The sequence below is a fragment of the Lytechinus variegatus genome, chromosome 4, assembly GCF_018143015.1.
Source record: "Lytechinus variegatus isolate NC3 chromosome 4, Lvar_3.0, whole genome shotgun sequence".
Lineage (NCBI taxonomy): Eukaryota > Metazoa > Echinodermata > Echinoidea > Temnopleuroida > Toxopneustidae > Lytechinus > Lytechinus variegatus.
In genome coordinates this window covers 51,799,376-51,871,464 of record NC_054743.1, presented here as the reverse complement: position 1 = coordinate 51,871,464, position 72,089 = coordinate 51,799,376, and the positions used below count along the sequence as shown (strand labels likewise).

The window sequence follows — 72,089 nt, the reverse complement described above, 5'->3', positions numbered from 1 at the left end:
GCACTCCCTCACACACTCACAGTAAATGCACCACACTCCCTCACACACACTCACAGTACGTGCGGCCACGGTTCCTCACACACAATCACAGTAAGTGCGCCTACACGCCCTCACAAACACTCACAGTACTTGCGCCCGCACTCCCTCACACACTCACAGTAAATGCACCACACTCCCTCACACACACTCACAGTACGTGCGGCCACGGTTCCTCACACACAATCACAGTAAGTGCGCCTACACGCCCTCACAAACACTCACAGTACTTGCGCCCGCACTCCCTCACACACACTCACAGTTAGTGCGCCGCACACACACTAAATTTTCGTCGACCGAATCATCCCTCAATGCCTTCCTCTTCCTTCCCTTTCATTCTGTTCATGGACCCTAGACGCTAGAAAAAAACCGTAAAAAAACCTTTAGTCGCACCCACAGCCCGATACTTTTCCATATGTTTTTATTGATTTCATCAACATAAAAATAACCAAAATATTTACAAACATGATGGTTGTCGCTGTGAGCATACAAAATACAGAAAAAATGAGCAAGTGTTAACCCACACATAGGTCGCCCCTCTAATATTCTTTGTGCTCAGAAAATATGCACATCTATATACTTGATGAAGAAGTAGCACCACACTCCCAATTATCATGATTATCATCTGTGATCTTTAGGGGAAAAATGCATTCAGTATAGTAAACTAAGTGTCAAAAGACTAAGTATCAAGGGGAATTCCTTTAATGGGAATAATTAGAGTTAATTCTCATTTCGAATCTCGATATATATTCGCTGTTAAGAAATGTTACCATGGAAGCTACAATTGAGTCATAGTGCCGTGCAACCAACCCCTGCTCGAGGGTAATCCTGAAATGGAAGGAGCGTCAGGTTCAGGTTCTTTGATGTCCGCTGTCCATCGTACTCTTCTTCTCCTTTCACCCGGTAAGTGCGCCTACACGCCCTCACAAACACTCACAGTACTTGCGCCCGCACTCCCTCACACACAGTAAGTGCACCTACACGCCCTCACAAACACTCACAGTACTTGCGCCCGCACTCCCTCACACACACTCACAGTTAGTGCGCCGCACACACACTAAATTTTCGTCGACCGAATCATCCCTCAATGCCTTCCTCTTCCTTCCCTTTCATTCTGTTCATGGACCCTAGACGCTAGAAAAAAACCGTAAAAAAACCTTTAGTCGCACCCACAGCCCGATACTTTTCCATATGTTTTTATTGATTTCATCAACATAAAAATAACCAAAATATTTACAAACATGATGGTTGTCGCTGTGAGCATACAAAATACAGAAAAAATGAGCAAGTGTTAACCCACACATAGGTCGCCCCTCTAATATTCTTTGTGCTCAGAAAATATGCACATCTATATACTTGATGAAGGAGTAGCACCACACTCCCAATTATCATGATTATCATCTGTGATCTTTAGGGGAAAAAATGCATTCAGTATAGTAAACCAAGTGTCATAAGACTAAGCATCAAGGGGGAATTCCTTTAATGGGAATAATTAGAGGTAATTCTCATTTCGAATCTCGATATATATTCGCTGTTAAGAAATGTTACCATGGAAGCTACAATTGAGTCATAGTGCCGTGCAACCGACCCCTGCTCGAGGGTAATCCTGAAATGGAAGGAGCGTCAGGTTCAGGTTCTTCGATGTCCGCTGTCCATCGCACTCTTTTCTTCTCCTTTCACCCGGTATCTGAGGAGTAAACGTCAAATCGAATATAAATCATACTGTTGCTTTCTATACGTCGTAAAAATCAGGTGTTACATTGAACCACAACTAGGGGGTAAACCTTCGACAGATTGACGGCTCCCTAGTTCAAAGTTCAACAACGGAACTGAAATATTTTAGGTAGTTCTCACAATTATAGTCAACATGAAACTCATTAGGTTGGACGTCGATATCTCCAAGATTAGATTTATGCCGACCTCTGAATCGCTTTATCTCCAGAGGATATTTTCAGAAACTAATTTTTTCCTTTAAGATTTCAAGTAAAAGTGAATGTTGGTTATATTCCAGGGGCAGTTGACCTTCCAAAAAAAGCTTCATTCTTCTCCAATTTGTTTCTCGACTGAAGTGAATTATTGTGATCGAATGGTCGGTTTAAGTATAAAACATTGACAACAATTTCACCTCACTTTTCTGAAGTTCCATCGAGACTCCAATCTTCTTCCCTGGTCAGTTTTTGTTTAGCCGTTTAGGGGCAACGTTTCGACCGCTTTTATCCCATCGGTATGTTTACGTTACACCAGGGCCCCGTCTTACAAAGAGTTACAATTAGTTGAACCAATCGTAACTCTATGGAAATCCATCAGAGCCTTTTTTCTACATGAAATTTGCAAATTGTCCTTTTTTAAACAAAGGCGAAAGCACAACTTGTCTAGAAAATAATGATTGTATATAATATACATTTTATCTAGAAAATATTTTGAACAAACATGCATTTCAGATGTGGGTGTTGTTGGCTTTCCATAGTTCATTAGTAAGACAGGACTAGCACCAGGATGACTTGACAGGGAGCAAGACGACCTAAATTTGACGTCATGATTTTCATATTTTGAATAACATTGACAATGCACCTTTACATGACTTAGACCTCACATTTTATACTCTTCTTGACCGTTCTTCCCTTTTATCCCTTTCTTCTCCTTTTCTCTTTATTATTTGTTCCACTAATTGGAAAATAGTAGTGGCGCCAGCCCTGTGATAATACTGGTAAATGCGACGAGGGTCCTACACGCTTTGAAAAGTTTATGTGTGTAGCTTCCTCCACATTTGCATATCATTACTAATCTCTTTCGGCGAATGACGTTATGAATATTTAGTTCCTATATAATCCAATATATTTATATTATGCCTTTCATGTGGCCGTGAACCCGTGATGGAGGCTTGATTTTTCTTTTGTTATTCCTTAAATGCTTTGGAGAGAAAGATTATGAGTAAGATTCATTCCTAAAGTGTCTGGAAAGTAAGAGCCGGGAATTATTCGATGAGGTTATACTTCTATATAAACATGAACCCCGAAAAATAAAGAGAATATCCTGTCTGCTTAGTTGGTAATGAATAAACAATGATTGATAAATGGGCTTATGGAGCTATAAATAAATAATCCTCATGAAGGCACCCATACGAGTTAATTGCTTATATTGAAATGATGCAATTGTGTCTTAATGCAGCCTCTTTCTTCACGATAAGGTCAGGATGGCCGTTATCAAGCATTAGCAATAGGAAAGGAATCAACAGTACTCCTTTAATTGGGTAGTAAAGGCATAATAATAATAATATTGATAATGCTGTTTGAAGTGTGAATAAATGTAGTGATTTGGGGTTGCATTTAAACGCAGTTCTTTTTTAAGCATGTTTAGCAACGGGTCCAACCAGCGTTAAACCTACTGTCACTATGTATTGAAAGCCGTTGTGACATTCAATCTTAATTCATCATATAAAAAATTCAATTCTTGATCTTAAGTAATCAAACCCTGGATATCGAGAACTTTCCGTTGTCATGACATAATTCCACGTGGTCAGCAAGTGCCAATACTTAGTATCAATAAATGTTATTTTTAAATTAGTTATATAAAATGAAATGGAATGATACAGTATAGTAAAATTGCTTGCCATGGTAAACGATGGCTGAAAGGTTCTGATGGGACAGCCATTTAAATCCTCGAATGCAAACCTATAACGTGATACAGCAGTTTTGCAAGATTTATATTGAATAGGGATGATAATGGTAGATCCAATCCAGGAAGCTTCAGAGGTAACAAGAACCTTCTTCATCTCAATATAGGTCACTGTTAGGTGTCAGGCAGAGTTCACGAATCAACTACACGAAAGTAGCTGTGCAACACTCGGCCTTTCCTGAAATAAACTGTTAGGAGATTGACACGATTAAACGTAACGTATCTACTAGTGTATCATCACTTCACGCCAATCCCTTTTTGTTGTGACTTCTGTATTTCTTCTCTGTTTTTAATTGATTGATTCTGTCTTGCTGTTTTGTTACTCTTTTGCGGACTTGAACACTGTCGTGTGTAGCAACATTGGTCATGAGGCAATCAAATTCGGTTACACTTCGTAATTCCGATACACGTAAATTGCCTATACCTCGATGTTCGTTAATCCAAAAACGTAAAAGGGTTCGTTAATCCGAACATTTGTGGCGTTATTCCGATGGTTCGATAATGCGAAAACGAAATAAGGTTCAGTGTTCCGAAGGTTCTTTAATCATTTCGTTTTCGGACTAACGAACCTTCGGAATTACGAAACTCATTTCGTTTTCGGATTAACGAACCTTCGGAATTACGAACCTCATTTCGTTTTCGGACTAACGAACCTTCGGAATTACGAACCTCATTTCGTTTTCGGACTAACGAACCTTCGGAATTACGAATGTATGCGATCAAATTCAAGGTGTCCATGGTAACTTACCATTAGAGCATATAGTTATCATAATCATTCTACTAGGTCAAACAAAACATCGGGGGAAAGATAGACATAGCGTACAGAAAGGAAGAGAGACAGCTTATTTATTTATATATCTATCTATTTATTTTCATGTTTATTCATTTATTTCACATCTATATACAGGGTAACCAATTCAGGTGTACATGAGAAAACATTAACAAAGATTTGTAAAAAAAATATATTTTGCAAAAGGGCCCTGTTAATTAAGATAATAAAAAACATAATAATGAATATATGCACATATACATGCAAAATAGACAAGAAATAAGACTTAATAAATTCCAACCCTCTGTACCGTCATCACATCTATTAGTAACACACGAAAACACTCACACACTCACACATACACCTTCCCTCTCATTCTACACAGACTATACTTGTAACATGTACTAAGTTAATTTATCATTAGGATTATATTACACATTGGCATGAGCGAAAACTATATATACTACAATATGGTGCAAATATTTATAGATTTCAGGAATTCAAAAGGCGCTTAAATATATATAGGAGAGAGGTGGAGAGAGAGAAAAAACAATAATAAATGGAGAAAAAAACAGACAGACATACAGAATGGGGAGAGGACAAGAAGATATCCAGAGGAAGGAGGAAGATTTCGTTCTATAAGGATTGCTGTGAGGCCAGGTTGAATTATCTAGGTCTGGGTCATATACGGCAATGCTACGAGGAAGTCGTAGAAAGTTCATTGTCATTAACGTTGAATCGTGTGTGTTCGTTCTTATGTAGCGCCAGTCACATCTTGCTGATCAAAATGCTTTACTTTATTCCTATTGACATACAATGGAGCTACTATCTCTTTGATTGTGCCATGGGTCGGTTTGAAGTCGGTTGTGTAGCTGTGACTGCAGCCTAAACAAGATATAAGAATCAGCATTCGGAGCACCACGTAGTATTATTTCTATGGGATTCAAGGTACAGTGTGGGGTTGCTTCAACGTAAAATAGGATCGTGATAGTATGAACACGAAATCATCAATGAAGCCCGTCTACTCCTCGAGAGTTCATTATTTTCATTTTTGTACCACTGATAATTAATGAAATAATACGTTTATAGAATTCGAGAGGAAATGTAATTAATGTATGAAGATTGTGCTATACAAGCATATGGAGAACCCATTAAGATTGACCATGCTAACAACGGATTAAAATTAAAATTTGAATTTTCTTTATCTTCATTTTGAATATATCCCGGTTTTGAATTTTTGAACGATTCCAATTCGTTACAATGAAGCATTTTGCAACATGAACTATATACTCTGAACTTAATTTAAGGACACCAACCCTCCCATCCCCGCCACAAACCTACCATATATGAATCATCTTTTCTGTTCATTTTACTAACTTAATCTTGACCAATCAGATGCCAGGATTTCAGTACCCTGTAACAGGTGTAAGTGAAAAGCACAGATAAATTAATCATTTATCGACTATCGAAAGATTCTAAGAAGCCGTGAATAGTGTATCCCCTATTGTTAGAGGAGAGCGAAACAATGAGTTCATGATGAAGAAAAAAAAGCATTCATCTTTATCTCTTTGCTTATGAAAAAGTGCTGAAACTTAGCAAACAGTCCAATATCGAATAATGGAAAACAGGAAGCGGAAAAGCAAATAATTCCATCCGAACGGGTAACTGAAGTCCGTTTTAAACTGAACTTTCGTAATTGCCCAACCACCTCTGAGAGAAGACACCATTCGTTTACACGATTTAAGGCGATGCTTCCGTAAAGGTTACTTCATAATTTGATATTGACGGAGCCCCTGGGTGACTATCCGACCTTCTGGTGAACCGCTGACCGATAACTGATCCCGAATCGCCCATCTACCGGCTTCAGTTTCGCATCAATTAAATTACCCTTTAATTAACCTTACCGGATGTCAGTTCGGATATATGTGAACCCGTCTTATGATATCCATACAATACCATGCTAGGTAATGGTTTTAATGGATGAGTTATTCATCTTCAGGGGCGGCTCCTAAAGGGGGAGGGGCGCCCGTAGTGAAAAAAGGTAGAAAATTAGGTAAAGGAGGGAAAGTGGTAAAAAAGGAGTGGTTTTGGTCATGTCGTTATATTGATAAATCTGAAAAAATATATAAATCTAACGTCTCTTCCCTTTTCAAAAATATATAGGCTCCGCCCATATTGCCTCATCTTAGGGTTTTTTGTGGGGTGGATTCTTTTCTGCTGGCAATTTGGTGCTTTGTTGACCCTTTTTTCTGTGTGCGTAAAGGTTGGGGTCTTTTCTGTTTTTTTTTTTTTCTAATCAACCTGCTTTTATGTTGCAAATAAGCCACAAAATCCGAGTAAAGTGTTCACTAAGGCCTGAGAAGTCAACTTTAAAATTTACATTTTATGTCAAACTACCAAGAAAACAGGAGAAAGTTCGTTATTCTTCCAATTACTGCGAGGTATTGGGAATATCAAAACATGCTAACGATAAAAATTTTCATGAGGCGATCCCCCACCAATTATTGCTACGCGATGCACATAGAAAAGGGTTTACAAATGCTTTTTCATGATTTGGATACCGAAAATTATGCCTAAAACATTGAAATGGCGACGATATTAACCTGCTATCATGTGACAATGGTGGACCCGACCTTGAACTTGACTATATCGCTATTACTTACTCTTTCCTTTCCCACTTATTGCACCACAATCTACTCAACTTTGCTTTTATATCGACATAGCAAGGTCATCTTACTCAGATCTACGTAAGTGGCACTTAACCAACGATGATTTGTGAGAAGAAAAAATCCATCATGGAAACAAATTTATGGCGCCACTTTTTCCACGAAGAATAATCTGACGCCATTCCGGGTGCGTTGCGTTGTACAATGTACATGATCTACCGCAAACACTTCGACAGACTATAAATTCGATTCATTGTCAGTTATCACTTCTTGATGTTGTCATAAACTTCGATATTGACTTTTCACTTGGTGAGGTCTCTTGTGAAATATTCTGCGCCTTCTCTTACTTAGAAATACATAATCAATGATAATATCTGGGTTTGTAACGCGCTTTTGCGTGAAGTATTATGCTATAGGGTCGTCCATCTTTCCGTCTACCCTGTCATCTTTATTCACCTTCAAACATTGTCCTTCAAGTACGCATTTAGGAGTGACGATGATATGATTAGTTTGGATGGTCATGGTCAAAGATGTCAGAGGTTATTATAGACATTAAAATATCTCATATTTTAGCTCATGTGTATTATGTTAATGGCGGTGGTTTGAATAGATATGGGGGCACGAGGTCAAGGTTCAAAGGTCGCATAGGTTGTTATATGCATGAAAGTATCTCCTCTTGATAACTGAAGAACCTCGTAAAGGACCTACTTGTAATTTGGCTCATGTGTTTAATTGTTAGGATGAACCGAGTATTTTATCTCTTTTTTTTGGGGGGGTGGGAGGGGTCAACTGAAAACATCTTTTTCTAATATTCGATTGATATAAAGAATACGTTTGTTGCGCACAGTTAACCTCTATATAAACCAGACATTAGCCAAATTCAATTGGAGTTGTTTGATGTTATAACAACAAGTGGAGGAGTGGAATCGGATGTTAAGGTGAGCCCGATCTGAAGCCCTCTGGCATGTATCAGGTTATTAGTGATCGGGTATTCGCGACCATGTCTCGTCAGGTGTACCCCTATCGACCGATATCGACGAGCCTTCCCATCATGCACTCCAGGCATGCCGAGAGAAAGCAGTGGGTGGTTTATTTCGGGGCGTGCGTGAGGGTTAGCTTGCGGGTGTTCGTGTTAGAGTGCTGTGGGATTACGTAGGGGTGTTTTTACCAGTGTGTGCGGGGTTTTGGTGGGTGTTGGTGAGAGTTTGTGCGTGTGGGTTTCTTTGGGTCATGTCTTAGGAAGGTTTATTTCCAATTGGTATAATGCCAATTCGTCCAATTACCAACTCGACTACTATCATTTGGTCTACCGTCAGTTTGCCCACTATCCACATGATTTAATTGCTATTGCGTCCACCCACCATTTCGTCTAATAGCCAATTGCTCCAATATCCATTTAGTCCATATACCAATTGGTCTAATTGGACTAAGTGTTACTGGTAAATGAATGAAAAGAAAATGGGCATTAGACCAACTGGTTATGAGACGAAATGGTCATAGACGAACTGGAGATTAGACGAAGTGGTCATTGGACTAAATGTTATTAGACCAAATGATTGTTAGACGAAATGTTGATGGACGGAATGAAATTAGACTAAATGAAGGTAGTCAATGTGATGAGTGGACGAGTTGGCAATAGACGAATTGGCAATTTACCCCTAGGCATACTGTGAATAACTAAATAGCCTATTCAGGATTTAGACCATCGAATTCCGTTACCAACAGTCAATATTCTAGTGGCGTGGTTAAAATGTAACAGTCACACCAATGAATCCGACTCAAAACCGATCAAAGCCATTACGATATTTAGAATGACATACTTCTTTATCTAACGAAGATATTTTACATTTTCTGCATCTAATCAGCCCGCTAATAATTGGAATTGCATGCAACGCTTCGTAACCAAGGTAGGAAGAACCGCGACATCATTTTCCCCTAATTATTGTTTAAATTAATTTCATAATATTGTCCAATCAGTCTCGTCACTATCTAAAATAAGGACACAGATACATTCAACAAAGTCTTACCGCAAGTAACCTTTCAGTGGTTCGGAGGGCATGGAGGGGAAGGGGTGCATTATATAGGTAGTGCTACGGTTGTTGTTGGTTTGATCCTATTTTAGCTACCATCCTCCGGGGCAAACATACAGGTGCATAATATGTGAAAGGAATAAATTCCACTCCTTTTCTAGGTCACGTGTTCCGGGAAGCTCGTAACCTTTAGACAAGGCCCCGTGACTAAGGTTATTAAGAATGAGAAGAAGAAGAAGATAATAGTAAGAAGAAGATGAAGAATATGTAACATTCATAAAGCGCATGATGAAATGTTTTTAAGCGCTGCATACTATTAGCATGTTTAGCACAGCTATTCTGATCGGGTGCTCGAGCATTTAAGGAGTTTCTTCCTACCGGGTACCCATTTTCTACACCTGTGGCCCGTTGCAAAAAACTTTTTACCTGAGAAAACTCTGCCCTGTGTTAAAGTCAATGGCAGAAATCAGACTAACCTTAGTTTTCAGTTTTTACCAGAGCTTTCTCAGGTAAAAATTTTTATGCAACAGGCCCCTGGAGGGAGAATGGCAAATGGTAGAGATGAGACTAGCGGACAGTACAATCTGACCCATCAATGTTCATCAGCTGGATGGAGCTCGTATCTGCCGCGCGCAAGACCCGAGTTGAGGCAAGCGGAAAGTACTTGAAGTACACAACAATAAACGTGATATATGGGGCTATAGAAACTCGTTAAGTACGCCACGTACATGTACGCACACGCACGCACACACTCAATAGAAATCAGTATGGAACTTTGTGCGCGCCTTACCTTTTTTAGTAACCTTTTTTTGCCTCAAAATAGCGCGTCGTAATTCGGAATGTCGGCCCGACGCTTGACCCAAACCCTTTGCTTATTTGCTAATTTCTCAGCAATTACACAATTTCTTCCAGAATCCTTTGGCACATATTTTTATTTATACAAACAGACACTTTGGTGGTCACTTCATTGGATTCTGTACGAACTCATTTTGATATCGTTACCACAACTTGCATTTACTCTTAAATGGGGGCCCTAAAATTTCGCAGATATTACTTATTTCGATCCATGTGTAAGTTAAGTCTCCGTTTCTCATTCAGGTGTATTACCTACATTATGACTGCCGAACAGCTGATACTTTGCTACGAAGGTTTGATAGAAGTTACACCGAATAATATTCGGATAATTATATCATATTTCACCCTTATTCCTATTTAATCCTCATTCCTTTCCCTTTCTTTCCTATTCTCTTTTTTTTCTTGGCCTTTTGGCATGATCCCCCCAAGCCCCCCCCCCCATCTGTACGCCCACGAAGGTCATAGATATGTCAGTCGAAGGTGAAAGTCACATATGGATTTTTAACAAACTCCGTGGTTTTCCTCTTTCAAAAAAAGATTTAATTCACCGTTTTATTCAATTTACTATGACTATTACTCGATTTATTCTAAAATGAAAATAACAGACTATCTCGATTCATATCTCAACCATTTCTTTCATTTTTGTATTCTGCTGTTATTGCTTTTTTTCAGGCCCCCTTTCATGTTTCCCCTCCCTCTAGTCTAGCTCCATTTTGAATTCCCTTTGCTTGTTATATAGGTTATCTGAGGTCATGGAAGGCCGTATTGACACACTTCTCGCCCGACCAGCCCCCGGGGCCTTCTGACATAATGTTTAAACTCGGCTTTCGTGCGCAGCAACTCTCGGAGAGAAAAATAAGTGTGAGGTTTTTCACCTTTCAAATCGGTCTTTATCTCCAGCTCTCTTATGCGTTTTCCCTTTTTATCTTCCCATTTCCCCCTTTCTATTTTGGCTCGTCTGATATCGGCTTGTTATTCTCCTCCACCAGAATATATCTATAATATTTCTTGACACGTGCGTTTGTCGTCGATTAAATCTTTATCCGAGACTGTCTCTAATTATTTCAATATCCTCGTTTTTCTTAGCTTTTAGCTTTTATTTTGATAGGGATAAACTGATATGAATCTGGTTGGCATTCGGGATGTCAGACGAAGTTTAGAAAGCGGGCGCGAACCAACGGCAAAGTCCGAATGGATACAAATATATTATCTTTTTTTATGTATATATTCGGCCTATATTCTACCTCTCTTAAAATATGAAAGAGGAATGACTGTATCCGGATAGGCACTGTATTTTTTACTCTCAGCATATCAAGCATGTTATACGAGACAAAGTTGCTGAGAATAGCTAGTCTTGTCATACCTGTCAAAGATGACGCCATGTAACATGAACACCGAGTGAAGGCACTATTTTTGTCGTTCAGAATTAAATTATATTTTTTTCAGCCAGTCAGACTGAAGGGTTCAATATTTTCTGATTTTGCAAATATGAGAGTCTAGGCTCAACTAGCTTTTGTGCTATTTATGGTCCCATTTTACTAGCTACTATATGTTCCAATTAATGTATCAATTTATTTTGTATGAATTTCGTTTTCATTCATGTAAATATGCATACATTGTTTTCTGTTGGTGAATATCATTAAATCAGATAAGTATTATGAAACGAACCTCTGGTTGAATTGAATGGGACTGAAATTGCATGTAGGTTCTGCTCCTCTTTACTTAATCATTTTGGTAAGACACAAGGTCATACTCAGGTTGGAATTCACCCAATAGGGGACCAAGCCGCAGACAGGCCATAGGCCAAGAAGTGTGGCTATAGGTTCGTTCCCACTTCCAGCTTTGCATCTTGCACCGCGCGCTTGACCGTTAGAAGGAGACCCAAACATTTAAACTTTTACCAGGGACTTGTTACCTAAGTAAAGGAAGGTGTTTTTTGTCATGCTAATAAACTCCACCTCTACCATGCAGTCTTCGGGAGGGGGATCGGGGGGAGGCAATCCTGATTTAATCGCTTGCAACTTTCATTCTTAAAAAAAATTCGGGTGTTATGTTGTACAACTCATCAAAGCCTTTTAATTAGCTTTTTATATGTTGTGGTTTCTTTTCAAGAGGAGCGACTAAAACTTCCTGGCATTTTTTTTTCATACAGGCTGTATAGTAGCCCATTTCAGCAATCACACACATACGCATGAACCCACCCACCCTCACAGGCACACTCATACACAGGAAGTTAGGGGCCACAGTTTTTTTAGAACTGGGGGCTGAGCACCAAAATTCGGTCAAAATTCTGGCAATGGGACTGGCGCTGTGAACATAGAGAGTCAGATGGGAATAACCCAAAGAAGGGAACTCCTGACAGAACATCAAACTTGACTTACGACGTGACGCTCGAGGTTAAAGACGTAAAGCGAGATTTGAGACCATGTTTTGACATGTTTTATGATCCGAGCTAGCAGAGTTGAGTGGCAAAGAAAAATATGTCCCAGGAACAGGGATAGGTGTAGGGGCCACGATCACGCGGGGAGCAGATGTCATCCTCTTCTATGAAAGTACATGATCGGGACATTGGTGTTAAACTGGTGTATATAATAATGACCACACCAATCATTTTACCCCGGTGTTCGATCTGTGGTGTTATTTTCATACCCATATGTGTTATTACAAGACCTTTGTTTGGTACTGTTCGAGAGTTTGGTGTTATATCAAAATTCTAAGATATGATTTTAACAAGGATGAAGGTCTTCTAGGAACACTATCTGGCGTCAGTTTTAACACATAAGTTTACCATGGTAAATTGCCAATTCGTCCACTGCCAACTCGTCCACTCACCACATGGTCTGCCTTCATTTAGTCTATTGCCATTCCTTCCATCAAAATTTCGTCTAACAACCATTCAGTCCAATCATCACTTCGTCTAATCACCAGTTCGTCTATGACCATTTCGTCTCATAACCAGTTGGTCGAATATTCGTTTTATATCATTCATTTTGCCCAATAACAATCTTATTTGACCAAATGGTATATGGACTGAAAGGGCATTGGACCAACTGGTTATTAGACGAGATGGTGGGCGAAATACATGTAGCAATCACACAAGGAGGATATTGGACGAACTAATCATGCTAATCGTAGATCAAATGATAGTAGACGAGTTGGCAAATGGAGGAATTGACACTGGACGAAATGAAAATAAACCGGGCTAGCATCTATCATCGTGGTATGAGTTTGATGAAGGGTGTTAAACACTCGCTCACTGCACTCCTTCCGAATTTGATCGATAGCATGAAAATGATGATGAATGAGCGACCATGTTCATTATGTTGCCGAGTTACACGACGTGTGCTGGCGTGGTAAATGGTAATGCTTTACAGCATTCATCATTCTGAAGGCGAAAAAAAAATATGTACGTGATTTTTTAGTTTTTTTAACGCCTCCGTCATCTACCTTTAATATAAGTCGCAAAGAACGTGGATATGATTACTTTGGCTTTAGCCCGCAAAGCCGTTTACAGCGCACAGGTATTTCAAGTATCAAATTCATGTGAGGTACCAATTTACCTCACCTGAGTTGGGTGTAGCACATTGCAGCACAATTGCCTCCAGCATTTTCAAGTTGTTGGTCAGCATTTTCTTACATATTGATCTTCACTTTCTTTAGGCATAATTGCACGTAGAGCGTAGATCATTTTACTAATATCACTTATCAAAGCATAAAATCAGCTATAGTTGCAGCCTTGAGGTCTTTGTTCTGCAACTTCATGATGTTCTATAATTATCTCCAGTTCTCATATTATGACAATGACCCCAATCGGGCCCATGCCCAACTTCTTCGCTGTGAGAAACAGTACTAAACGTTAACATGGCTGTGTGTAAAATGCACTTTCGTTTGTAAAATATTTTGCCCCTTGACAAAAACTTAGCCAAAAGGTCTAATGACCAAACACTTTATGAAGTGGAATCAAGAAGTTGATAGATGAGTTTTTCCTGTCTTGCTTTGTCATATTTGAGACAAAATGTATCGGAATAAAATCATACCGCAGAACTGGCGCCATCATTTAAAGCCTGATGGAACTATATTTGATCTGCTGATTTAAATGTAACAGAAACTAAAATGGGAGATGTTGCTGTAAATGCTTTCAACAATAGACAAGACAAAATGGGCGATGCTTAGGCCTAATAAGGAAATATAAGGAGATAGAGCATATTGTTTAGATGATGTATTGCGTGTATATCTTGCCCTATTACAATGCCTCTTATCCTTTAGATCATGACTTGATTTATCCCCTGAGATTTATGAACAGTCGTATTAGATGGGATGAGTCTCTTAAAAATCAGATAATAATTCCGGTAAGACAATGCAGGGAAGATAGCCCGGAGGAGCAATTCATTATACAATCACTGTCATTCGATCCGAGTTCCTATAGAAAGTGAGACGAAACACAGCAGTGAGGCACGTGTCTCCGTGTCCTCAAGTGACCCTGTGACCTTATCGGGTTGTATTGGTCAGTCAACGCGCGACATGATCTTGCACTTCCGGTCATCGGCATCGCCCGAGGAGATTCGGCTGGGACTCCCTGGTGTGTAATGCATGTAGTGGTGAAGGATGAGAGGGGATTGTGACCAAGCATCATGCTGGTGTTTTCCTCGCGTGGAGTGGTCAGAATGATTGTTTTACCCGGAAGAATTCTTGAATCTCCTTGGTTAAAATCTTTTCATCATTGTTGGTGTCATGGAAATTAGTATTCTATTGTGATGATAGCATATTTGCTCTTGGCTATGAATCTTCGTACAATTAAAAAAGCGAATAATTGACAAACTAATTTGGTCAAATGTTTGGTGTAGGTCTATTTGTTCGTTGGGTTCACAAATAATTGGTAAATATTTAGACCTACAATACAGGATACTGGTATATCATTAAATAATATTGTACGTGAAATTCCAGCTTAAAATATTAAATCATGAAAAGCGATTCATCGAAAGGGAGAGAGTAACAGTAAATTACTTGAGAAATGACAATATTTGTGTATTTTACATAGAGCCAGAAATTTCGAGACCATAAGTTTTGGTGAAAACATTTCTTAATGCGATCCTATCTTTAAATCCGGCCTAAAATGGAACGCTTTTCTAGAACACATGCCACTGTCTTTGCAAACATCGTCTATGGTTGCAGGAATTCCTTAGCCAACCATGACAACAGAAGAATCGTGTAATGTAAGGGATGGTAAGGTCCACGAAAGAGAGGTTATTAGCCTACATGTCGCACGCTTTACTAGGACTATGGGGAAAGAGGGGAAAAGCAATGCCTCCAGACACGGAGCACTTCAGCTATTATCCCGTACTCCTTCAAAACAAATATTCCCGCGAAGATTTCCGAGGACCTCCGATCGAATTAACCCAGTTTTAATAGAACCGTTGAGCCTCTCTTCAAAGTTGTGTCATCGTGACAAAATCGAATTTGTGCAGATGGACCGATAATAGCTGTAACTGAAATAACTGTTTTCTTGTGTGATGTATGTAGTCTCGCGTCCAGCCAACTATTCCTGAATGTCATCTTAAGCGGTCAGTGATCCCGCTGTATTTTTTCTGGAGTGAATTGTGTGGATGTTTTAGAGCTTTGCGAAACGATTTCTCGTCTGATTATTTGACATTGTGGGTACAACCTCCAAGTTTTCACAGTCATGATTGTCATATTCAAAAGTTAAAAAGTTAATTTCTTCAAATTCTAATTAGTTGGTAATTTCACTGGCCTAGCCTGCATCATCATGCCAAAATAACAAAATCTAAAAGCGAATATCAAAAAGTGAACTTTGTGTGATTATACCAGACAGTTCACTTTCACATCATGTATAGTACACTGAGCATGCTGAGCGTACAAAATGTAGTGAATTCATTCATGACTCATTAAGTATTTGGCGTTTTAAACCGTACATAATTTTGTCACTTATGAAGTTTACAAACTGAAAGCAAGATGCATAAGTCTCAGGTTAGAAAACAAACTGCTTGAAGCCTTGACCTGAGACAACTTGAGACGATACGTTTGCTCGACATATTAAGCACTGGAGGGACACTGTTTCAAAAACCCTCGTTGTATTTTTAAGCATCCTTTCACTTTCACTTTACACACACTAATACTATTCTCAACCGAACAGCCTGCCTCTTGTATTAATGATTGTAGACATTTAGCATGTTTAGATAGCGTCATAATCATTATCTAGAAATTATCTAATCCGAGGCGCACTATTACTATTACCCCGGTTATAGCTCGAGCTGCCGTTTCCAACATGGTGCATTGAGGAAATAAATCCAGGTACCCATTCGCATCCCCTGGGTAGTGAAACACTGTGGGTACATTTCATGTTGAATGAAACGCGTCATGGCGGGGATTCGAACCCACGACCCTCTGAATAAGACATGAGACATAACAACTAGGCCACACTGCATAATGCTAATGAACTCGACTGGGCACACGAACGTATTGCAATTCGTCTTGAAAAAAATGTAGGCCTACCCTTTTCAATAGGTTTAAATAGAAGGATGCTTTGTGGTCATGCGTCCTTCATCTCTGAAAATGAATCTGACTTCTTTCAATTTTTTGCAGTTCTATATTGCTTCATTTCTGCCCTTTTACACAAATTGTCTTTACTACCAATGTTTGAATCCCCTTTTAAATTTATTTCATACGCCTTGAAAATTCGTGGTGTTTCTTTCATTTCTTTTCCAAACATGTCCAAAGTACAACATCCTCCATTTGATATCATAAGATCTCGTCACATTCAACGACCGTTACCATGGTTACATAGCAGAAACAGTCATGCAACATTTTACAGAATTGACCTCATCGCCAAACGTCAATAGTAATATTCGTCCGTTTACAAATGTTGGTCTCTTTTAATATCCAACTCGAAACCTAACAATTATAAAGTTTGTCAGGTTGTTCATGAACACGAAAACCCAGCAGGAATCCCTTTCTTCCAAATCGCATAATTACATTGTTGAATTATACTTGCACTTTCTAAATGTGATCTGTACAATAAAGGTATGTTAGATGATAGATGACATAAGTTCATTTCAAGCGCACCGGGCATATAAAATTTCATGTCATATCTCAATGGAATAGCATATGTTGTTGGAATAATCAGTGTGTATGTTAACGTTGGAAACTGTGTCTGAAATTTAAGAAAATATCCAGGATTAGTTTCGACATTTCTGGTGTTAACTGGTAATGGCTCTTGGACAGTTTCACAAACATGACAAAGCCACTATAAACATGATAAAATCAACAGTCTGCTGAAGATCAGATTCCTTAGATATTCCATTCAAATCATTGAAGAATTAATATGCGTTTTTAGGTGGTGTTTGGATCGAACGCCCGTGACACTCTGATCAATACTGTCCATGGTCATGACCATTTCGAAGTCATATTTACTAAGAAGGATATTTGAGTATGTCCGCTTCTTTCCTGGTCTCCATTTGCAATTAGTGTAGGATAATAGCATAATTCAATGCCACTCTCCATTCACTTCGACTGAAGAATGATTTAAAGTGTCCGGTTGGCTTTTAAAGGCATGGTCCGGGCTGAAAATACTTATATCTTAATACATATAGAGAAGACTTCACTCAGCAAAATGCTGAAAATTTCATCAAAATCGGATTACAAATGATAAAGTTATTGAGGTTTAAAGTTAAGCAATATTTTGTGAAAACAGTTGTCATGAATATTCATTAGGTGGGCTGGTGATGTCACATCCCCACTTTCCGTTTTCTTATGTTATTACATAAAATCATATTTTCTAATTATTTCATACGTGTGTGAATAATATGTCTACCATATAATGAAATAAGTTGCAGCAATTAATAACTAATGCACATAATCAGTTGTCAATCCAAATTTTTTATAGTTCTATTTGAATAAACCTAATTTCATATAATGAAATACAAAAGAACAAGTGGAGATGTGACATCATCAGCCGATCTAATGAATATTCATGACGACTGTTTTCACAAAATATTGCTAAACTTTAAACTTCAATAACTTTGTTATTTATTATCCGATTTTGATGAAATTTTCAGCATTTTGCTAAGTGAATTCTACTCTATTAAGCTATGAATACTTTCAGCCCGGACCATCCCATTAACGGACTAGATGGTTCCTTTTACCTCCTGTCTCCAATGTTCATTATGTTCTAACAAATCTTGTCAACTTGCTCGCTTCATATATATGTGAAACATCAATTCTGAGGTTTAGACATGGGTTAGACATGGGTGCTTAATTGTTGTGTCCAAGGCTTATATTCCGAACTTTTCGCATTTACTGCGCGGAAACTCTCTACAACGCACCAATTCCTTTGAAAATACAAGTCAAATCACCATGGAGAGCTGAGAGGCTTTTGTCGAAAGTTGGTGGACCGGGACAGCATCGGAATCTCTTGACTCTGGACAACGACCTATTTGCAACTGTTCGCCCGGTGCAATATTCAGGATGATCTGCTGTCCCATTCCACCAGCATTTGACAAAAGACTCTCAGCTCTCCTTTGTGATTTTAATTGCATTTTCAAAGGAATCGATGCGTTGAAGAGAGTGTCTCCGTAGTGAATTCGGAAACTCTCTATCAACTAGACGGTCTACAACCAGTTGGTCTATTTGTCAAATAGTCTAGTGTACACCAAGCTACAAGCATAGACCAAAACGGGATGGTGATTTTACATGGTCCATGATTTAATTATCATTGAGTCTAAAGTCCAGTGAATTTCCACTTTGTATATTTGTATCTATGAGGTCCATACTAATTATGAAAAGAGAAAAAACGAGAAAATAGCCTTATTCTGGCCGAAGAGAGGATTACGTCAAATGATATCTTCAGACCGTTTAACTTTTTCACAGCAGCAAACATTTTGAGATCACCTCAGAGGGTTTGCGCAAACAGGAAAATAGTATGAAGCGAATCGTCATCCGTTTCCATCCCGACATACGAGCACTTGGCAGAGAAAGAAATTACTGGAAAACTTTTCTTGAACTAAATTTAAACTCATGCCATGAGTTATCTCGTGTCAGCTAGATAAACGGTCGGTCCTGCGCCTCGGTCGTGATGTAACAATATTTACCACAATTGAATTCTCGGCTGGAGCATGTACGGAGTTAATGATGAACAAAATGTTCGGTCGAATGCTTTTGCCCCTCCTCACCTTCTCCTCGCTAGTGTTCTTAAAGGTCAAGTCCACCCAGGAAAAATGATTATTTGAATCAATAGTGAAAAACCAAACAAGCAATAAGGCTGAAAATTCCATCGAAATCGGATGTAAAATAAGTTATGGCACTATAAAATTTTGCTTATTTTTCACAAGACAGTTATGCACTATTCAGTGATAACCAATTGAGAGATTCGATGATGTCCCTCACTCAATATTTTTTTTAATTAAAGAATATTTCAGTTTTTTTACAGATTTGACAATCACTAACTACAAAATGTTATAACAGTGGCAATTCCACAAGTTCAGGAAGAATAAAACTTTGTTACACGTAAATGGCAATGAGGAAAACATTCAAATGTAACATATTTCGTATTTCGTATAGTGAGTGGATGGTATCATCAGTCCCCTCATTTGCATACCGACCAGGATGTGAATTGAACTGTTTTGTGAAATTAAGCGAAACTTTAAAAAATATCATAGCTTTCTTATTTTACATCTGATTTTTATGAAGTTTTTTTAGTGTTATGCTTGTTGTATTTTTCCTGTATTTATTCAAATGAACTTTTTGTTGCAGGGTTGAAGTTTTCCTAAATAAATCACATACGAATATTGGTAGATTCACACCATCGTGTTTATGGGGGCTGCATCCCACAACATTAGATGTCGGTAATTACAATATAGGACAAGTACGATGGATCGCGTAGGGTCATGATGCATGCAGTCACACCTACGCAACCAGTTCCAATGCGACATAATTATTATATGTCATTGGAAATAAGGTGGTGACTTGGGCCGATCTAGACTCGAATTTGCTGGTGTGACCGCCACTCCTTCACCTTCCTTTGCATGTCACATCTGTATCATCCCACCTCTAGATCCATACATTATACACCTCACATTCCATATGTCGTCCTGCTACCCCACCCCCTTCTCCCACCCACCCCCCTCCTCTCTCTCATTGTCTGAACCTGTCTCTCCCCTTCCTCTCTCACTTTAATCTACGATCATTGCCCTTCTCAAGCCCTCCGACCCAACCACCCCTAGATCCATACACTATACACATCACATTCCATTATGTCCTCCCTCCTACCCCCACATGGCCCCTTCTCCCCCCCCACCCCCTCTCCCCCCCCCTCTCTCTCTCTCTCAACCTGTCTCTACCCTTCCCCCTCTCACTTTAATCTTACGAGCATTGCCCTTCTCAAGCCCTCCGACACACCCACCCCTTTTCTCTATTCTACTCAAACTCGGTCATGGAAATGTCAACGGATAAAAGCGTGACATCCAGAGGCCTGACCAATGGGCATTCTGACCCTGAGTAAACCCGTCATCCAGTTCCGTATGATTAAAACATATCGAGACAATGAGATGTATACATGTACAGCTCTGTATCGAAGGTGTACAGCCATACCCCTGCTAGAAAACATACAGTGTGTTCACAGTATATCACACAGAGGTCACAGTGTATCACACAGTTCGTTACAGTGTATCACACAGTTCGTTACAGTGTATCACACAGTTCGTCAGTGTATCACACGGTTCGTCAGTGTATCACACGGTTCATCGGCGTTTATCACACAGTTTATCTCAGTGTGTCATACAGTATTTCTCACAGTGAGCTCACAGTGTGGAGCAACATGTGAAATCAACTTTACACTGGTGAATGTGAACATTTAAAGGGGAATGAAACCTTTGGAATAGGCTTGTGTAGAAACAGAAAAATCAAAGAATAAGAATAAAGAAAGTTTGAGAAAAATCGGACAAATAGTGAGAAAGTTATGAGCATTTGGATATTTCAATAACTAATGCTATGGAGATCCTCCCATTGGCAATGCGACAAGGATGTGTGATGTCACTAATGAACAACTTTCCCTTTGGTGGACTATAAAATACCCTCAAAATGTCTCTTTTTGCTTTTTCTTATGATGATACAAACTCTTTATCCATGATGTATTCTTAAAAAATATGTATTACATGCCCTCATGTAGAAAGAACACATGATTTATGGATAGATGTGATAAAAGAGGCAAATCAAGTGAAATATATACTACTGTAATTGGGAGAGTTGTCCACAAGTAATTGGGAGAGTTGTCCACTTGGGAGAGTTGTCCACAAGTGACATCACACATCTTTGTCACATTGCCAATTTGCTATCTCCATAGCATTAGTGATCGCAATATTCAAATGCTCATAACTTTCTCATTATTTGTCAGATTTTTCTCAAACTTTCGTTGATCTGTTTCTTTGATTTTTCTGTTTTCACACAAGCTATCTTGTTCCAATGGTTTCATTCTCCTTTAACCGTATCACTGTGTATCCCAACATAGTCCAGTATGTGGACACACTGGAAACTGTCCACAACGTGAAAACCCTGTGTGAAAGAACCTTCACACCTTTCAATCCGAGCATTTTATAGTAAGAATCACATCTTGACACTAAGCACTCACATTATCAGGACTATTTAGATGTTCACAGTGTGAAATTGTCTCCACATTGTTAAAATTGATAAAATACATATCTTCGGAGTTCACTGTGCTACTACAGTACACACTCACATTGTCATGACTGTTTGAGCTTATCTATACCCTGTTAAATTGTAAATCACATATATTTACGTAGTCTACTGTGTGGCCACACACTAAGCACTCACATTATCATGACTATTGAGGTGTAAAGAGTGTGAAATTATCTCCACACTGTCAAAGTTTAAATCTCATCTTCACATGTTGCTCTATCTGACCACACGGTATTCTTCCATCAGCAAAACTATCATAAGAAAAAATGGTTACAAATACCTACCAACTGTTGTGTAACAAAACCAAAGGGGGATTTATTTCGGTTGAATGCCGAAAAATGCGATAAAATGTAATAAAACGAAATGATGAATAATATTCGTATTGCTACAAAGCAAATAGGATACGGGCTTTATGAGTAATTTTTTGTGTCATTTATCATTTTGCTGATATTATTTGATACGATTGATTTCTTCCCAACGAAACGAAAGCACCATATGTTATTAACACATTCATTTGACATGTTTGATGTATTTTAGTGGATCTTAATTGCAATATCTGATTTAAATGGTAATTCGGATAGGACATTTGCACTGGTTGTGATTTAGATTATGTAAATTTGTAATGCATGAATAAGCAGTTACATGTATATAACTTTTTTTATTTAATGAGCTTTACCATGTTTACGATGAAATATAAAACGTACATGAATTCAATATTATTTTATTAAAAATACATAAATTTGCATTAAGCATGCATCTGATTATTTGAAGTGAGATTTCAATTCAAGGTTATTTATGTATTGATGACAGGAGATTGGTAAAAATAATATTCTTTCAATATTCCCCAAATGTTGTAAAAAGATCAATCACAGTAAATAAATATCGTAAAACCAAATTATAATAATAGTCAGGGTAGTAGAAAGCTTAAAAAGGTTGGGCAAAAAGGCGCAATATCTAACCATCACTGGGCAGCATCGTATCTACACAACTGTTGGTTAAAATCTGTTCAAATTGGGTAATAAACACTAATAATTGGGTAATAAATTTGCTCAATTGGCTAATAATTGCTCAGAAAATATATATCTTTTTACCAGCATGCATTACCCAACACAGTGGACAGTATGTTGCCCAACATTTTAAGTGTGTCCTAACAAAAATCACAGGAGAATGTGCATTAAAACGTCTAGTTGGCTGGAGAACGAAATCGATGATCAAATATCAAGGTTTCGGAAGAATTTGATTTGTTAGAATACAATATTCTGCATTCTTTCATTCCAATATTCTGTGTTGTTATTATGCATATCCTTTGCATAATATTATGACCCCTGATGATTTCGTTTTATAAAAGAATATGAAAGAATTTCTTTGTGAAGAAATTCTCATTTATTCTGCGAAATGGCAGACAAACATTCATTGATATATACACTACACAGTACCTTACTTGATTTGCTGTATACATATTATTAAACAGGTAAACCGCCCTAAACAAACATCGGCATAAGTATTTTCCAGTTAATCACGATTACTTCTTAACCTTTTCATAGGCTTCAGGTATTGATTGATACGAGACAAATATGATAATGCAATACCTTCAACGATCGGTCTCCATTCTTAAACTCATTCTGTTTCTAATCTTATCATTTAATATCTCGTAGTATATGAATGAAACTCTCGTTATCTTACAATTTGCCGACAATAAATGCTAATTCAAAATTGCCTGCAGCAAAACGCCTGGTATGCGGAGACTAGTGCTATTCGCACTTTGCTTTACAATGGTCGCACTGCTTACCTTTGATCTAGCCGACAACGGCAGATATTGACTTGACCAGGTGAGGTAAGTGACACGTGATATCAACAACAGGTGCCGTATTGGGGCTAATTACCCGTTAAAATCCTCCGCCAAAGTGACCTGGAAAATAAAAAAGGGAATAGCATACCCCCCTCTGCCCTCTCCCCGGTTATGAGGTTGTGCAAAATCGTATTTGTTGAACTCCGTCTGTTTTAAAGGACAAGTTCACCTTAACAAAAAGTTTATTTGAATAAAAAGAGAAAAATCCAACAAGCACAACACTGAAAATTTCATCAAAATTGGACGTAAAATGAGAAAGTTGAGACATTCACTAATTCTTTTGTTTGTTTTTTATCTTTTCATTCTACAATATTTCACCTTTTACAGATTGTTTTAACCACAAAATGTTAGAACAACAATTACATATGTTCGGGAAAGAATAAAACTTCGTTTCACATGACAATGAGGAGAAAATCAGAATATTTCATATTTAATGTAATGAAATACAAAAGAAATAGTGAGTGGATGGAATATGTCATTAGTCTCCTCATTTGCATTCCGTTAATGGGTGTGAACTATTTTATGAAATTAAGCGAAATTTTAAAATGTCATAACTTTCGTTTTTACATCTGAGTTTGATGAAATTTTCAGTGTTATGCTTGTTGAGTTTTTCTCTTCTCATTCAAACCAAAAAAAAAATTGGGTGGACTTCTCCGTTTAACAGGTATTTCACCCTAATAGAATTATTGAAGTTCACTGCACAGGTAAATTAATAGTTCCATAATGTATGTTTGAAGAATATGTATATGTATTTTTTGTCATACAGTCAGTGAAAGACCCGAAACAACGTTGGTCAATTTGTGGAAGCATCATGGTGTAGCGGTTCTGACTCTTGCCTTGTAATCAGAGGATCGTGTGTTCGAATCCCACCATGGCCTAACGTCCTTTGGCAAGTCGTCATTCCACACTTTGTAGATCGCATACATTGTGTTTGGGCATGCTAGGATCCGATGACCCGGTAATAAAATATCTGTAAAGCGCTTAGAGACGTCGCGACGCGTCGTTCTGATGTATATAGCGCTACATAATAGCTTATAATTATTATTATTTAAGATGTGTGAACATGACGAAGGTCCCTTCCAATATAAAAGTAAGAAATAATTTTTAAACAACAATAACAAAAATAACATTTATTCATTTCTCAATTCTACTCAAAGTTTTGAGCTTTCCCATCTACATTAATCATTATCCCATGCATCATGAAATATCAATTCCATTAATTCCACTACTTAACTGATTAGTAGAACATGATTTTATACAGGTACAAATATTTTTCATATAAAAGGGGTAAGAAATTATATGTCTAATCCACCGCAATTATTTTTTTAGGATATCAGTTTTGGTGAAAACATTACATTTTAAAAATTTATACCAGACGACAAACGGAGAAGCTGCTAGTCTGTGACGTCTTAAAAATCAAAACTTTAAAAGTCATAACTTCGTTAATTACTTTTTAAAGCACTGTGATCACTAAAGGGCGCACTTTGTATGTCTACCAGAATGAAGTTGTCTGTTTTCATGGACACCATGAATCTAAAATGTGTTTCGATATGTTAATAGTAGTTCTCCCCCGAAGTCTTTATATCCTAAATTTGAATATTACTCGTTCCTTGAGTAAAATACCCGTAAATTCATGAAATTGAAGTTTAAAACAATCCAACTCACCACAAGCACACACGCCCTCTCACATAGACAAACTCTAGCGACGCTATCACCAAGGAGATTTCACTCTACCTCTCCTTTCCACGGACCTACAGAATTGAGGTCATTGCCCTTTGGTGTCATAGAAACTGTACTATACCAGGAGAATTACGTTTCATGAAGTATATGTGACTGTTACGGGAAAAAAATCAACACTCGGGCAATCAAATTCAAAGATTTCAGTAATTTATTACAGATATCAGTGTAATTGAACACCTCTTGATCATCGATTTTTTTTTAGGAAATCAGTTTTGGGGAAAACATTACATTTTAAAAAATTTATACCAGACGACAAACGGAGAAGCTGCTAGTCTGTGACGTCTTAAAAATCAAAACTTTAAAATTCATAACTTCGTTAATTACTTTTTAAAGGATTTATATCAGTATTTTTCTAATTATTCTGCTTTTATCAAAGCCAACTTATTATGAAGGTAAACTTTTCCTTTAAGTGTGAGACTATTCCCTCTTTTTTAAACGTCTGCTTATGATAGTTAGATTGAATCCTCACTAGTATGGAATTTCACCAGTCTCGAATTAGAGGACGGACTCTGAATTTGGTGATGATTCTGTCCGTTTTGTTATGTATGGCAGAGCGAAGTCTGATCAAAGTGCCGAGCACTGTGATCACTAGAGGGCGCACTTTGTTTGTCTACCAGAATGAAGGTTAATTTCTTTTGAAAATGGCGAGCAGTCAATAAGGGAAATGAGATGATATTTGTGGAGGTGTCGTGGTTCGGTCACTTGACACTTAAACCTAGGTTCTAGGGTTCGAATCCCACCGGGCGCTAATATCCTTTGGTTAGGCCCTTTTCCACGTTTGTCACTCTCCACCCAGGTGTTAAATGGGTACCCGGTAGAATGTGAAATTAAGTGTGATTAGATTGACATGTGCGCACTGATTAAAAAAAAACAGTTGCCTGGCCAGGATGCTCCCCAGGGAGTGGATATGGTGCACGTTATGTGTTGAAAAGTGATGGGTACTATGTCCGGGGTAATAATAATTAAAGTGCTTAGAAACCAATGAAGCGCTATATAAGGGAATGAAAATAAGCAAAGAAATAGCTGGCGACCCTAAAATAGACAGGATGATTTAATGTATATGTATATGTATATATATATATATATATATATCTGACCAGGTCGGTCGCATCTGCAATGGTAATGAGGGTCCTACAAATCTCAAATGTGCATGAAGGCTAACCTTTGTACTGCTTTCCTTATAATTGAAATAACTTCATATTCGATTCTCTTTTTTACATGGAATCTGTGCCGTGTGATAGCTAGTAATTATCAAACTTTCAACCTCTGGATATCATTATTAATGAATGAAAATCAAAATTATTTTTACCACCAGCAAAATGACAAATTCCATTGATCGGAACTGACAACATGTTGTTCAGTCCTCTGTATGTTTCGATCTCTCTTTTGCTGCCCTAGCTTATCATGTCATTCAATTGTAGCTCAATGGTAAGTAGCCGGAAAACGGCAGCTATTCGAGGATCGCCTGGCATTTTCTACGCCATCGATATGTTCCCCAAATATATTAGTTACCTTCCAAACAAGCACAAACCTTCAGCAGACACCGTGCGGCCATCTTATCGTTGCCAAACAGCACCTCGGTCAAGCACACCGGGTCAATGCCCGCTAGGTCGATGGCACTCTTCGCTGCTGCCTGCTACTGATGTATGAGTGTATTACCTTGTCTACTGCCAAAAAAGGAACATAAAGAGTTAGAATGATTTTTTATCAAAATAAACTTCCATGAAAACATTCTCCATGGTTATAAATGAAAGAATGCATTAGCTTGTTTTATACCATTTTATTATCGTTGTGATTTTAGTTGTCTGTTTTCATGGACACCATGAATCTAAAAGGTGCTTCGATATTTTAATAGTAATTTTCCCAGAAGTTTTTATATCCTAAATTTGAATATTGCTTGTTCCTTGAGTAAAATACCCATAAATTCATGGAATTTAAGTTTAAAAACACTTCAACTCACCACAAGCACACATGCCCTCTCACATACACAAACTCTAGCGACGCTATCACCACGGAGATCTCACTCTACTCTAACCATGGACCTATTAGGTCCATGCTCTAACTTTCCACGGACCTTCATAATTGAGGTCATTGCCCTTTGGTGTCATAGAAACTGTACGATACCAGGAGAACTACGCTTATGAAGTATCTGTGACTTTCACGAAAAAAATCAACACTCAGGCAATAAAATGCAAGGATTTCAGTAATTCATTACAGATATCAGTGTAATTAAACACCTCTTGATCATCGATTTGAATCACCGGACATCCTCTCTGCGATCTCTTCGAAAGTATTTATGATCCTCCAAGAGGCTTTTAACCAATTTTATTTGTTTATCATGCTTAGGTGATAAGATAATAACTTGTCAGGTTGGGCGAGGGAAAATATCATTTTAATGTCTCAAGGCAAGTACTCTTCGGTCAGTAACTTCGGAATGTGTTTTGTCATCCAAGTCCATTCCTATTTCTTCTCTGTCATTTTGACTTGACGATGAGTCTTCACCGTTCGGACATCGACCCCGAGTCTGTCCATGCCAATGCCCTTTGTGCGCTGGCTCGGCTTGCATGCATGTTGTGCTTGCTCGAATTCACGATCAAGCATGAAACAAATTCCACAAGTAACTTGCATTCCCCCTCGTCTTATTTTTCCCAAACTCGTGCCAGATGTTTCATCATTGCTCTCTTATTTTCGTGTTTTCCACCTTTACATGAAGATTATTGGGGCGGGTGTGAAGGGGGAGGGGGCTAGAAGGCATTAGAACTGCTCAGAATGAAAGTGGCGCCGGATTTTTTTGAGGGGGGGAGATGACCCGAAGTTGACTTTGAATTGAAATAAGTCGTATTGTATACTTACACTCTAAGTGTTCATCTTTCTTTAGATGCACATCATTAGGATCCCGCGTTGAATGTCCATCTTTAATAGGTCCATTCTCTTACCTATCCAATCCCATCTTTTTTCCTTGTGGCAACAGTCACATCATCAAAAAATTTCATCTCCAAACCGATTGTGGCTTTTACGTTATTACCAATGACATATCATCAATCGATTTGGAATGGGTTTCCGTGATGTGGCTGTCAACATGGTCACGAGTCAAAGTTAAGTACGTCTTTTATCTCAAGAACGTAGGAAAGGTCAATGTCTCCATGGTCAAAAGCGTGGGCTAGCCTATGCAAGAAAATTGCGTTAAAAAATCGGTTTTGTTGGATGACTGGAAAAATGTATAATAACAGAGAGAGGGGGGGGGGGGTCGTTACACTATCAAACATCATAAAAATATAATAAATGTAATAAAATGTCAGCCAGTTTTTTTCTGGATAAGAAAATTAAACTCGTAACAATCATTTAACATCCCTACGAACGTTGACGTTGTCATTTTCGTTTAATTGATATTAAAGTGACATGTAGGTATTGCGGCTTAGGTTATGTGACAGAGGTCCTATTGTACCGCTAAATTTATGATAATTGATCGAGAGGCAGTGTTAAAATCGGCTAATTTTCAAGATGTTGCGATGATGTGTTGAGACTTTAATGACCGATGTGGTTTACCTTTAACGTTTTTTTATGACTTCGCGTAAACTAAACTCTTGGTTTATTGAATCTTAATAGCAAATAAATAATGTATTGTGTACACTCAAAATCAAACATTTGTGTTCTTACTTTTCTCCAACAGTAGCGCGTTCGTCCATAATGCCGCTAGACGGCCTTTGCCTCATTCGTTTGGAAATAAATGCAAAAAAAAATAAAAATTGAGAAATTCTCTTCCTTATTAAATTTGCTTTCTTCTGTGTCATTCAACGATTTTTTTATATTTATTTATCCGGTTATAAATACTTGTGCAAGAAAGTCTCATTTGGGTCAGTAAAAGTAATTTATTCTTATTCATAAAAGTTTACTGTTTAATTGTGTATACATGCACATTGAGTGTATGTGACAGTTATCGCATTTTTTATATCTTTTTTAATGAAAATAATATTTTCATTAAAAAAGATAAATTGCCTCCAGCACAAAGTTAATATTATTAACTTTGTGCTGGAGGCAAAAATCTTTGTTAAATATTCAAAAATGAAAATAAGAGTGTGCGTTTATAAAGTTAAAGTGAGTTTGATTGTAACGTGGAAAATGAAAAAAAATATATAAGATAACTCAAAGTGGATGTGTCATGTGGAAGAAATGATGGAAGGAAGATTACATAGTGAATATTTTTTGCGTACATTTTGTGCCTCCTACAAGTCAATGTTTTATATTATTCCTGTACATTACTGAAGTTCGTGTTTAATATCCCTGGTATTAGACTGTTAGATATGCTTGTACGACGTAAGGAAGGGGGGACTAGAGGCTATACACAGAAACTTGAGAAGCAGTATGCAAGGCTTGATGTAAAGGCCTGGTCACAACGCCCGAGCGTTGTTGGAGCGCTCGTGGAGCGGAGAGAAAAAAATCACCACCGTTCGCTACCGTTGACCATTTTCGATTTCGATTGTTTTTTTTTTTTCGATTTTTTCCCAAATTTTATAAGCAAGATTCGGCCCTCTTTCCCTACCGCTCACGAACGCTCCAACAACGCTCGGGCGGTGTGACCATGCCTTTAGGAAGTTCTTCTTTTCAAATCGAGTTATTAATTCTTGGAACAGTCTACCAGAAAATGCGGTTCAACACCTTCTGTAAATGCTACTACTTTCCACATGCAACTAATTTAACTGATAGTGTGATGGAGCATACTGTTTATTTCCTTGGATCGATGAATAGGCGTAGTCCTACAAGCATCGTCGGATAAAAGTAAAAGTAAAGTAAAGTATGTATTGTCATATTTTATCATTTTCTGCAGGTCTGTGGGCAGTAGCCAATAACGCAGGAATTTCATGTTTCGGTCAGGCTGAGTGGTGCAGTGTTGATATGTTCAAACGAATCGCTGATGTCAATCTATGGGGGACTGTCCGGGTTACAAACGCCTTCACTCATCTTGTGAGAAAATCAAAAGGTAAGCTAAACCATATACTAGATCCAGTTTTGTTCTTAAGATCAAATATTGACTCAGCTCAGTGGCGTAATGAGCCATGTATGGCGTAAAATTAATTTTGAAAAATAATAATAATATAGGATATTTATATTGCGCACATATCCACCTTGTTAGGTGCTCAAGGCGCTCCTATATTACCCGGCTAAGCTAGGCCTTCATAGCGCACACAGCTTTTTAAGGAATTACTTCCTACCGGTACCCATTTACCTCACCTGGGTTGAGTGCAGCACATTGTGGATCAGTTTCTTGCTGAAGGAAATTACGCCATGGCTGGGATTCGAACCCACGACCCTCTGTTTCAAAGTCCGAAGACTAATCCACTAGGCCACAACGCTCCACGAAAAAGATAAGTAGCGAGCGAGCAAAGCGAGAAAAATGACATTATTATCATAAAAATCAAATTTTGTGATAGATTTTGACGCAATATCCAGAAAATTATGTCATGTTTCGCTCTTAATTCACTCATTCTCTTTCATTATTTCTTGTTTTCTTGGTCGTGAATTGCGCCCCCATGCCGCCCCCCCCCCCCCATCTGTACGCCAGTGACTCAACTCCAATACATGCTCGTGTCATATTTTGCGATACTAGTACGTCTACATACCTAGCAGTACGACTGGTAATACCACAGTCACACAAACGAAAATAACTCCGAAGGTCCGTTGCTAAAAGAGTTGCGTTTAAACGCAAGTGAAAAAAATCAATCGCAAGTCCCAAATGCGCGCTGTTGATTGGTTGAAAATCAAGTTAAGCATGATATTTAGAGTTGCGTTTGACTCTTTCTGCAACAGGCCCCAGGCCGACCAAAGCTATTTCCAAATACATACCATTGTCGATGGGAAGTTGGTTTCGCATACCTTGTAGCAAAAACTGATTCCTTGATTTGTATTTTGAGTGTCGTTACGCCAACAACTTTTTTTTCAAAGACATGCATGAATTCATATTTATCATGCTCGCCCAAGTTGAATTCGATGGGTACCTGGTTCTCCAATACTTGTTTAATGCTCTCCTGAAGAAGAGCCGGGGTTATCATTAAGAGGTATTATTACCATCTATGATAATGAAAATGTAAAATATGCAATGTATATCTGACATGTCAAATGTTTGAGATTATAGTCCTTTGTATTTTTCTCGATCATCTTTCCAGGTCGAATCGTGAATATCGGAAGCGTTCTGGCACGTCAAGGAACAGCCGGTTTCTCGCACTACTCCATCAGCAAACATGGTGTCGAGGCCTTCACCCAGTGTCTACGATACGAGCTCCGGAACTTCGGTGTCCGTGTCAGCATCGTCGAGCCCGGTAACTTCATGGCCGCTACCAACATCTACACCAATGAGAACATCGACAATGTCAGAGACGAGCTGTGGGCGAACATGAAAGAGGAACAGAAAGCTGTCTTCGAGAAGGATTTCAATAACATGGTCGATATCGTTAGGTTCTCAAGGACAATCGGTTCAGCGGATCCTTCACCTGTTGTAGATTGCTTCCTGGACGCAGTCTTGAACGAGAGTCCGCGAATACGATACGAACCGAAGGACGTATATTGGACGATTCGTACAGTAATCATGGCGCATTTTCCTGAAGAGATTTCAGATCTTATATTTTGATGTTATCGATCTAACGTCAAGTTCTACATAAGAATATAATTGACTGAGATGGCTGCCTGCTCTTTGCTGCGATATTTAAAAGTACAGCTGCCAAGAATGTCCAACACGCCATCATTTGTAGAGGAAATATCAAAGGAGGCGGAGCTAAAGAAGAAGATGTAATAACAAAAAAGTTTTAGGAAGCCTACAGCGATTAAAAGAACACGTAGAAAGGAAAAGAAGGATGGTGTTGAAGTGTAAAATGTAGCCGAGTTTGAGAATGCAATTATGAACTCAGATGTTTTAAAAACATCTATTAGTATAGGAATTATAGTGAGGTAGGCCTAACTAACGGTGATGGGCTAGGTATACCTATACTGAATTATTGCGGTGAGGGCGTCGTTTAATTTTTTCAAGAATATGTATCCCATTTCAGCTCAGAGAACTTTGATGGCTTCAATCGCAAGGCTGGAGTAGTCATCTTATATACTGCTGCTAAAACTTGAATACTATCAGGGCGTTTTTGACTTTGTATATTCTATGGTGTTTCCACATTTTATTCATATTACTACCGCGTCTGTGTATATCTGCTCCTAATATCTTACCTTGGAGAAATTTATAGATTGTACTAGTTCAGAGTGTTTTTTCTTAGAGTGAAATTCTAACTCGAAAAGAAAATGAGTGCAGAGTAAGATATATTCATACCCTGAATATATATCATAAAATTAATTACATTCGCCATCGCACTGTTTATCAATAGTCTTTAAGAAACGATATAGATAGGGGGATTGATGTCAATGATAATAAACACAGTTTTGATTATGCGCCATCTAATATAGTAAACTATGAAGATGCGTAGAATCGTCTCTTTTCAGAACAGAGAAACTGTTGCTCTCTCAGATAGAGATGGAAACGAAAATTTAAAAAATCAGTTTAAATTTTACCACTCTGAAATAGAATTTGTCACATTTTCCACATTCTATAGTAGGATAAAACCATCTGTATTCACATTCACGTTAAGATATGCGTGTAGGGTGTGTTTGTGTGTTTTTTTACCTTTATATCAAATCTAACACCTCAGTCTGCCCACCCTATATTCAAATCTCAATGGATTGAAATTCAGATTCATTGAGATTGAAAAATAAATTTGTAGAATTAAAACTAAATCCGGAATTCGATTGGCACCTAACTACATGGATTTATTTCAATCCCTGCAATTAAGAGTGTAATTTATCCTTAAATATAAAAATCCTTATTGTAATAATGCGATAATAATAGTAAAAGAATCGTTTCTTAGAACGCTTTTATAAGATATAACGACAATTCCAATGATAGTGATAGCTTTTGATAATGTGATTTAATTAACATTTCTATTGGAATGTATTTCCTGCCGGGTCCCCATTTTCTTATTCGCTTTTTAAATTTACATCATGTGTTTTACATAAAGCTATTTCATAACTGAATCTTTTCATAAAGTTAAACGACTGGTGTCCTTTTCTTGTGTATAGCTAGCACAAGCTCACGCAAGGCCTTGCGTGTTTTTATGATACCACCACCCTGGTTCGAGCGTGCCAAAATAATGTAGACCAACCCCTTGCCAAATGGCGTTTATATTATGGAGGGATTCAAACCCCGAACCTTGTAATATCTACCAGACCATGACACACTGTCATCATTTTATCTTGAAAACTATTCTCATTTCAAATTTGGAAGATTTATTCATAACAGTTCATGCCAGTTATATCATACGATATGAATATTACTATCATGTGTGGAGCGTTGTGGCCCAGTGGATTAGTCTTCGGACTTTGAAACAGAGGGTCGTGGGTTCGAATCCCAGCCATGGCGTAATTTCCTTCAGCAAGAAACTGATCAACAATGTGCTGCACTCAACCCAGGTGAGGTAAATGGGTACCGGTAGGAAGTAATTCCTTAAAAAGCTGTGTGCGCTATGAACGCCTAGCTTAGCCGGGTAATATAGGAGCGCCTTCAGCATCTAACAAGGTGGATATGTGCGCAATATCAATACCCTATATTATTATTATCATTATGATTCAGGGAGGCTGACCTTTAAAGTTGACATTCAGGTGTTAGACGGGATGTCCCAAATCCTTCCTGCTGGTGATATCCCTTGCGCAGTCTCTGACCAACTTACCTGTGTTGAGTCTTTGCAAAATGCAACACTCCTGAAAGGTATTTAAACCATCCTTATTGCAACCAAAAATAAGGCCTACTCAACTGAATTACATTCATTCATGATCTGTCTTTCATAACAGTCTTGGTGATTACATTATTTTTTTTTCACCAGAGCGCTTGAATTATGTAAGTTTTAACCTAATCCTCTGAGGCCCTATAAATGGATGGAAAGTGAGAAATGAATCCACCTTCTGGTTTTGTTATTTTTTTATTTGGGCTACAGCATAATTATGATAACTAACTGTAAAGTGAAAATTAATTGTGCCAAAGAATTCAGCGTTTATATACTATTAAGAGAAATTAAGCCAAAATTATTGTCCGAACATCGACAACCCTAGTAAACATGAGAACAAGAGCTGGATGTGTGATTTGTATTTACTTGCAACAAAACCTCAATTTCGAAGTGATGAAATTACGGGTACATACATCAAATCAAAGGAACATAACATAGCCCACTGTTACCGGAAATGTTACTTTAGATTATTTAATATGATGGGGAAAGGGTCCTTGAATTTTAAAACGTCTTATAGATGTGTATTTCACCCACCCCCTTATCTATTAGAGATACGCATGCGCTGTTGATAATAATGACCACCTGACCACTTGAACATGAAGAGCGGGAATTTCTTGACTATTTTGTATTCTGCGTGAATGTTTGTGACTTGTTCTCTTTATCAATGACTTGAAGTATGTATATTGTTATATTCAATTTAAACAGTTATATATTTCGCTGTATGCAGACATCTATTTGAAATGATTATACCTCTTCACGTAAATTATATCATGTATATACGTATACTATATCTAATGTAAATAGTTTTCATAAAAAAATCTTTATGACTTTCTATGCGTATTCAGCGGGGAATGAAGATAGTTATTGTCAGCTCCTATCTAATATTTAGTATACATGGTATATGAACATAGGAACGACAGAAGTCCGTTATTGCTAAATCATGTTAAATGGGGGAAATTGTTATTTGATGCAAGAACTCATTTTGTATGTAGTTCCTGTCCAGAAATTCCCGGCCTAGAAGTTCTCGAAAAAAATAAAATTCTGACCAAATTCCCCCTTGGACTAACAGTAAAATCTTTTCATTTTTTTTGTATCATTTACTAGAAAAGAAATGGCATCTGGTCATATTATTCATATAACGTAACTCAAAGCAGTCATAAAATAATGCTAATGATGAATAATGCGACGAAAAATTTGTGCGAAGGTAGAGAATGTTAAAATACGCTTTCATAGGTACATCGCACTAAATATAATTACGTTTCGTATTCTATCAATTGATTTTACTAATTTATGCAAGAATTTTTTTTTTGCTCTAATTCACGAGTTGCAACGTCCTTCCAACACTGTATATGGGGTAAATTATTTGAATTTTATTTAATTGGGACTTATTGTTAAAGCTAGGTGTTTTTTTTAATTATTAGTGTTTTTATTTATTTTCGACAAACTTTCTGAAATATGGAAATTGTAGTTCTAGATAGTAGCTCAAAAAATATATGTAGAACGAGTGTAAAAATTGCAAATACTGTTTGTTGTGTATTCCAGACAGATATAGGATTAATTTTTCTTTGAGGATACCAAGTGATTCAGAAAATATTGACATGAAATTGTATGTTGAATAATAGGCATTTGAGCATGTGAACAAAAGGCATATTCGAGATATCGTAGGGAAATTTCTTACAGATTGAATTGTAAAATTGTCCGAGGGGTGTTAACGAGGGTATATCGTGCTGTTGTCATACTGGTACCGATCAATGCTTAGTCTGTAGATACAGACCCTGGGTGTTTGCAATTTCGCATAGTGTGTAATGTAGAGTCTGGAGTAGTGAGACTAGATTCACTATGTACTGTGGCTGGCTCTACCAAGGACACAGGCAGAGTCTTCGGAGTCTAGTCTTCACGCCAGACCTGTTACTGGGTTAAGTGCCAAATTGGAGTCTGTGCTTACAGACTAGTCAATTCTTACAATCTTGACAATACGGAAGTAAATATCAAACCTTGCAGATAATTGATCTATTTATTCTAATTTCAGAAGCTTCCTAGTGAGCAAATGGAGGTGCATGGAATCTCTTGAATAAAATATAATATGCATAAGTCAGTGAAAGAGTAAATGAATTAAAGTCTATGAATATTAACAGATATATTCGTTCATTTTAGTAATGTCAATCTGAAATAATCTGTCTTGAAATACTAGTAGATCATTCACAATCAAGCCGCAGTCGCACAAGTGAGACCGTCTACAGACCGATCCGAGCTATTTAGTTATTCGATTGCCATAATCCGATCGGTCCATTCGGAGTCGGTTCGTTGCTGTGACCGTTTCAATACGCCCTAACAGATACTCAAGGGGTAAGATGAGGAAGCCCATTTGATTTTCACTCGGTTGTAAATGTTGACAGAGTGGTACACGAGTAATTCTGTATTGGGGTTTTATATCATGATCTTGTTTACTTGATTTGCAATGGAAATGTAAAATAAATCAAAGAAATTATTTTCAAGTCAGTCTGTAAACGAGTGATTATTGAACCAGCAAATCGTAATTACATATCATGACGTCCACACTGCAGAAACTCGGGTGTTGATTTAACACCAGCTCGGAATCTATACATGTTCACATCAGAGAAGTATTGAAACAACACCAGTTTGGAATCAAACCGATGCTGTTTTAATACTAATTGGTGTTGTTTAAACACCTTTCTGGTGTTAGACCAAAACGAAACTGGTGTTGTTGAACACTTCTCTGTTGTGGACATATTATTATAGATTCCGAGTTTTTGCAGTGCATATATCCTTGGTGGTATAGCGGGCACATTCCCCGTCCTTGCACCTGATTGACCCAGTGGATATTAGTCAGTGATAATCAAAGACAAAACTTATCATGAAACGCTCCCCTGAAATATGAGTGAATTTTCACTCTCTTTCTACTCCCCTTGTTAGTGACAGGGATGTAGTGGAGGTCACATTTTGCCGGCCTGGGCCTCAGGCCGAGTCATGTGTACAAAATCAATGGGAGAAAGTTTTCTCCAGTGGCCTCGTAACTTGGAAGTACTGGCCTCGACTACATCTCTGGTTTAGTGACGTCCAGAAATACTCAATTTAGAGTGAATTTTAGAGTAAACATACAAATATTTTACCTTTTTTGTTACTTTAAAAAGAGTGAAATTCACCAACCACCAGTGAAAATAACTCTTAATCTAGTGAAATTTTGCTCACTCCCTTTGAAGACTGAACTTGATTTATGTTCAGAGAGCATGAGATTGTATTGTCACAATTTCTATTAATGAAATAACAAAAGAAGTGGGGGAAACACTTGAAAAGAGAGGAGTAGAAAGAGAGGGGGGGGGTTGAGAAAGGACCCGGATTGGGAAATATGATTTGATAAGGATGACCAACCGAGTCCGATAAATTTGGAGCTGCAGAATATAGCAGTGGCTCAATAATGATAAGAATAACTGGTGTGTTGGCTAGGCCTGCGGACGAATATCATTTTTACCATTCGATTATACGTCCGTCTCACAACCACGGAGGTCGGTGGTTCAAATCCCGACCGATTCAGACCAAAAGACGTTGAAAGATGGGAAATGCTGCTACCCTGTTTGGCGTTCAACAATAATTAAGGGATAGATGTGCATTATATACGTCGATCTGCTGATTTACAGTGATTGCCGGGCCCACGATCAATTGGGCAAAAAGAACTTTCGAAGTATTTCTATTTCGGATTTCATTTCACTTTTCAATTTAATCCTTTATTCCATTTCCATTCAAAACATAATACAAAGTAATATAAAGTAATACAAATCAAGTACAATTTTACAGTTCGAACAATAAAATATGGATTTTTTTTTCATTTTTATAATGATATGTATGATGTACCCGGAGGGGGTGGGGGTCACTCTCCACATGGCCTGCTACCCATCCAACATGCCCCCTGTAATAGATGGGATCTTATAAGATAAACATGAAAAAACACAAATAATGATATTTAATAAAGCCGGACGGGTAATAAGAAAAAAATCATTCCTTATAGATACTGCCCCCGTCAAAATAACAGATGAATACAAATATTTAGGACTCGTCAAACCCTCGGGTTCCTTCACGGCAGCTATCAAACAGTTAATGTGGAAAGCAAAGAAAGCCACTTTTTGTATCAGAAACACCTTACCAGACAATGGAGTTGCAGCACTTCCTCATTTAAAATTATTTGACTCATGTGTAAAACAAATCCTATTATATTGTACTGAAATTTGGAGTTTACCAACGCTCTTACGTGAAGATAGAGAAATAGAAAAACTGTATAAATCATTTCTTCCTGAAAAGATACATAACCAATACTTGAAAACGGTTCTTGGCGTTCATAGATCAGCAACTAATAGTGCTATTTTGGCCGAGTTTGGGCGATATCCGTTATCTATATATCTGCTCTAAAACATAGCATTGGATACTGGCATCACGTAATTTCAATATTGAAAAGATAACAGTCTTGTAAAAAGAGCATATGATGTGCCGCTTCATTTTAATAACGGGTTTACAAAATTACATACGATTATTATTAAAACAAATCGGTTTCCTTCATGTATGGGAAAACCAGGGAACCTTCTCAAAAAAGGCACTTCTGAAAGCAATTGTAAACAAACTCAATGATCGTTATATAATATCATGGAAAAACATTCTCAACGATAACACCCAACATTCCCATGACCAATGCAATAATCTAAGAACCTATAAAACACTGAAAACAAGATTATAAGATTGAAAGTTACCTACTATTAGATATTGAAAAGACACACATCACTAAAGGTAGATATAATAGGATTGCTGTAAACGATAGAATATGCCCTGTTTGCTCGTCATTTGTAGAGGATGAATTCCATTTCACTGTACACTGTAAGGCCCTCGAAGAACCCCGAAATAATTATTTAACAAGGTAAAGGAAGTACTGCCGGATTTTATGAAAATAACTAACAAAAACAAATTCCAATTAATATTAGGAAGCAATGACATGGATATTAGCAAATTATGTGTTATAGGAATAAGTTATATGTACGTGGAGAGACTTAGGATGCTTGAAAGTAAAATATGATATTATACTTATGTATTTGTATATGGGAGTATTAATGTTTAGGTTTATTATGTATGTTTATGTACATTGTATGCATTTATGTATCTCGCACCTAACATTGCATCCAAGATTGGTATATTTCTTCTGTTTTTTTTCTTTGTATTTTTTTTCTTTTTTTAATACCTCGTTGTCACTATGTTATGTTTATGTTGTATCATTATTTTTTCTTATGTTTCTTTGTTTTTGATGATGATCCTTATTTTATATCAATAAGCTTTTGAATTTGAATTTGAATATGCACCCAGAATGGCTACAGAAAAGTAGGGTCCATGATTGTATGAAGAGGGAAGTCCATTGATCCTGGTGGGTGTTTCATAAAGCTATTCGTAAGATACAAAAGACTTTACGCACGACTGGCCATCCTTTCTGTGATATCCCTATGTAATGGAGATATGACCTGAGAACATGTTCCAGTCGTTTGTAACTTTACAAACAGCTACACCCATCAGATGTGAAAGTGCCATGATCAGTGAATATTGAATTTGATATCCAATAATGAGTCCTCATCCAAAACATGTAAACCAAAATGTCGCTCACGAAAAGACTTCAATATTTTATTTTTCTAATAAAATTTTGCACACCTAAATGGCATACGCAAATTTGCAATCCTGTATAGTAATACATGACTAGTGGTAGAAAAGTGTTGCTGACTTGCTTCGAGGATATTAAAGAATTAATTCAGTCTACACCCACCCACCCACTCTATCCCCCCAAGAAAAAAAAACAGATTAAACAAAAAATATGAGCTGAATTATGATCAATGAGGTTAATTTTGTTTGAAGGTGAAATGACAAAAGCAAAGTCTGGAGCCATGCATGAGCGGTCCGCTACCCAGGAAATATGTGATTAAGGTGAGCCAACTTGTTTTCGTTTCAAATTCAATCACATAACGGGGTATATAGGGACAGTGACCAGGTGATTTTGAGCTCTGTGATCTAGTCTACACAGGTACATCGTTTGTTGATTAGGATTGTTCATCATGTCTCAAGAGAAGCAAGTTTCCGAGCAGATTCCGAAGAACAAGGGGGCAGTATGTGGGGGCTGGACCGATATGACTTTAGTGGGTGGACTTCCGTCTGAAGAAGTCAAGAATCTTCAAGATCTTCTGGAGAAGGCAAGTCAGATTTATAACTAAGTTTATAATTTATTGTAGATCCCTATATCCCCTGGCCTACACGCTTCTACTACGTGTACAACGAAAGATCACTCTATGTCCCCTCTATCATGTATTGTTAATTTGTACACAATGATTTCCAATTTCATTTTTTACGTAGCATGTACTGTTAATCAATTCTGTATTATTACTTCCACTGATCATCACTGTATCATGAGTGATACATGGCTCTCTTGAAAAGCAGTTTTATGTACCGCTGATACCGTACTGTCTAGACAGAAATAATGAAATGAATAAATATCAAATAATACCAATGTTAATCGAGTAGGCCCATATAGTGAAAGTTTGACTATTTTCATTTTGCTTGCTCAATTTCTCTCTCCCTCCCCCCCCCTTCCTCTCCATCTCCCCCTCTCTTTCTCTCTATATATACATATATAATTATGTACACTCTAAAAACACTGAGTAAAACTTTACCCAATATTGGGTAGAAAGGGAACATGCGTGTTTGCTGGTGATCTTTTTACCCCTTATTGGGCTATTTCAACGCAACATTGCGTTAAATTGACAACATATTGGGTATCTTCTAACCCAACCATCATGCTTGTTCCCATGTTCCCATCTTATATATATATATAAATAATATAATAATATATATATGCATATATATATATAAATAATATATATATATATATATATATATATATATATATATATATATATATATATATATACATATATATATATATATATATATATATATATATATATATATATATACAGAGATTTATTATAAATGTATAATAAATCTCTGTATATATATATATATGTATATATATATGTATATATATATATATATATATATATATATGTTCTCTTGTTTATATAGTGTAAAATAATTAATAATTATAAGTAACCGTGAAGCATGTTGTATTATTATATTATTGTATTGTATTTGTACTTTGTTTATATATTTATAGTCCTGAGGAAGATCATGCATTGATCGAAAGCTTGATTAAATGGAGAAGCAAGGAGCAACGACCACTTCGTAGTCATTTTTTCCTCTATATTGACCCTCACCACTATGAATGACAGCCAGTGTTACGAGGCTTTTGGAAAATTTCTTCCGCTATATATATATATATATATATATATATATATATTATTTCTGTACCAGTCTAAGGGAGGCAATTATTTAAAATATATTAATCATAGCTCATATATATATTTATATGTGTGTGTGGGGGTGCGTGGGTGTGTGTTTTAACGTGTTGTAGAATGATTAGGCAGTAAGTTATCCCCTATTTCCCTTTCTAAACCAAACGAAAATAAAACGGCGATAACTCATATCCGTATGCTTAGCTGTAAGGCTATAACTCCTGGCCGAGATACCTTTAATGATCTGAGGTTTAATCATTTTCACGAAATACAATAAAATAAACTTTACCAGAACCATTGCAATTGTAAATTGATCGCCCCCTTTTCACGAGGGCGTTTTTCTGCTTTTGAGCCCGTACATGCATGGAATAAGGGTGGGCGTAAATATTTTTCAAACAATTGCCTCGCTTATAGACTGGTACAGAATATGGGGAATAATAGAATCGTAACAAGACACCTCCCCCCCCCCGAAGTACCCAGTCCTTGGTGGATCATTCTATTGTTACTGGGAAGTTGAGCATTGTGGCCAGGTCCATGCCCCCGGGGGCGTCAAATTTTACGACTCCTATCGTCATCGAGTTTATTACTGGAAGGCATCCACCCCACCCTGACACATTCACGGAATATTTCCCCCCCCCCCCGCGCGAGACACGGAGCATGGAGGGGGGAGCGGAATATAACCCAACCCGCATTATATACCAAAAAAAAAAACTGATGTGCAGTCGTGATGTTTTTTTTTTACTTTCTATAATATTGTTTCTATCTTCAGGTACGAGAACCAGCCCAGGTGAAAGCAAATAGGTCATTTTCAGTTCTGGAGCCGCTTGCGTTTGCTACCCAAGTAGTCGCTGGTCTCAACTATCGTATAAGGGTATGTTCATGAAATCGTACTAGTAATTTTTTTCTTCCTTTTCTTTCTTTTTTTCTCTCTCTCTCTTTCTTTCCTTCCTTCTGCTTTTCTTATATTTTTTTGTATTGTTTTTTTGTACTGTCTAATTGTTTTATGTCTTTTCAGTGTGTGTGTGTCTGGGGGGTGAGCATTCGAACCCTTTTCCATTGTTTTATTGTAAATTTCATTCAGTTTAATCAATGTTGAGCAATAAATTTTCTACATAACTATTGCATGATTTTGTGAATTTATATTGGTTATAAGTGGTTAATTTTTGTTACTGAATTTATCCACTGTATATGAATATGTTAATACCATGAAATTTTGTACGATTATTTGTATTATGAATAATTATTTGTCTTTTGTGAACAGTGTTTTGTTAATATATAATTGTAATATTTTATAATGTACCGTACCATCACTTTGATTTTGAACTGAATGATTAATAAATATTATTACAAAACGAAAAATTGCAAGTTGACATGGTAGCCCCCCCCCCCCCCTCCATCTCCCCCGCCCGCGGTTTTTTCCTACAAATTTTTCTTTCCCGGCGTTAATATAGGGTTTTAGTTTCAATAATACATGAATGTAAAACACGAATCGTAAAGTTTTAATCTCATTGGAAACATCTCGAGCAACTGGTTAGCATGACGTAATAAAATGGAATAACCGGACAATCATTACATTTACAGTACAATGACAAGGTTGCTGGTTCGAATCCATCTACAGGCAAGAACTAAACAGGAAGAAAGCATCATTTTTATTGAAAAAGTGAGGCGAGACTTAATAGGAACAAAATAGTATCCTTTTAAGATTAAAAAACGGGACATGACTTTGTTCACATACACATCAAACAGACCTAAACGTAAACAATTTTTTAAATGATGATCAGAATCGAAAATGAAATTAGTGATAAGATTCGATAGTGCTCCCAGGGGCGGTATGTAAAAAAAAAGCTGATGATTTTACAAATTATGGAAAGATTTAACTATTCAAATGTCTATTTCTTCTTTCCAGACCTATTGAAATGCTGTTTTTATTCACACTCTTAAAATGTTGGGCAACATACTGTCCACACAACAATTGGTTTAAAAAAATCAAACTCTTGGTAGTTTTTTAAACAATACTGTGTAGTTTTCACCCAAGGCATACAATATTAGTTTAAAACTACCCAGAATTGGATAGTTTTAACTGATTGTTGTGTGGACAATGTGTTACCCAACATTCTAAGAGTGTATTTTTGTGTTTTTGTACTTGTTTGACTTTTCCTCATTTATCATTATTGAATTTGACATTGATGTGGTATAGGCCTCAAAATAAAAGTAGTGTGTTAGATAATAAAAGAAAAACCAGGACCGGCTCTTCTCCCACATTATTCAAACCATCTGCTCTTTCTTCTCCATGTATTAATTTTCAGGCCCATACCGGTGAAGATCGAAAAGCAGTCTTTCTCATTTTCAAGTCCCTCGATGGCAAGATCACTCTATCCAACTATGCAGAGGAAGAAATGCAGCAGACACAAGCCAAATAAAACTTAATAATATTAATAATAACAACTGTAATCGCTTCTAGCTTTATATACAGCTCTTTGTCTTTTATAGCAACTTTCTCTTCAATTTATAAGAAAATAAAATGCCTATATAGTAAAAAGAAAGCTCGTGGAAGGCAAGATCGTTTCATATTCATTTTATTTTATTTTATTTCCACACGGTAATAGCCAATGTTTTTAAGTAGGTTAGTACATACATATTAATCACAATATATACAAAGATTACAATACACAAAAAGTACAACCTGAAACGAAATACAATTATTTATATTTAAAAAATAAAAACCGGAAGTTAAAATGGAACTATTCTGAATGACAGGGGAATGGAAACAAAGATATGGTACTGGATTGTTTAGAACGATTAATTGTTGTAATCAATTTTTTTATTTCCATTCAAGCCTAATATAATGTAATATAATAAGATAAGATACAAATTTTACGGATGAACCTTATTACCACGGCATAATCGGTGATTGCAAGGCGGACTCAAGATTGCAAATAAAAACAAATATTAAAGTAGAACATACTTATGGAAAGATGACGGTAATGATAGTAAAGAATAATCAGAACGATTGTAACAGACATTAAAGTTTAGGTAATGATATAATTATTTGAAACTTATTGTACATCGTTTGAAAATTTTAATTTCATCAATGTAAAAAGGCCGTTTTATGAATATTGTGAAAGTTAAAATATGGCGACACCCAGTAATGTCATTACATGTATCTTTTCTTTATGTATACCGATGCCCAAGATTTGATTAATGTATTCATTTAAAGATCAAGTCCACCCCCCAAAAAAATTGATTTGAATAAATATAGAAAATTCAAATGTGTATGATGCTGAAAATTTAATCAAAGTCTGATGTAAAATACCAAAGTTATGGCATCGCAAAGTTTCGTTCATTTTTCACAAAAAGCAACATGTATTATGTACAACACAGTGATATGTAAATGGAAGAGTCAATAATGTCACTAAGTATTTTTATCAAATTTAATTTTGATTTCTCTCTTGCAGACATGACAACAATGCACCTCTCTTGGTAATTACAATAGCTTAGAACATTGGGATAAATTTATTGTAGAATATCAGTTATAATTTTTTTAAAACTATAATTCTTTATTTGACTTTGTGATATCACATGTGAGCAGCATCTCATATCATCTGAAATATGAAATATTCGAATTTTCTCCTCATTGTTATGTGAATCAAAGCTGTATTCCTCCCCGAGCACGTGGTGTTACCATTGTTTAACATTTTATGGTCAAGTCAAGTTGATCCGTATTGTCAAATCTGTTAAAATTGAAATGTTGTATGATTAAAAAAAGAAATAGTGAGCGAGGGGCATCATCGACTCTCTCATTTCCATGTCACTGAGTTGTGCATGTAACTGTTTTGTGTAAAATAAGCGAAAAGTTCAAAATGTCATATCTTTCTTATTTTACATTAAATTTCGAAGGAATTTTCAGCGCAATGCTTGTTTGATTTATCTCTATCCATTCAAATCAAATTTTTTTTGGTGGAATTCACTTTAATTATAATATGATTCTCTATTTTTTTATGTATTATCGCCACACTAGTATGTTTATCTAATTTTCTGATTTCATTGTAATATACTTTATGTTGAGGTACCCCCCCCCCAAAAAAAAAAGAGGCTGATTTAAAAACCCATTTAGCCAACGTGTAAGAAAAAGAAACATATCCTTGAAAAAAATTAGTCCATAATAATTATTGGCGATATATTTCCTTTCTATCAACAAATATATAGGACGTGAATAAAGTGCATTAGCAAAATGTATTCAGAAAATAATTGTAGTAATAATTGTAAATCGCATAGTCATAACAATTTTCTTTAATGGGTGATAACAACTCGTAAATCTTTTAAATGAAAATTAAAAGGAACCAATGAAAGTTCATATTTGTAAAGCGTAATCATTTTTTTTCTAATTTGTGCACCTGTTTGGTTTAAGGTTTGTTCTAATGTTGCCTAACCGACCCTGTAATGGTAATTTTTGTGACAATCCTTCGAAATTGGCTATTCCGGGTGAGCTTAGGGTGGGGTTGTAATTACAGAATTGTCAATTCTTCAAAACGGGGATGATTTTGTTCATATCGGACGAAATAACGTTATCATGGTCATTAGTTTTGATAGGAAGTGAAAGGGTGAGGGGTAGATATATATGTATATTTAATATATATATATAGACATGATAGAGAGAGAGAAAGAGAGAAGTGGCGAAACAGGCGGGGGCCCCTGGGATTTCACCGGGAAATGAAAAAAATGGGGAAAAAGAGAAAAGGGAGAAAGAATGAAATAAAGAGAAAGAAAAGGAAGAAAGGAAGGAAGAGAAAAAGAAAGGATCAAATGAAATCTGAAACATAAAACATAGCACTGGCGCACAGATGGAAGGGTTAGGGCTATGCCTCAAAAAGTTATACAACCTGGAACAAAAAAAAGAGAAGTGTAAGATATTTTATTTTCTGAATATCATGTCAAAATCTACCTCAAAGGTGATTTTTTCTTGCTCGCTTTGCCCGCTCAGGACTTATATTAAACCCTGTGCCACACGTGCTATGATGTGGCCCTCTTCTTTTCTCGTTACGCAACTACCGCATAGAACTTCGCCCTATAAATGAAATGGTCATACAATCATGAAAGATATCCCCGTCACGGTAGCGTACAGCTACTTACTATTTCTGCTTTTTCTTGTCTTGCGCAACATATCCTTCAAAACGAAGACCTATTTGTGTGAATAGCTTTGCATTTTGTTCAGTAATTATGTTTACATCAATATGATTTCGGCCTTTCTGTTCCTCTTTTTTCTTTCCTGTATATATACGCATATGTGAATAAGTCGACTATATTTTCTTCATTTGCAAGGAATAATCAAAGCTTGAAAAGTGCGGATCCGATCCGCACTTTTCAAGCTTTGATTTTTAGTGGACCCCCCTCATTTCCATTTATGCTCAATTTTATACTTTTTTGTTTTACGAAGTAAGAATGGTCGTCTGTAAAATTGTACTTGATTTGTATTACTTTATACTACTTTGTATTATGTTTCGACTGGAAATGGAATAAAGAATTGAATTGAAATACAGGCCTAGAGAAAACAAAACAAAGGGAAAGAGAGATTGATGAAATAGTCATTATTTTCTGAATGTTATCACAAAAATTACCACAAAAATTACAAAAAAAATTATCACAAAATTTGATTTTTGTAATAACAATATCGAAATTTTTGCTAGCTCACAACTTTTTTGAAAAATTATATTTTGCTCTATACGCCCCTTCAAAAAAAAATCATTTTTGCCTCACTGTGTCACTGAGAAATGTTTGGCCCTTCCCCCCCCCCCCCCCCCCCTCGGCCACCGGTCCCTGTTACGCCCCTGACAGAGAGATAAACAAAAAATAGAGAAAAAATTATATAAATGATTGAGAGAAGGAGAGAAAGAAGGCGAGAGAGAAGGAGAAAAATGGGAGATTGAGGTAGGTTGACTTGAAGTGGGAGGGGGAGGGAAAGGAATAAAGAATGACGGAGAAAAGAAATGAGGCAGGTTTGGAGAAGAGTACAGGAATGAGGACAAATCATCAGTGAAAGTTAGTCTTACAGAATTACGGTTACACTTCGTAATTCCGAAGCTTCGTAATTCCGAAGGTTCTTTATTCCGAAGGTTCGTAATTCCGAAACACGTAAATTGCCTATACCTCGATGTTCGTTAATCCGAAAACGAAAAAGGGTTCGTTAATCCGAACATTTGTGGCGTTATTCCGACGGTTCGTTATTCCGAAGGTTCGATAATCCGAAAACGAAATAAGATTCGTTGTTCCGAAGGTTCGTTAATCCGAAAACGAAATAAGGTTCGTTGTTCCGAAGGTTCGTTAATCCGAAAACGAAATAAGGTTCGTTGTTCCGAAGGTTCGTTAATCCGAAAACGAAATAAGGTTCGTTAATCCGAAAACGAAATAAGGTTCGTTTTTCCGAAGGTTCGTTAATCCGAAAACGAAATAAGGTTCGATAATCCGAAAACAAAATAAGGTTCGTTTTTCCGAAGGTTCGTTAATCCGAATACGAAATAAGGTTCGTTAATCCGAAAACAAAATAAGGTTCGTTAATCCGAAAAATGAAAACCGGGAAAGCAGAGGCAGAGGCAAGTGGGAGGGGGGCGGGGGACACTGTTGCCGTTCAATTGTTATGAGGATGGGAAGGCAAGGGCGGCCGAACGAATTTTCGTTTTGGGGGTAAAGCCAAAAAATGAAACTCATACGTCAAAATTGACATTTTGGTGATATTTTCACCTTAAGATTATCATCTGCTTGAAGTCATTGTGTGTTTGATAGTGATTAAGTAGAGAAAACCCTTTTTTGAAGTGATTTATTATTATGGCAAAACGTATATTTAGGCTTTATTTTTCGGGAGAGAGTATAATGAGCGAGCGGCTTGGTAAAACAAATTCAAAAGTGAAGTTGTAAAACGTTTTTTGGGGTCAATTATTCTTAAAATGGCATTATTGTGAGGTGTTGCGAGCGTGAATCACAAGCTAAAACTTTAGGGTATTTCAATAAAAATGAAAATAAGTTTTTAAAAATCCGAGCAGATTTCTGCTGTCATTAAACAGATGTGCATCTAACTAAAAAATTAACACGAGCGCAAAACGCGAGCTTAAACATACTGACCAGAAAAGGAACCTGTTAAAGAAAGCATTTAGTGACCTCTTTAGGATGCATATTTCACCAATCGTATGAGAGTGCGAAGCGCAAGCTGAAAATTTGCAATATTCCAGCCTGAAAACTGAACTTGTATACTTTAAAAAGAGTATTTTATTTCGAAAAACACGAAAAACGGCATATTTATTTTTGAAAAAGGAACTTTCCCATTTTGGAAAATATTAATTTCCCTGTTTTTTATTTCATTTGGGGGGGGGAAGTGCCCCCTGCCTCCCTCCCGGCGGATCCAACTTTCGTCAAATAGGGGGGGGGGCAATTTTTTTTTCAGCCATATTTTCCTCGATCGGCAGCTTAAAGTTGATTTTTGTTTGTTTCTTTGAAAGGGTAGTCCTAACAGTCATTAATTAGCTTTATACTTATAAAATAAAGTAAATATGTAATAACATGATAAACCCTTTTTAAATAATGCGAGCGCGAGCTATATATATTTTTTTAATATGATGGGCAATATGTTTGTGATCTTCAAAACGAGATGCCTATGTAACTAAATTTAGATAATAACTGCGAACAAGAAGCACAAACAGAAATTTTAAATATATAAGCTCTAACCTGATCTAAAGGGGACATTTTAAGAAATTTTTGCAGTTAGCCATGAAGACGATGCGTGTTTCAACCAGTGGCGGCGGAACATATTTTCCTGGGGGGGGGGGGGGAGCAAAGCCCCCAAAAAGGGGCCAATAGGGGCAATTTGGTGCAAACGTATATTTTCACCATGAGATTATCATCTGTGTAAAGAGGTTGTGTGTTTTGTAGTAATTGCATTGAGCAAAAAATTTTAAGTGATAACTGATGGATAAATTATATATTTATGTTTTATTTCTGCGAGCGTAACGAGCAAGCGGTTTTGGGGGAAAGAAATCAAATCTGAAGATGTATAATTCGCCTTTTTGGTCAATTACTGTTAAAAGGGCATCCTTGTGAGATGTTGCGAGCGAATCACGTGCTTAAACTTTAGTAGGCCTAGAATGATAATAATGATATAGATATTATTTACCCTGGGAAGCCACTTCAGTTCTGAAAACTGTTCTCCCAGCTATTATTATTTTTTTACAAGAATGCTTAGAATGTCCAGTTTTCAGGTTGGAAAATCGGAAAATTTTGGCTCACGTTTCTCGCTCGTATCAAGTATTGTTTATTGAGGAACTCATTCTATTCATGGTTACAAAAAAAGTATAAAAATGTCCAGTTTTCAGGTGGAATATCACAAATTTTAAGCTTGCGGTTCGCGCTCTCATTATTTAGTTCGTGAGATATATATTCTATTCATGAGTCACTAAATGCTGTCTTTAAAAGATTACCAGTATATAAACAAATTACAGCTCGCCCTCGAGTTAATTCTTTAGAAAGATACACATTTTTCTCACGATTACAAAAAATGCTCAGAATGTTCACGTCTTGTTACATGAAATGTCTACTAGTTTGAGCTTGCGATTCGCGCTTTCAACATCTCACAAGGATCATTATTAGTATTATTTTTATTACCAGCAGAAGCTGTTATTAAAGATGACATCCCCTCCAATACAAATCCTATTATCTATGGTTACTCGCACGCGACCAACACACTTGATCCCCGCATCTTTAAACCATTTGCTTAGGCAGCAATAATATTGCTCAGATAAAATCGAAATTAGCCTATGCTTGATCAGGGCGCCTATTCTTAATGAAATACATGCTTTTGGCCACAACACACGCATGTATCGATCGTTATTGCATAATATCGTGTAATCTTGTAATAACAACACCGTTTTTGTTACCAAAATGAATAATTTTCATTTTCGGAAATACGAACCTTATTTAATTTTCGGATTAACGAACCTTATTTTGTTTTCGGATTAACGAACCTTCGGAATTACGAACCTTATTTCGTTTTCGGATTAACGAACCTTATTTCGTTTTCGGATTAACGAACCGTATTTCGTTTTCGGATTGACGAACCTTCGGAATTACGAACCTCATTTTGTTTTCGGATTAACGAACCTTTGGAATTACGAACCTTATTTCGTTTTCGGATTGACGAACCTTCGGAATTACGAACCTTATTTCGTTTTCGGATTGACGAACCTTCGGAATTACGAACCTTCGGAATTACGAACCTTCGGAAATACGAACCTTCGGAAATACGAACCTTCGGAATAACCGAACCTTCGGAATTACGAAGCTTCGGAATTACGAATGTATGCGCAGAAGGTTGGAGGTTTATAAATGAATGAAAGTATTTGATACCCCTAATGGTTGATGGTGAGACTCTTGGATTTTTAACTGTATCATAATGAATTAATAAATTCGATTATTAAATTAAAAGCTGAATATATGTGACGCCTTTTTCATTGTATACAGCAACTACCCCGGACAATCACCCCATGTTTGGGCCTGTTACAACCGATAATTGGGACCTTTCGCAATCTTCACCGACGCTAATATTGGGGTCCCCTTACACAAAAGTTAACGCTTAATCATACACTTGATTTTTATGATTGATTGTACATTATAGTCAATAGAATCAAACGTAGAAAACTGCTGTACGATCAATGCTAAACTTTGTGTTACAGGGGGGTTACAGGCCCTACAGATCTGCTTTTCGTGTGCAAAATCCTTTCCCGCGACACCCGCACTATACATACATGTATATTATGACTGATGGCTGGAGATATTCGAAATGCAGGACCTAAAATAGATTATGACATGGATAAGAAAGTGGTTTTTCAAACAGATCGAGTACATATTGAATGAGGAAAAACTTACTGAATGAACGCTTAGATATAGATCATTACAGTCCATCGAATCGATATTGCATTTAATGTGGATTATTGGTGGATCACTGGCAATTGATTTCATGGGTCAGATCAACCTCTCTCACTAGCCAAAACCATTTCTGTACACAGCATATACATGTACAATACGTTTAAGCACGGACCCTATAGGGTCCATGGTTTGAGCTAACGGGTTTCTTTGTTCTATTGTTTACGCTTTCTACACAAGCGATATGCCTCTAGCACACGATGTAATGGGCATTATGTTTTACTTTCCCCAGAAATGGGGATTAGATTCAAATTCCGGGGGGACCACTTCCATTGATAAGTGGATACCAGGCGCGACAATGGAGTTTCGAAAAGCACCCTTAATATGGAAGTAAGTCTTTTTCATATTATGAAAATGCATCTCTTAATTAGTATTTGGATTGTGACACCCTACAAGTATTGGATATGTCAGTATCCCTTTTCAGCATTTTAAACATCGTTTTGACACCCTTATAACGCTACATAGGTCTATACGTAATGTACTTGCCCACTCTGTCCCCTTTTACGCGTGGTTGCTCTTGGTATCCACTAATCAATGGAAGTGGGCCCCCCGGGCGGCCTCTCGAGCTCTAGGAGGAGTCAAATGTGGCTTTGGAAAGTCGTCCTCAATCGGATATATCGCTGTTACCATAGTAGCAACCAGAATTTTGCACACGAAACGCATATTGAACGTTTCCGTCGCAGATGCGAAACGAAAAAAAAAATCTCATGTCACACAATTTGCATTGCCGGCTAGAGTTTTACGACGGGCCCAAAAAGTATCTTCCAAAATCAACTACCGTTGTAAAGTAGCGTCCGCGTCCTCAAACGAAAGGTCGGGAATGTCGCACCAACGCATAATGTCGCACTAACGCATATTGCGACATTAGGCACCTTTCGCAAATCTCTACAACGCGAGATTAGAGTCGGGTAACTCAAAAGTTAACGATTAATCATGGACTCGAATTTCTAGATTGATTATACATTACAGTCAATACAATCAAACGTAGAAAACTGTTTTACAATCATTGCCAAGCTTTGTGTTACAGGCCCTATAGATCTTGCTTTTCGTGTGCAAAGCTCTTTCATACGATACCAGCATGCCATGCCATGCCATTTGCCTGCCTAAGCTCGCGGCGGGACTGTACCTGTATCATGGCTATGACTCCAGCTGGCTGGAGACATGCGAAATGTAGATTATGACATGGATAAGAAAGTGGTTTTTCAAACAAATCGAGTACATATTGAGTAAGGAAAAACTTACCAAATTAAGGCTTAGATATAGATCATTACAGTCCATCGAATCGATATTGCATTTAATGTGCATTATTTGTGGATCACTGGCAATTGATTCCATGGGTCAGATCACCAGGGACCTGGGAAGCGGGGGTGCTGAAGCACCCCCAGAAATTTTCCTGGGGGTGCTGAGTGTATTATTTTCCATAGGCAGCACCCCCACGAAATCAGGTTACCCCTGTAATTTTTCATTATGTTATAATGTACATAATTATCACATCCAAAAATCGCAAATCATTTACATAGTCTTTCACATATTTCAATAACTACGCTCCTATTACGCGACTCAATCAAGCTCGGCAATCGGATACAGACGTGGTCGCGCGCGATACGTATAACCATAGTGGTTTACTAGTACACAGTCTACTCGATAGCAGGGAGGAACACATGGGTGTGGCTGGACTTCAAACTTCCAGGTTTTATGTCGAATCAAGTGTGCGCGCGCCCGACCGCCGTGTTTTGTATAAACAATTACAAGTACGTCAGACAATTGAAATCAAATTTCATAGTCTTTTTTGCCCTCACCCCATGGCCCTGGGAAGCGGGGGTGCTGGGGGTGAAGCACCCCAAAATTTTGGGGGTGCTGCATGTGTTATTTTCCATAGGCAGAACCTCCTGGAAAGCTAGTGGTAGGTATGATAATTGACAGAAATGTAATGAAAATGAACGTTTTGTAGACCCCCCCCTTCAGAATTTTCCGACACAGTACTTAAAATGGTGTTTAAATTCACCCTTTTTCAGATCGGAATATCAAATATTTTCTGCTCGCGCTTCGCGCTCGCATTGTTGATTGTTATAATAAAAATATATATTTAGAATGCCCAAATGCTAGGTCTATCTCTAACACGCGCACGCATGCTTATTCAGATATGCAGCTTGTTTTGGGGGTACTCCGGGCTGAAAATATTTAATCAAATACATTTTATAAAAATAAATAAATTTTATGAAAATCTGACAACAAATAGTTCAGTTATTTAATTCTAAATTTCAGCAATATTTTATAAAAATGGCGATATGCATGTCGTCATGAATATCTAATTGGTGAGTTGACATGGAAATCAGTCCCCAAAGGTAAGGGAGACCATCAGGGCCCGGAAAATTTGACAAGCCCCAATAAAAGGTTATCACCCTAAATGTTAGGTCATTTTAACCCTAACAAAATTTGACAAGCTCCCCTAAAAAAATGTTTTCTCCCAAAATGTAAGGTCATTTAGTCAAAAATACATGTATTATTTCGATTGTCAAGTGATTTCAATTCAATTTCAATTTTATTTATTTCACTTCCATCAAACAAAAACAAATTGTATACCATATATATAAAAATAAGTATTTGTATCCATTGCAAACAAAAACAATAATACATATGTTGTGAAAAAAACTTACACGATTTGGGCAACACATTGGAGGTTTTAAATAAGTATACTATTTTTCAATAGAAATTAAATTAAGATGGAAATGGAGGGACCCACTAAAAAGCAATGCTTGTACAATGTGGGCCCCTCAAAAATAGATAACAAAACCAATAACAGAGTACAAATACAGACATATGTAATCAAATGAGAAAAAAAAATAAATGAGAGAGAAATAATACAAGATATAAAATACGAAGATATACAAAAATATAGTTTGTATAGGACAAAACAACACGTCCTAAAATATATCCACCCTTCCCACCCCCCCCACCCCCCCAAAAAAAAGGAAAGAGAAAGGGGAGAATGCTTTGAGAAGATGGATGGGTGCTGCTAAACGTAGGTAGAACACATGCCATCGTGGACTCAAGCAAACTGGATTCAATGCGTATAAAAGGAGAAAAAATATATAAAATGTCCTGGAAAGAAAAAGAAGTGATGTATTTTTCTCCATAATGAAAGGCCCAAAATAGGAGGGGGGCATATGATATTGTGTCCCCCTGTCCCCTCTGGGATTTCCGCCCATGTGTGTTAAAGATGTTACATTCCCACAATCCTGTTTCTTGTGTTATTACAAGTATGGAATCAAAATTGTTTCATTTTTTCAAACAAATGTAAATGATATGTCTCCCTTATAATGAAATAAGTTGCAGCAAAGAATATCTAATTGACTAAATCAGTTTTCAATTCAACTGTTTTTGGTTCTTCAAGGGAAAATATTGAATAAACTTAATTCTATATAATGAAATACAGAATAGCAAGTGGGGATATGACATCATCAGTTTGCTCATTGAATATTGATGAAGACATGCTTAAAACTGTTTCACCGGAATAATGCTAATCTTTAAAATGCTATAACTTTCCTTGTCGGATTTTGATCAAATCTTTATTCTTATGTTCGTCTGATTTTTCTTTATCTGTCTGAACCAACTTACATTTAGTGCGGAGTATCAGATCAGAATATCAGAAAATTTCTGCTCACATTATTAATATAATAATATATCAAATTACCCATCACATTCTTGATTTACAAAACATGAATAGAATGTCCCGTTTATAGGTCTGAAATCTCAATTTTGTTTCCGCTCGCGCTTTGCGCTCGCATCCCATCCTGTTCATGATTAGAAGAGTGCTTAAGATGTCCCGTTTATAGGTCTGAAATCTCATTTTTATTTCTGCTCGCGCTTCGCGCTCGCATCAATTTTATAGTTATATACCTATCCTCTTCATAATTAGAAAAGTACTTAGAATGTCTCGGTTTTTTTTTTTTTTGGGGGGGGGGGTGAAATTTCAATTTTGTGTCTGCTCGCGCGAACTCGCATCAAATGTATAGTTATATACCTATCCAAATCATAATTACAAAAAGTGCCTAGATTGTCCAGTATTTAGGTCGGAATGTCAAAATTTTCAGCTCGCGCTTCGTGCTCGCATTATTTGATTGTTGATATATGCATCGTCTTAATGGGTTACTGCAAACAGTCCTTGTAACACGTCCTTTTGGATCAGGCCACAGCGTATCTAAAAAAATATATGCTCGCGCTGTTCACGTTCGCAGTTATTATATTTGTTCCATACGCATCTTGTTCAGGACCACAAACATTGCTCAAAATGTTAAATTTTCTGGACAAAATACATAAAATTCCCCCTAAAAAACAGCCCGCGCTTCGCGCTCAAGTTATCTAATTATATATCTATGTTCTTTTATAAGATGAAAGCTAAGATACATATATATATTATATATATATATATATATATATATATATATATATATATATATATATATATATATATATATATGTGTGTGTGTGTGTGTGTGTGTGTGTGTGTGTGAGGGTGTGTTTTTGTGTGTGGTGCCCTTAGAGGTGTGTGTGTGTAACCTTTGAGGAGAGCTTTCAGCACCCCCACTGAAAAAATCGTTCCCAGGTCCCTGCAGATCACCTCTCAAGCCGAATCATTTCCCATGCGTTGACATGTACACAGCATGCAACAGGCCATAAACCGTCTAAATTTGCGGAGTTTTTTTCTTTTTCTTTTTTCTTTCTTTTTTCTTTTTTCCTTCTACATAAACGATATGCCTCTAGCACACAATGAAACGGGCAGTATGTTTTACTTTTCCGCAGAAATGGGGGTTTGCCGGGGGGGGGGGGGGGTACACTTCCATTGATGAGTGGATACCAGGCGCGACCATGGGGTTTCGAAAAACACCCTAAACAAGGGAAGGTCTTTTCCAGATTATGAAAATGCATCTCTCAACAAGTATTTGGGTTGTGACACCCTACAAGTAGTGGAAATATATCCTTTTTCAGTATTTTAATCATTGTTTCTCACACCCTCATAACGCTACATAGGCCTATACGTATACCCGTGCACTCTTTCCCTTTTTACGTGTGGTCGCGCCTGGTATCCACCATTCAATGGAAGTGGGTCCCCCGGGCGGCCTCTCGAGCTCTGGGAGGAACCAAATTTGGATTTGGAAAGTCGTCCTAAATCAGATATATCGCTGTTACCATAGTAGCAACCAGAATTTTGCACACGAAACTCAAATTGAATGTTTCCGTTCCAGATGCGAAACGAAAAAAAATCTCATGTCACACAATTTGCATTAAAGGACGGAGTTTTACGACCATGACGACGTGCCCAAAAGTCTCTCCCAAAATGAACTACCGTTCTAAATAAGCGTACGCGTCTTCAAACGAAAGGTCGGGTATATGCCAAGAGCGTCCGACGCATATTGTCGCAGTCAACGCATAATGTCGTAGTTTTTCTAACTCATAATATCACATGTCGCAACGCATAATGTCGCAGCAAACTGTCAACGCATAATGTCCCATTTCGCAACGCATAATGTCACAGCGGTATTTTCTTCAGGACTCGAGCTACAGATAAGGTATAAAATATGCTTTCACTTAGTATTTTGAGACACGAGAAAGAAAATGAAATCATTTGGAAATCAGGATTACTCTCTGTATGGATATTTATCGGTTTATTGCCATTTCGTTTACTGCCTTTTTCCCCACTATCGCATGGTCTGATATAATTTCGTCTACCATTAGTTAGTCAACTATCAACATAGTCCAATAACCATTTCGTCTACTTACCATCTCGTCTAATAGCCAGTTGGTCTAATAGCCGTTTTGTTTATTATCATTTAGTCTAATTGTATTTTTTTCAATTGGTCCAATATCCACTTTGTCCATTATCATTATGTCTGTTACCTCTTGGTCTAATAGCCAATTGGTCTAATAACCACTTGGTGTACTCTCATTTTCGTCCATGTTCCATTTGGTCTAACTTCGGTTGGTTCGCTATCACTTTGTCTAAACCCATTTCGGCTAACATTCATTTAATATCATTGCCATGGGTCCAATAACCAATATAGGTCCAATCACCCATTCTAGGACAATTACCCCCTGGACAATTACCCCCTAAGGACAATTACCCCCCCCCCCCCGAGGACAATTACCCCTGAAAAATTACCCCCCGGAACTTTATCCGCGAGAACAATTTCCCCCAGACAATTACCCCTTAGGAAAATTAGTTGACTAACTAATGGTAGACGAAATGATATCAGACCATGCGATAGTCGGGAAAAAGGTAGTAGACGAAATGGCAATATACTGATAAATATCAATACAAAGAGTAATCCTGATTTCCAAATAATTTCATTATCTTTCTCGTGTCTCAAAATACTAAGTAAAAGCATATTTTATATCTTATCTGTAGCTCGAGTCCTGAAGAAAATACCGCTGTGACATTATGCGTTGACAATTTGCTGCGACATTATGCGTTGCGACATGTGACATTATGCTTTAGAAAAACTACGACATGATTATGCGTTGACTACGACATTATGCGTCGGACGCTCTTGGCATAAGTGGGACCTTTCGCAATCATCACGGACGCTAGTATTAGGGTCCCCTAACACAAAAGTTAACGCTTAATCATACACTTGATTTTTAAGATTGATTGTGCATTACAGTCAATAGAATCAAACGTAGAAAACTGCTCTACGATCAATGCTAAGCTTTGTGTAACAGGGGGTTACAGGCCCTACAAATCTGCTTTTCGTGTGCAAAATCCCTTTCCGCGCGACATCCGTACCGCATACATGCATGTATATTACGACTGATGGCTGGAGATATTCAAAATGCAGGACCTAAAATAGATTTATGACATGGATAAGAAAGTGGTTTTTCAAACAAATCGAGAACATATTGAGTGAGGAAAAACTTACCGAATGAAGGCTTAAATATAGATCATTACAGTCCATCGAATCGATATTACATTTAATGTGGATTATTCGTGGATCACTGGCAATTGATTTCATGGATAAGATCAACCTCTCCAGCCGAACATTTCGCATGCGTTGATATGTACACATCATATGCGATACCTTTGAACTCGTTTCCTTTTGTTTCTTTGTTTCTTTTGTTTACTCCTTATACACAAACGATATGCCTCTCGCACACGATGTGAGGGGCATTATGTTTTACATTCCCCAGAAATGGGGATTAGATTCAAATTCCGGGGGGACCACTTCCATTGATGAGTGGATACCAGGCACGACCATGGGGTTTTGAAAATGCATCTCTTAACAAGTATTTGGCTTGTGAAACCCTACAAGTATTGAATATATATCCCTTATTTCAGTATTTTAAACATCGTTTTGACACCCTTATAACGTTACATAGGCCTATATACGTAACGTACCTGCCCACTCTGTCCCCTTTTACGGGTGGTCGCTACTGGTATCCACTAATCAATGGAAGTGGGCCCCCCGGGCGGCCTCTCGAGCTCTAGGAGGAGTCAAATGTGGCTTTGGAAAGTCGTCCTCAATCGGATAAATCGCTGTTACCATAGTAGCAACCAGAATTTTGCACACGAAACGCATATTGAATGTTTCCGTCGCAGATGCGAAACGAAAAAAAAATCTCATGTCACACAATTTGCATTGTAGGATTGAGTTTTACGACCATGATGACGGGCCCAAAAAGTCCCTTCCAAAGTCAACTACCGTTGTAAATAAGCGTCCGCGTCCTCAAACGAAAGGTCGGGATTATCGGTTGTAACAGGCCCATATCAAAAGGTAAAAGCGCACTTTGTAGGAAGGAAAAAGACCCTTACGAGAATAAAAACTGTGCATGCACTTATTAGATGAAAAGGGCGCGTTAATTGAATGTAGAGTAATACTTTAATATCGCCACTCTGCCTCGGGAGCGTCTTTTGTGATTTTAACACAATATACATGTATTTCCAACAAGGAAGTGATCTGAGTGGTTTGTGTTATTCATGACGTTAGTATTTCGTTATGAAATTCATCGTATTCTATATGCTAGTAATCGAATGATTACCAGTCAACACGACCAATTTACATCTAATCACTTCACTTTGATTGCTCACATAACAGTTGAAAATCCGTATCTATTATATTCCCAAAACAGTAAGGCCATCGAAGATAACATATTTTCATCTCGATCAAATCAGAGTTAGTTATATTCGAAGACCTTTATGACGAAGTCTGTTATGATACAATATAAAAGTCGATTTATCATGCAGTATCCCAATACAATTATTTTGTTCGCTCTCATCGATTCTCACTGTAAAACCCGGTGCACACTACATGATTCTCTGCGATCCGGTTTTCACAGAATTTGTTTTAATAGTATTTGATCCGAAAATTAACAACCTATAAAATCTTAACGATCAAAGTTCCGAATAGTGTTATGAATACTGAAATCGAAACTCCAATCTATTTTGAGCATCTTTGTCTCGTAAAGGCCGGGTTACATCAAAGGCAAATTCTCCCAAATAAGTTCGGACCGATTCTGCCCGAATACGGCCTGATTCGGATGTTTTCGGTGGATTCGAACGTTCCCGAATTTTCTCGCATTCGCGGAGGGAGAACAAGATACTCCCGAAACCACCCGAATACGTGTATTTGGATGAATTCGTAGCTGATTCGCTTCAGGGGAACGTTTCATAAAGGACTTTAGTCCCATGTTATCCGACAGTTACTATAGTAACAGTGCCTTTCAGCGAATCAGAATCAAGGAATTACAAATTAACTACAGACTACAGCATCATTTCTGTTTAACGTTCATCATTTTCTATGAAATAACTCTTGATTAACTCCTTATGCAAATGGACAAAAATTCAAGAGAAAAATAGGGAATCACTTTTCAACTACGAAATGACTAGGGAAAGATATAACAGCTTGCAATTGAAATCGAACAAGCGTAAGGCGTACTGAACTTACATCTAGACTTTCTTACTGATAAATGTGATATGAGAATGGAATAGCGTAGTGTAAACAAGAATATTTAGGCCTTTTGAAAATATATCATACTGTCAACACACATTACATAATTACATGACAAGCGTTCTATCGTGCTGCAGTGCATATACAAGCTTTGTAACAGGCGCAGGAATTTGTCGAGAGTAAAATATATTCACGTTGTGTGATAAGTCGAGAAAGCGTTGCGATCGAATAAGAGACTTTCCATTTTAGAATGCATAATTGGGCGAATTCAGTTTTCTATTCCAGCCATGTTATTTTGTATTTTAAAGAAAAATGAATTCATTCAACTTGAATTAGAAATATCAATTACTTGATGCATTGAAAAAAAAACACTTTTTCTGAAAAGGTGTGAGAAGTAACAGTTTCTAGGCCGCTTCTTCTCCTAAAAATGTAAGGGTGGGACACACCCTGCACCGGGATTTACACCTTTGATAATGCTCGATTCATAGATTATGTGCTAATTATAAAAATTAGAATCCTCGTTTTCTCCATACCAGCTTACTTGAAACGAAATCACTTCAGAATTATTCGACAGGTAGTCTATCATTGGTGCGAAGATTAATGGTAAGATGTTTGGTCAATTCTTTGAAGAAATACTCCTGTCCTCTCACATCATCTGTCCAGTAAATATAAGGTCTGCCATCGCTGAGGAACAATCTCACCAAGAATGGCATCTCATCATCTGAGATGTCCTCACGGAAGATCACCACTACGAATTCTGTTCCGGTATCGCTGACATGGTCCATTGCTGTACGGAATTTAAGTATAAACCATCGATCACGAACTGCAGCTCTGCTGAGGATAACGACGGTCTTGTAACTGTGGCTCACCACGTAGTCAACTGCGTCTAAGTAATACATTCCCAGCACGAGTTCATCATCGCCAAAGACATTTCTCTGAAATTGCGGAAGCCTTTCTGCCATAGCCGGTTGGAGATGTTCGCGAATCCAGTCTTCATCGTCATCATAAAAGATGACGTTCAGATCAAACTCATAGTCATTATGATCCCGAGCATCTCGCATCTCTTTGTAGCCAATGGCTGCTAGTTTTACAAGAAACAATTTGTACCTTAACTGCCAACGGTTGTGATAAGTGATTCCAACGATTAAAATTAGGCAAATGATTGCTAGGGAAGGAAGGAGGATGGGGACGATGTCGATGCTGCAAAAATCTTTAGGATCAAAATTAATCAAGTGCTGGTTCTGTAGAGGCTCTAAAGAATCCGATGCGCAAATAGTTTTTTTGGAATTCTGGAGGATAAGTGATCTGCTTAACCAGTTCATGAGCCAACTTAGATCACAGTTACAGCTTATAGGATTCATCGAAACATCGATCGATAAAAGAGAGGAATAGATCGGTTTGAAGGCACTTTGGTCAAAACGAGTTAACTTGTTATTTGAAAGAAGAAGTACTTTTAGCTGTCGGTTACTCAAAAAATTATCTCTCTCGAAGGCCGTCAGAAAGTTGCCATTTAGATCGATTGTTGTTATCTGAATTAATTTCTGGAATAGAGTAACCGGTAACTGTTCAAGTTTGTTATTTCTCAGTATTAAAACTTGAAGCGATTTCACTCCTGTGAAGGCTCCTGGATGAATGTCTGAAAGATCACAGTCTTCTAAGTTAAGATTTTCTAAAGCTGAGAGCTGTTGCAGAACTCCCGGAGGCAAAGTATCTCCACCTCCTAAATTCGATAATAGATTTTTGCTCAGATTCAAAGTCCTGAGGTTGGACAAACCGTCGAAAAGAGATTCATTCCTTAGTGGGTTCCATAGGTTGAAATGAAAAATGCCCACATGCATCATCTCTAAACGTTCAAGAAGCTGCATATTACTAAAAGCATAATTTGGTGATATACGACTTAACGATATCATATCGTTAAGGTAGAATGATTTTAACCCTGGAATCATCATGCTTTGAAAGTCTACGATGTTGCATTCAGACAAATCAATTAGTTCAATACTCTCCAGATGAGCAAAGGAATCGTCTTCTATGTAGTTAAGAAATTTGTTTGAGGGCATATATAAGTGCGTAAGGTTGTGCAGGCCCATAAACGTATATACATTAATACTAGTCAAATCATTATAAGATAAACGTAACTCAGACAGTTCCAATTTCCATGACCAGAGTTTTCCGTAGTTATCTATGCGTTCAATCTTGCTAAGTGTTAAGTCTAATACTCTTAGATTTTGCATGCCGAAGAAAAAATTGGGTTTGATGGCAACAATATCGTTAAACCCAATGTTAATTTTCTTTAGGCTTGTTAGATTTGAAAAAATATGAGGAAAGAGAGCGTGTATACCATTCAAAGAGAGGTCGAGTAATTCTAAAGAACAATCTCGCAGTGGATCAAATAGACCTGGCGAAGAGAAACTAATCTTGGTACCAGATATATCTAAATTATTTATTGACGAATGAGAGATTCCGAGGAATATGCTACTCATCGTCTTTGTAGTAATTGTTGAACAATAATGAAAACTCAGAGATTTCACATGAAGCGCCGCAATGACTTTTGCATCTACTGATCTGATGGAGTTAACAGATAGGCTCAAAGAATCAGTATTGCAGGAGAAGTTAAAAGTATCTTCTGTTAAGCTTGCTATCATGTTATATCCAAGATAGACTCTCTTTGCCCCACCACACGAGCTTAAATTTACAACGGTGAGCAGATTATGCTCAAGGTTCAAAGTATCCACAACTGGACTCCATGCCAGCAGATCATGAGGGATTGATTTCAAATTTGACCAGGATAGATCTAAGTACAATAGCTTTCTTGTGTATTTGAAGATGCCTGTACCATGTAATAAAAGGTTGGGGTTCTTAGAAATGACCAGTCGGGTTAGATTCTTCAGAGGATGGAAAGCTGTAGATTCTATCACCCCCATGTCGTTACTGGAAAGATCAAGCTTCGTGATTAGAGGATATCTGGTAAATGAAGAATTCAGTAGAGAAGATATGTTGTTGTTTTCCAGTTGTAGAACCTCGATGCCATCTGGGAGATGTTGAGGGACAGAATTAAAACCCATGTCACCACACATAGCAGTCTTTTCTTTTAAATCTTCATGACATCTTCGAGGGCCTAGGTTTACCTGTGTTGCAAGACTTTGTGAACATTGGATCAAGATAATTGATACATGGAGAAGTAGGGAGAAATGAGCCATGATGAATCATTCCAGCCTGAAACAAGAGATCGAACATAAATTCTACATGAAATATGAGGGGTTTTTCTTTAAGCATAATAATAAACCATTTGATAAGCTTCTTTTTTTTAATTGTTTTACCTGTATATGACTTTTAACAGTTTATTGATTTATTGGATAGATAGTTGATAGTTAAAAGTTGGCATTAAACAAAACAAATTATTAGACATATTAGAGTCGGATGGAAAATGAATTGAATGAAAGCTGTTTTTATTCATGGACACCGCAGTGACATGCTGATTATATTACTTAGGGAAGAAAAAGAATAGTCCTGAGCGTTTTGATATTTTGCATAATGATCATTTTCAACAATATCGTAAGTAGAATAGTAGTAGTATTAGAAGTATTGACATTGTTATTTTCATTATTATTATTATTATTATTATTATTATTATCATTGAAACTATTATGATTATTATTATAATGTTGTTTATCATCGCCATCACAATCAACTGTGTTTAGTCTATAGGAAGGAGAGGCTTTGTTCAGAATGTTTGGTCTATCACAGTTTATTATGTAAAACTGCAAATTGTCGGTTATGGCTTAAGTACCCAAATTGACCCTTAAAGGTCAAAATTAAACTTACACGAGGTCAAAATACCTTTGAGATGTTTATTTAAAAGATTAATACACAAATGTTAGGCGCCACAGCACACACTTGTAACGATTCTGGTAACATTTGAGGTAATTTAGGATAAATTGAACTGATGTCATTGGTCATTTGGGGCGGCCAAAAGTGGCAAAAAATGACTATAAGATATAAAAGAGACATTGAGACTGATATAATTTGAAATCAGCATGGAATTCTTCCCAAGCTGGACCTTTGAATGCATTCCCAATTGATAATAAAAGATTATAAACCATGCAAAAGACCTCAATTTCCTGCCTATTTCCACAGTTTATAACGCAAAACTGCGCGAATAGTCAGTTATGTCTAAAGTACCCAAAATGACCCTAAAATGTCAAAACTGACAAAACAAATTACATGAGCTTGATAGCTATGATCCAGCGCACATTTTGAAAATAGATGTGTTTTTCTAAAGACATCTAAACGTAATTCCGATCAATATTTGTAACCTATTTCGGACCAAAAAGATCATGAAAATTGTCATTTTGGGTCAAAACATGGCTAATATTGCCACTTATATTGTGATTTGGCAAATGAAATCACTTTATCTGGAATCTGGGTGCATTTTTACTGAGGATAGACCCTATTAATTGGATGTGGTTTCAAAAACATTCTTTTGAGGGACCATTTTCCAAAGAGTGGTCAAAATAGTCATTTTGGTAAAAAATGGCCAAAATGTCGTGAGGACAATCAACAAGACTCATTTTTTGAATCAGCACAAAACCTTACCCGGATAAGCTTGTCAAACCTTCCCAATCAAAATTCTGAATAATGCCCCCATCTCAAAGAATTATTTTGCAATCACGATTCTTTTTTATATATCATTACATTTATTCAAAAAAATTGAACATCATTCTAATGTTCAATGGAAGAGTATTAACATACGTCCAAGAGTAGTTTGAACGAATGGTGAATGTTTTGAACACGCATTATGTTCATATATACTTCATATCTAATGTAGATATTAACTAATGGAAACAAATGTAAAGAAAAAAAAACAAATTAAATCATATCTAAAGACAAAAGAAGGACAATGTTATATTTACCGTCGTTTTTTCTGACTCCGAGTTCTTTTGCGTGATCGAAGTATTCGTACTAATTTAACAAATTGGAATTGGCGCAGCTCGTCGATAGACGTCAACTCTCAGTAAGTACAGGATAATCATTGGCTTCACGATACCTCAGTAAGACAGGGAAGTAAAATCTCATGATGAAATCCACACTCAAGATCAGTGGCGTAACTACGGGGGGGGGGGCATGGGGGGGCACGTGCCCCCCCCAATCGGCTGGCAAAAAAAAAAAAAACGGGGAAAGGGAGAAAAAGAGGGAGAAAGGAAGAGAAATGTAGTGGGAAAGAAGAAATGATCAATTTTATATTATATCATAATTATGTTATATTACTGTATATTAGGCCTACATAAACTTTTTTTGTAATAACTTTATGAAACATGATTTGCTTAGGGCTCATGTCTTTTTTCGGAATACTATAGTTTTCAAGTATATTAGAGAGATGTGACGTTGTCAAATCCAGTCAATATACACCAAATAGGTTTCCTCGCACTTTGAGCTATTATTGTTTTATGTAGTGACATATGCTTCTTTTTCATGACTACTTAAAGTGATCGCCCCATTTTAAGGTCTTAATATAAAACATTTCCTGTCCCTTTTTCTGATCTGAATATCAAAAATTTTCAGCTCGCGCTTCGCGCTCGCATCATTTGGTTAGTGAAATACGTACTATGGTCTTAGTGAATTCCTACAAACAAGCCTTAGAATGTCCCTCTTCAGGTCTGAATTACTTATATTTTCAGCTCGCGCTTTGTGCTCGCAATATTTCATTAGTGAGATGCGTATAATAATCATGATTACACTGACTACAAAAAGTGCTTCATGTGTTTAGATGTAATTCTCACCAAATCAGCAAGCGCTTGGCACTCGCATTAGATGACTATGGTGAGATATGTATACTCTTAATGGATTCCTTAAAAAATAGTCCTCAAAATATCATTTTTTCTTATCTCAATTTCAAAAATTTGCAGCTCGCGCTTCGCGCTCGCATCATTTGGTTAGTGAAATACGTAAGGTCTTAGTTAAACAAGCCTTAGAATGCCCCACTTCAGGTCCGAATTTCCTAAATTTCAGCTCGCGTTTCGCGCTCGCAATATTTGATTAGTGAAATGCGTATGTGAATCATGATTACAATGATTGCAGTTTGGGGTCAATATATACAAAAATTCAAGCTTGTGCTCGATCGCGCTCGTATTGTTTGTTTAGCGAGACAGGTAACATGATAACAAAAATTTGCTTATAATGTCCCTTTCTAGGTCTAAATGTCAAAAATTTTCAGCTCGCGCTTCGCGCTCGCATGATCAGTGAGATACATATCCGTTTAATGGCACTGTCCTTAAAATATCAGTATACCTGGCAACTGAGCGCGCTTTGCGCGCTCACTAGGTGACTCAAAATTTTTGATGGTGCCCCCCCAATGCCGTGACCCACGGTACCCCACTGTTCAAGATTTTCCGTTGTTTTAATTTTTTTTCATTGTCTATAAGATGAAGGTAAATAGATTCAGTTATGAGTGTTATCGAATAACATTTATTTATGGGTCGTTCGGCATTGAAACCGGACATCGCAGTACCTGATCATTGAAAATGAATGCACAACCGTTTTACTTTTAAAGCCAGACTTTAGCTTCAGTAAACAGTAGTGAGAGTAATGTGAGATATACTTCATTACCGTTGAACATTACAATGTAACAAAGTGTAGTACAAATATGTTTACCCATCAGAATCTAAATATGGCACTTTCCTCCATGGGTTTGGATCTAAAGTTTGCACCCTGGTAATGCTTTCATTTTCATTCAAATAATTTTTGATAAATGAGATAAAATATTATGCAGATAGACTACTTAGATCAGGCCCAAATTGATTTTGGGTGTGAAATCCTGAATTTGTCCAATAAAGCAAATTTCATAGTTATATATGCTTCACACCACAACTGTTTTGGGGCACATGCATAAAACACAATCTAATAATAAAATGGAATAGTTACATGGAATATGGGGGAAATTACCAAACAACTAGTAAAAGACAGGCTTTAAATAAGTTTATTTATACATCATTGACCTTTTTTCAGATTTCGGGTCCTAATCGGGGTGAAATTCAATTAGAATGGATTTAAATTCCAATTATATTTATCTTATCACAACAGGTTGTTTTGGTCGAAAGAAAGATCGGAGTAATGCCATAATCGAAATAGATTTACGTTGACCCTCCTCTGCACGAGATACTCCTGGAAACAAGAGGGAAGCCACTTTGAAAAACCTCTTCGATTTTTTTTCCTCGGCAAAATCTACAACTGCATATCATTGTAACCAGTCCAAACGTATTTTTAACTTTAAACTACAGTGTAGACACCAACATCATATCTTCATATGGATTTCAATGAACTATGTTAATTCTTAAATAAGAGCAGTTATTTTAGTCTCTATTTTTAGAAGCAATCCTGGATTTTTGGACATGCTGGACCACTGACTGTCCTTGTAACTTATTCCAATGTATTTCCTAACCCTTGAAATCATGGTGCAGGCATCAAAACCACATGTCCCAGGTCAATATCAAAGCGTCGTTTGTTGTTTCTGATTGTAAAACAATAGGCGCAATCTTTTCCAACAAGGAAATGATCTTAGTGTTTTGTATTATTCATGACGTTTGAAGTTTCGTGGGAAATTTATCATAGTTTTAGTTTATATGATATCAATCAAATGACTACCAGTCAACACGAGATACGCATTTACATCTAATCATAAAACTTTGATTGCTCACATGATAGCTGAAAATTAATATCTATTCATAAAACAGTAATTCCATCGAAAATTACAGCATCTATTTTCATCTCGATCATTATAAATTGAAGTTAATAAGAAGGCCTTTTATTCATTTATTTATTTATTCATTTACTTAATTATTCAATTTTTTTAAACAATATTTCAATAGGGTGCACTTTCAACAAAAGCTGGTATTAAAAGGGGCCGTAAAAGCATAAAAACAAAACATTTGTATATACAAGTGATAAAAATATACATAGTAAATACAGTATATAAATTAAATCATGTATATTAGAATACAAAAAGGCATACAAATTCGAAGTCATTAACATAGATTAGTAACACATGAACCATTCACAATTTAACATTTGCTAGACACAATGTATGGTCTGAGTTGTTTTATATGAGGGTGGATATGCGTTTAAATGAAGGGGCAAGGAAGTGATTAATCATTGATATTGAGGAAATAATGAATAAGCATTTATAGTATTCAGTATTGCATTTTGGGACATCGAGTTTTAGGTTAGAGGCAGATCCTGTTTTTCGTTATGTTTTTCGGATACTACTTTAAAGTTCTATAAATAACTTATTTAAACTGCTAAATATAAATATAATCATATCTAAAATATATTACTTTTAGGGGATAAGAGAACCATTCAGACGAGGTGAGGAAGTTAGCTTTGAGTATTATTCTAAAGCTTTCTGTTATTCGTTTGTGTGATAAATCGTAAACCCCATACTTCCAACAATAATCAGTTTGACTTTGGATTTAATAACTTAATTTTGCCGTGGTAACATCAATGAATGGATTAGCCCTTTTCAGTATTGCGAGAGCAGCTCCTTTTTTTTCTTCTAACGTGTTCTACATGATCATGCCAAAGAAGCATAGCGTCTAAACTAGGGCTAGGGTTAGGTTTAGACACCTAAACATATCGTGCATTATCTCATTGTACGACGTAAAAGTCGAATTTATCATGGAATCCCCAGCTCGCATCCATTCAAAATCTATCAAACCCGGCGCACACGATTCTTCGCGATCAAAAAAAAATCTTTAAAAAAAATATTATACTGACATTCTAACCAATTCAATATAAACAATCAAAGTCCTGTAAAGTGGTATGAATACTAGAATGTACATGAATCAGTTATTTCCAGACTCTCAGTGGAAATAAGGCAAATTCAATTCCAAATCGTGATTACGTCATCATCGATTGCGACTTTGAGCTGATTTTGGTTTGCATATAACTCGTCGTCCAGCAAATCAAAGTTCTGATCTTATTATTCCGAGCATTCTATCTAAAGTCAAATTCCTGTGTTTTTTTTCCAATTTAATGCAATATGCAGTTGTGCCGTATCGGATCGTGTAATGTGCGCCGGGTAACGGAGAAACACATTCGAGGATAGGTTTCAACTGCCATGAATAAAATAGACTACCGTATCATCTCCTGTTTAACGTTGCCCTTTTCTAAGAATTAACCTTTGATTAACTCCTTATGCGAAAGGACAAATATTCGAGAGAAAAATAGGGTGTGATTTATCAATGACGAAATGACACTTTATAGAGAAAAAGCAGAAAAGCATACTGCGAAAGTTTCATCAAAATCGGATTTGAAATAAGAAAGTTATGACATTTGAATGTTTTGCTTATTTTTCACAAAATAGTTATACGCACAACTCAGTTATATGCAAATGTGAGAGTAGATGATGTCACTATATCTTTCGTTTTGTATTGTTTGAATTTTACAATATTTCAGTTTTTACAGATTTGACAACAAGGACTAACTTGACTGAAACATAAAATGTTAAAACAGTAGTAATATCAAATGTTCAGGGAGAAATCAGAATTTGTTTCACAAGTCAATGAGAAGAAAATTAGAACATTTCATATAATAAAATGCAAAACAAGTAGTGAGTTGAAGAAGAATTTATAGTTTGCTATAAACAAGCGTGACGATTAGCAGGGAGAGGGCGTCAGATTACAAAGAATATGAATGCCTTTAGAAAAAAATGAATCATAATGTCAACATACAATAAGAAAGGATTCATTGGACCCGATCTATCGTAATGCTGTGTACACAAGACTTAAGAATATGACGAGACTAAAATACATCTACAATGTTTAGAGAAGTTAGAATGAACAAACGGACGAATTCATTTTTTAAAAGAAGGAATAATTCACACGACTTGAATAATATCAAGTACTGACTCTAAGATAATACCATGTTTTTATAATTGGGTAATAAATTTGACCAAATTCATTACCCAATCATTAGTTTTCATTAACATTTTTGGATAGATATCAACCAATAGTTGTGTGGACAGTATGATTGCCCAGAGATGGAAAAAATTGACCTTTTTGCCCCACCTTTTCAAGAGTGCACTTTATTCTAGAAATTCGGTAGAAGTAACAGTTTCTAGAGCAACAGGCACTTCTCCTAAGATGTGAGTGTGGGATACACATCTATCAGAAATTTACGTATTTGATAATGCTAAATTCAGGGATTCCTTGGTAATTCAAAATCGGATTTCTTGTTTTCTCCAAGCCTGCATTACTTTTAATAATATCACTCAGATTTATTCGACAGGGAGCCTATCATTAGTACGCAGATTAATGGTAAGATGTTTGGTCAATTCATCGAAGAAATACTCCTGTCCTCTCACATCCTCTGTCCAGTAAATATAAGGTCTGCCATCGCTGAGGAACAACCTCACCAAGAACGGCATATCATCATCTGGGATGTCCTCACGGAAGATCACCACTACGAATTCTGTTCCGGTATCGCTGACATGGTCCATTGCTGTACGGAATTTAAGTATAAACCATCGATCACGAACTGCAGCTCTGCTGAGGATAACGACGGTCTTGTAACTGTGGCTCACCACGTAGTCAACTGCGTCTAAGTAATACATTCCCAACACGAGTTCATCATCGCCAAAGACATTTCTCTGAAACTGCGGAAGCCGTTCTGCGAGAGCAGGTCGGAGATGGTCGCGAATCCAGTCTTCGTCATCATCATAAAAGATGATGTTGAGATCAAATTCATAGTCATTATGATCCCGAGCATCTCGCATCTCCTTGTAGCCGATGGCTGCTAGTTTCACAAGAAACAATTTGTACCTTGACTGCCAACGGTTGTAATACGCGAGTCCGATGATTAAAAATTAGGCTAATGATTGCTAGGGAAGGCAAGCATATGAGGACAATGTTGATGCTACAGAAGTTTTCAGGATGAAAATCAAGCAGGTATTTGCCATGGATACGCTGTAATGATTGTGATGAACAAATTGTATTCATTTTGGAGTTAAGAGTAATTGATCCACGAAGCCAGTCAAGAAGCCACCTTATAGATCACAGTTGCAATTGATGGGGTTAAATGATATATCGATAGATGTAAGAGAAGAGAATATCGGCTGGAAAGTATTTTTGCCGAAACTCATGAGTTTGTTATTTGAAAGCAGAAGAGTTCTCAACATTTGATTATTCTGAAAAATATCCCCACTGTCTATCAGTCGATTTTCACTAAGATCAATTAGTGCTACCTGGACCAATTGTTCAAACAAATATCTCGGAATGTGCTCGAGTTTATTATTTCTTAGTCTAAGAATCTGAAGCGATTTCAATCCTGTAAATGCTCCTGGATGAAGGTTTAAAAGACAGCAGTTTTCTAGAGAGAGATTTTTTTAAACATGAAGATGTTCCAGGATCCCATGAGGCAGATCCCTTATTGCCAACGAACCATAAGATAAATTATTTTTGCTCAGATCCAAAGTCGTGAGGTTGTACAAGTTTCGAAATATAGACTTCTTCCTTAGAGAATCCCACAGGTTCTTTATTTTAATGCTAGGTCCTTTAATCTGCAAATTTTGTAGTGAAGGCATATAACTGAACGACGATTCGGGTCTTGCAAATATCATCGGCGCTTGAATATGATTTAGGTAGAGTGATATTATGTTTGGGATTGCCATC

At 37.0% G+C, this 72,089-nt stretch overlaps 3 protein-coding genes and 1 pseudogene across 3 annotated transcripts; 2 read left to right on the top strand and 2 right to left on the bottom strand.

Annotated features, from left to right (window-relative positions):
• Window positions 1–30,151: 30,151 nt before the first annotated feature.
• Window positions 30,152–33,768, top strand: LOC121414282 (D-beta-hydroxybutyrate dehydrogenase, mitochondrial-like). Its single transcript, XM_041607406.1, has 2 exons — window positions 30,152–30,304; window positions 31,488–33,768. Exons 1-2 carry the CDS (start codon window positions 30,220–30,222, stop codon window positions 31,946–31,948), a joined length of 546 nt encoding a protein of 181 aa, XP_041463340.1. The 5' UTR covers window positions 30,152–30,219; the 3' UTR covers window positions 31,949–33,768.
• A 6,345-nt stretch (window positions 33,769–40,113) lies between these two features.
• LOC121412744 (cystatin-B-like) lies at window positions 40,114–44,673 on the top strand. Its single transcript, XM_041605511.1, has 3 exons — window positions 40,114–40,366; window positions 42,294–42,395; window positions 43,831–44,673. The coding sequence occupies exons 1-3, from the start codon at window positions 40,232–40,234 to the stop codon at window positions 43,942–43,944; spliced, it is 351 nt and encodes a 116-aa protein (XP_041461445.1). The 5' UTR covers window positions 40,114–40,231; the 3' UTR covers window positions 43,945–44,673.
• A 16,319-nt stretch (window positions 44,674–60,992) lies between these two features.
• On the bottom strand, window positions 60,993–62,294 carry LOC121413058 (toll-like receptor 4). Its single transcript, XM_041605819.1, has one exon. It carries the CDS (start codon window positions 62,292–62,294, stop codon window positions 60,993–60,995), a length of 1,302 nt encoding a protein of 433 aa, XP_041461753.1.
• Window positions 62,295–70,696: 8,402 nt separating this feature from the next.
• LOC121413057 lies at window positions 70,697–71,417 on the bottom strand (annotated as a pseudogene).
• Window positions 71,418–72,089: the final 672 nt, after the last annotated feature.

Bases quoted from the DNA above. Each gene is read 5' to 3' on its own strand.
- LOC121412744 (XM_041605511.1), top strand. From the start codon at position 40,232: ATGTCTCAAGAGAAGCAAGTTTCCGAGCAGATTCCGAAGAACAAGGGG. The intron at 40,367-42,293 runs GCAAGTCAGATT...TTCTATCTTCAG, and splicing joins TTCAAGATCTTCTGGAGAAG to GTACGAGAACCAGCCCAGGT. The intron at 42,396-43,830 runs GTATGTTCATGA...ATTAATTTTCAG, and splicing joins GTCTCAACTATCGTATAAGG to GCCCATACCGGTGAAGATCG.
- LOC121413058 (XM_041605819.1), bottom strand. From the start codon at position 62,294: ATGCAGCTTCTTGAACGTTTAGAGATGATGCATGTGGGCATTTTTCAT.
- LOC121414282 (XM_041607406.1), top strand. From the start codon at position 30,220: ATGTTCAAACGAATCGCTGATGTCAATCTATGGGGGACTGTCCGGGTT. The intron at 30,305-31,487 runs GTAAGCTAAACC...TCATCTTTCCAG, and splicing joins TCTTGTGAGAAAATCAAAAG to GTCGAATCGTGAATATCGGA.